Source organism: Anser cygnoides, chromosome 4, assembly GCF_040182565.1.
Source record: "Anser cygnoides isolate HZ-2024a breed goose chromosome 4, Taihu_goose_T2T_genome, whole genome shotgun sequence".
NCBI classification, from domain to species: domain Eukaryota; kingdom Metazoa; phylum Chordata; class Aves; order Anseriformes; family Anatidae; genus Anser; species Anser cygnoides.
The window spans coordinates 38,421,172-38,482,119 of record NC_089876.1 but is presented as its reverse complement, the minus strand read 5'-3'; the positions used below and the strand labels follow the sequence as shown (position 1 = coordinate 38,482,119).

Below are 60,948 nucleotides of genomic sequence, written 5' to 3'. Positions count from 1 at the left end.
TTTTTGTTGCTTATTTTTTTAATTTTATTTTTTAACAGATTTTTTTTTTTTTCCAGAAGCTCAGTGAGGTTTAATTATATCAATACAAGGTATACTGCATTTTCTCCCCAGACTGTATTAATTAACTATCTTCTAGTTCCAGCACTTACTCTCTGGCTTCTTTCTTTGTTGCCAGTCAGAATATAAATCAAACCAAACCTCTAACAAAAACTGAATGGCTGTGAGCTCCAAGGGCATCATTTAGCCTCATCTTCAGGGCTTTGAGCAGGATAATGTTTGCTTGCATTCATCATTTTTTTTTGCAGATAGCATAAGCCACAACAAATATATTGCTCTCATGGTGAAATCTTTCTCTTTCATGATATTTATGTTCCTGAACAAAGCACTATTTAAGTACCAATTAATGTCATCTGTGAGACTAGGAAAAACTGAGCACTCTCTGTCTTCATGGTGGAACAGTCCCACACCACTGGTCTTCTGTCAGCATCCCATAAAGTTCCTGCTCTAAATTAATCTGATACATATGTAAAATAGCTGTAGTGATGGAGGTGGAATTAATGTTTAGTTTTGACATTAGGGTTCATTTAGCTCTTTTTTTTTTTCTGTTTTATTCTCATTGAACAGGAATACCCCCACCTGTCCACACACACGGAGACCCTCCAGTAGGCTATGTCTATACCCCAAGTAAAAGTCAGACCAGAAAAGTTGATAGGAAACATCTTTCAGTCTAGGCCTGAAAGGAGATGATGTGATTAGGAAATTTGTTACCTTCCAAAGCAAAACTTTTGGAAACATTACTTGTTGGGGTTGGTATTTTCTTTGCTTGCTTTGTTCACATTTTCAACCACCAGGTTTGGCGGTGTGAGAATACTCTGGTTCAATGATTTTTTAATTCTTTGCCCATTTGCATTTTAAAAACATGAATATATCTTGTTAGGACTGCATTTTTGTTTCGGTCTTCTCAGGAAATCTGAACAGAGATGTCATTTAACATATTTCATTATTTTGCTTTAAGATAAAATCACTAGAAAGATGTCTGTTTTAAACTGACATATAGCAACATCCGAATTTCAGAACTTGATTGCACAGCTTCTTAAAAGCAGAGCTAGTGAAGTTTCCCATTTTTTTTTTGGTGTGAAATAATTTTATTGCAAGATGTTCTTGCTTAAAAATGCATGTGCATAATGAAAGAAATGAGAACTTCCTTTTGCTCTCCTTCAGATCACTGCAGCTTGGACCATTGCCTTTAATGGAATTAGGCTCTGATGCATATAAAATACAGTTCAGTTTTGCAACCTGAATGTTTGAATCCAAGACTTCTAAAACTTAAGGTTGTTATGGTTACATTCACTTTATCATGTTCTCATAAGGCATTGTTATACAATACATTACTCTTCGTTCTTAGTGCAACTCAAAGATGAGTTATCCAAAATATGCTTTTAAGCTGACCATGAGGCGAACTTTAATCTTTGAAATGCACGTATTCGGAAGCATACTGTTTCATTAATTGCTTGGCTTAACTGAATTTTCCCTACTGTATAATATAATATAAAATATAAATAAATATTCTAATACATATTCACCTTTTTGTCTTCGTCTCTCTTCAGTAAGATTGGTAAACATTATCTGAACCCTGTTTGCCATTTTTGGTATCTTCAGAATGACTACAGTGGTTAACATCCAGAGGACATTTTAATCAGTGCTGACACAGAGAACGAGAAAGTTTTAGCACAGTATGTTTCATCTTGACTCAGCAAGATTTCCAGCACTCACATTTTTACATTTTTGACAGGATGCTTCCTAAATGAAGCATTTGCCTTCTGGAGAACTACACCCACATAGACTTCATTTTTCCTGATGTCTCAGCCAACATACAATATCATGAACTTTATTAACAAATTCAACTTCAAAAACAGTTTCAATTCAAGAAAGCTGTCCAAGTTAGTTCTTGCTCATTTCTTACATATGAGGATATCTACAAAAACACATATGCTTAGCAATGGATTTTAATGGATGTTTGTATTTGTTTGTATATATGTATCCGTTTCATATCAAGACAGATTAGCAGATTAGAGACAAAAAAAGTGAAGGAGTTCTTTAAGACAAATTTGAGCTCTGATTGTAGGGATCAGTGCAACGGACTTAATTGTTTCAGAATTTCCCATAGCATAACATAATAATAAAGTCTTACTGGCTGCCTTTTACTTTACTTCAAATAGAATGAACAACTTTCTGTTCTTCGTAGAGATCTGATGCTAATGCTTTGCAGTCAAACTGCTATGACTAAATGCATATCAAAGATGCTCATTTTGGCCCCTACACCTTTGTACAGATTTTAATTAAAAAGTCCCAATGCCATAGAACTCAAGACTTGAACAAGGAACAATGGCAGGATATGATCAGCTTTCTCCATACAAGACATATAAATATTTAACAGCCTTGCAAAATTGCAATGACAATTTATCAGCCTAGGAAGACTATCTATTTATCCACCTTTTACCCTGAGGAATGATAGTACTTTAAAGGACAAAAAAAAAAAGTCTACTATGAGCAGGTAAAATTTTTAAAGTCAAATGCTGAATTGTATGTTTGATTGTGGGTATAATGCATGAAGAGGGGGCTGAATTCAAATACTGAATACAAAACTCCATTCTACACTAAGGGACAAGTCTAATTTTCTAATATCATAAATGTGTTTCTACCCTTCTCTTTGCATTTACTGATAAGAGTGTACTCCTGTAAGAAAAAAATCCAGTGGCAATTTACCAGATTTTGAACTATCATTACATATACACACACATACTCCCCCAACACACACATATATAGTGACTATAATGCAGGAAGCATAATCTTTACAAATTATATATATCTGTGCACTGTCATTCCACTTAGTTTTGCAACAATACTGTTGAAAAATCACTACACCTTGTTCAAATCAGCTGAGAATATATTATTGGAAATACTTTTTTAATGTTTATTTTTCTCTTAGTAGGCAGCTTAGTAAAAACCTACACTAAATACCCCAAATTTTATTTCAAGCAGTGAAATATTTTAGTATTTCTCAGTTTTGGAATAATCAGTCTGGAAGAAACTAAAGACTGGTTTGGAAGAAATTGAACAGGCAAGTTGCTTAGATATCCATTGCTACATATCTAAACCAGGAATTCAAAATAAAACAAAACAAAGCATATCTGATTTAATTTTGTTTACCTTTATAAAACACTGTCCTGTGCTGAAACTCTAATTTACGACAAAGGAAGTTCATCACACAGACAGCTTGTTCTATTATGTTCAAAAATTTTATGCAAATTTAAACATTAAATATTGCTTCTGATACCTAATTGAAGGATAGACTGTCCTTATTCCTACAGCTGTGTACAGATAACATCATCCGAAGCTCAGTATGCCCTACTAGGAAAATTATGGAATGACAAGACTGAGAAGCTAGTCCATGCCTTTTCTTTGAGGCAAGTTTAAGTACACTTACATCATCCCTGACAGGTATTTTTTGAAATATTCATGAAATCCTTTAATGAAGGCAGTTTCAGAACCTTCCTTATGGATATAGATATTCCTCTGTAATATTCAATCTAAATATTTTCCCACTAGTTCAGTTTGCTTTTTGTCCGATATGCAAATCAGAGTCCTTAGACATTTGTATCACATACGCTTCCAGGAAGAGGCAAATACAAAAGGCTAACTTTTAAAGGCATTTACATACCTATCATTGCAGATAGGCACCTAGTAGCATGACAGATGAAATATATGGAGATGCTGAACAATTCAATTTCAGTGGGAAGTGGCTAGATGCATCAGGTATCTTCCCCACTAAAACATATAATTGGGGAAGAGATTGAACCTCTCCTGACATACGCACTTCTCAGAACTTCTCTTGGGACATGACAGCTAAGTACTGTTTTCTAATATGGCCTAAACCTCATGTCATCAAATGTTACCCTACTGAAATTCACAGTGATCTAGGGAAATCAGCAAAAGTCTAAATATTTCAGGAGCCCAAGATGTAGTACTTCAAAACTTTCTGTTCCTCAGCAGTTCTGTATCCTATCGTTACTCCCTCTGAGACTCTCCCAATGAACTCAGAAGGATGTCCGTGTATACATGGACCAAAGTCTCTATTATCTAACATAAATTAAAAAAGAAAATAAAAGAAAAAAAAGAGCCATGTAAAGATGTGTATATTACATACATAGTTCACTGAAGGAGTTCAGTTATGGAAATGAATGACATGGTTTTATATGGTTAAGTCTTTCAGAAAAAAAATGTATGCAAACGTGAAGGCAGTTTTATCAAACAAAAATACTTCACTATGAAAAAGAAAACAAAATATTTTTTTCCTTCCCAAAGACTGAAAATAAACATTACAGTATACGTCTACAATTGAACAGATACTTGGAAATAAGGAAAAAACAGTTCCATGGAGGATAAAGACTTGCTTTTAAAGCAGAAGCAACAATTTACATGCTTTAAGTGAAAGATATGTCAAAAAATTCATTGCTGTTCTTCATAAAACTAACAAGGCATGTAGGTGACTAAAAGCCCCACCACCTACAGCTAGAGAAACATTCCACTGTTATTGTTTGCTCAAATCAATAGCCATTCTTGGCACTTGGTTGTATGTGTGTTTTCTATGACATATTCATTTTTAAAAGGATCCCCAAAATAGTTTATAGTTATACAAATGTGCTAGAAATATGCATTAAAAGTGTTTAATAAGCATATTTTGCTAAGAGTAGTGAAATTAACTCCAGAGCTCAGTCCAGCTGTTTGAACAGAGAGCTCCCACAAATTGATCAGGAGTCTTGTTTGGATCCTTAGCTGGATGGTTTCCATACGAATGATTTATCTAGCTTCTAGAAACTGGCATTATAAACAAACAAACAAAAATAACGACAAAAGGAAGAAAACTAGACTCAATAACCACAAAGTAGTGGCTAAAATCTGCTTCTCACACATTCATCCTGTGGTAGCACTGGTGGGGATATCAGAATTCGTACATAACAGCATGATCCAAATTCAACTGCAATCAATGAGAGCTTTTTTTGTTGTCTTAATACTGGATTGTCCCTAGGCATTTGTTCAAATTTGGCTAGACGTTGTTTGAAAATACAGTGTTGTATCATTTGTTTTCAATATTTGACAGATACTAAGATACAGCAGGGAAAAAAACACAATACAAAAAAAAAGGGAAAAAAAAGGAAAAAACATTTTACTAGATTTTTACATTTAGTAAATGGTACTTAAGCTCCATGGACATGGACGTAATTTGTAACTTTACCTTTGAAAGTTTACCATTTTCAATATTTCATAGAAAAGAAATGCTCTAAGATAACATTTCAAACCATATAATTGTTACAGAACATAAAGGTTATATGCAAGGGCTTAATCCTTTTCCCAACAGAGATGGTAGCCAACCCCTTTTAAACTCCCGTGGGAGAAGGGTCAGCTAAGAATGTGCCATGTTCCTAATTTCAAACCTCCCTTGTGATAAAAGAGTCAATAGTTTGGCATGTACGTTGCCTTTGTAATTTGAATTCTATCAATAACTATTCCTAGCCACAAGAGAAATATTTTTATGCAATATATTTGTATAATTTCACAAAACTATGTCAGAGAGATGTGCGCTTTTGTGTGTGTGTGTATGTATGTATGTATATTTATGAGTTTGGGATGATTTTCTTAAAATACTTAACTTCACTTACATTATATTTTACATTGCAAAATGTACAGACACCCAGTGTTCTTTTTAACAACATATACAGGTGAGTTTATAGAGCCTTATAAAAGATTTTGTGATTCCAAATTAAAAACCACAGAAATATAATCAAAATAATGGAGAGTGATTTATACCTCTGATAGTACATAGCGCTCATTCTGGTAATATTGACAGCTGCATCTTTGGCATTGAAAAATCATTACAACTTTTAGACAAAATGTTGTTGCTTACAGCTTTTTTTTTTTAAAACAAGAAAAACAGGATTGACCAAAATACGAATATTGGGGAAGTACTATTAAAGGTTTATTTTATTTTTGTTTTTAGCAAGGATAGCTTAGGAACCCTGAATTACCTTCTCACTTTAGTGTATGGTGTAGACTGTATGAATCCATTTAAAAATCAACTAAGTTGTACCACATTTTTCGGAAAATTATATATAATATAATATATATATATTTTATATTTATTTAGAAGCTTTGAAATAGTACAGTAAACACTTTGCAACACGGTGTATAAACTACAGAATGTCTTTGATAATTTTGTGGGTCCTCAGATTAACAACATTTTTGAGACCCACGGGTGAAAAGAACATGATCACAATCTCTCTTGTAAAGTTGGAATAGTCTGGGGAACACTTGATCACACAAAAATAATATAAAACAGTCAAGTTTAAAACAGTGATATTGCATTTATAATGCACATTTTTTTTATCTGTACGATTGGCTTCTTGTGGTGAATATAAACATCTAAAGGGCTCAGTGACATTTTGGAGAGAGAAAGATATATAGTGCTGTAAACAGGCACACACTGATCAGAGAGGCAAGATCAGTTGCCTCTAAAGTTTCTACAGTTCTACACATTTCAACTCATTTCTCAGGCCTGCTGAGAGCAATTAGGTCCTATTGTTGGCCATGATGTCTCCAACAGCACACAAATCCTTCAGTTAGACAGAACTGGATGGCCAAGATAATGAAGTTGAAAGTTGATGCTTTTTGTTGGTCGACTTTTGTGCAAATCATGCTGCTTCAGGTAAGTCCTGTAGAAGTGACTAGCATATCCTTTTCCGTGCTGCAGAAAAGAAAAAAAGACACTTCTGAGAGAAAAAGGAAAAAAGTCAGTCTCCAACAGTTCTTAGGTTTAGTATTTCTTAGAGTGTAGAGAAACAATCAAAACTTGTCACAAACTGCCGCTTAATGTTCCCATTGTAGCAAACAGTTTAACGTTGATTCACTTTTCAGAGAAAAGTCTTTTTGAGGCTTGATAGTCTGAAAACCAAACTTCACATGCTGTTTTATTATTCTGTCTAACATGTCAGGGCAAGCATTCCAGTGTGCCTATGCAGCACCAGTACAAGAACACGGCAAATAGTCAGACTCGCAGGTTCAATGCTACTGGAATTTCCAAGCCTATTTTTTCCTAGTTCATCTTGTTATTTGAAGCAAGATCTAGAATCCCCCAGATTCAGAAGCCGGTTTTCCTTCCCTTTCAAAGTGAACCATTATCCTCATCACCAAATGACCCTTTAGTCTGGTTTGACAGAGAGATGAAAAAACGGTGCATTAGTGCTACAATTCAAATTTCAGCATTTACTGTCAGCCTGAAAATTAACTCATGTTACATAGATGAAGAAGGTCAATGCATTAGCAAACCCACCAGCTAATCCACCAGCTGTGCTAGCTATATTACCTCAAGACACTGGCTATTTTAACTGTAATTGGGAGCAAAGGTAACAAATGATTTGTACTAGCATTCAGAAAGACTCTGGGTTAAATTCTGATCTCAGTTACACATGAAGTCGAGACAAGGAACTGGCTCGCTTGCTGAAGTATTGTTATTACTGCTATCACCATCGTCTTCATCATCATCATTATTATTATTTAGGAAAGCTGCAATGATAAAATCAGCTTTTACCTTAGCTCCAAATCAACCAAATTCTCTACCTGAAATTCAGTATATTTCTGGCCATGAAGTGTTACAACTAAAATAAAAGGAATCCTAACTTCGTAATGAATCCTTGAACTAAGTCATCCATATATACACATTGATGCTTGCATGCAAACTACACAAATATATCCAGTCTCCGTTCCATTTAACAAAAATATACATTAGCCATATTATTCACTATATATACACACATTCACCAATAAATATATGCAATTTATCTACTGTATCACAATGAAGTTGGATTACTTACAGGAAATGTTAACATGGGTGTTGTGTGGTTGTTTCATCTAGCCTGCCTATCCCATAGGATGCATGCAGAAAAATGTGACGAACATTTATTTTTAAGCTATTTGTTCAATATACAGACACCTGCCAGATGTGTTATTAACAGTAAAATTAAAACAACTAATATATTCTGGTCTCGATGTTTCAATTCTGTAGCAAATTAGTAGCAGAATGTGAAAGGATTTTTAAAAGCTCCTGCAAGATTTTGTTAACACTGGTTAAGATTAATGAGACAGAACCTTCATGACCTTTTGCTGCTGTATATGATCAGACCAATCAAGTTTATAGACAATTTTATAAGTATATTTTTAAAATATAACAAGAGACAATAACTCTGGTAATAGTAACAGCAGTAACAAGATCTATATTTGATCTTCAACGCTTTCTCCAAAAGCTCATTAGTAATCTCACTTCTCTTGTAAATAGGTAAGCAGAGTATCTAGATTGCTGTCTGCCACTGAGGACCTCATACTGCAGTACAGGCACAGTAGGACTCTCACGGGATCTGTGTACACAGACATGCAGCACAGCCACTGCTGCTCTCATGCAGCACTACTCTCCTTCTCTTCCTGCCTGCCACAGCGCATTGGGGTTACTGACCTGGCACCTGAGGTACACAGAAAAATCAGTTTGTCTAGGATTTTCTTTCGGATAACACAGAGACTGAGCTACTTGATGGGTTTAATATTTTGCCAGTACATTTTTAAAACTTTAAACTTTTATTAATGTGCTTATATTACAAAATAATCAAGCCATTTTATAAAAATAACTAAATTTTACTTCTCAGGGTGCAGAACACCAGCGCTCTCCCCACCTACAAAAGCACTTGACCCAAAACCTAACATATCTTCTGCCAACACACGAAATGCGTTGGATTTCGAGAGTGAGTTTTGTCCTCTGTGGTTTTTTTTTTCTGTGTTTGCTCAGAAATTTATGTGCAAGAAAATCTCTCCATGCCTATACCAGTTTCCGTCTTTTTACAGATGGGGAATATAAGTCAGAGAGGTTAAATGGAAAGGAGGATGGACTTCACTTAAAACAGAGGGCAATAAAAGTTCTGGTCTATTTCTGGTTCTGTGTGTGTGCATGCATGTGTGCTCATAAGTAAACCTGAAGAAGAAACACTAAGCCTCTCTGTATCACAATTTCTCCATCTGTAAAATGGGAATAATATTGCTTACCTATCTCCTAGAGGTGCAGGAAGGTTTAAATCACTATTCTTTATAATCCACTTTGAGATCCAGAGATGGCAAACGCTATAGAAATGGAAGTATCAGAGTCAGTGTAAGAGCTGGAACAAGAACACCATAATTTCTGGTGCCTAATTCTCCTCTGAGATCCCAGCTCTCTCTTTCATCTCTATTTTCTTTGCTGTTGCAAACTCTCAAACCAAGTGCATAGGGAAGCTTCAAGTCTGTGCGAGTATGGATGTTAGAAAAAGGGTTTTAATGATGAGCTGTTTCCTAATTCCATTAATGTAATTACACATTTTTTTTTAATATATTCTAACAGCGTTTGAGGCGAACAAGATGATTAAATAATCACAAGCATTCCAATTAAAATTCTTAGGGTACGCGATTTATGCTGTACTGACTATTGATTCTTCTCCAAAGACCTTAACAAAGGTTTTGAGAGTTACAGTAAGAATGCTTAATGCATAAAATTTGTATGGAATTTCAATAAAAACAGGAAATAGAACACAGCAAAAATACATTAAGATTCAATTGTCCCTCCATACGCATTAGTAAGTCTCAGCGGTGAGCTAGTTCTGTGCAGGCTGATGACAGAAGACATGTAAAGAGATCAGTGGTAGATGAACAGAAAAAGAAATGAAAAACACTAACGTAAGAAACAGAAAATAGAAAATAAAATATGCAATGATTATTCCTAGCTTATGGATCAGAAACAAACAGAAGATACTGTAAAGCCCTTATAAATATATCTTCCTTCCACTCTGTTGTGAATCATCCTATTGCATCCAAACTTGATGTCAGACTACTTACAGCCATACAGCCATGAATACAGTTATATACATTTCCTCTTCTGGCAATCCCTAAAAGGGATTGTTTGTACTTGGAAGACCTTCAAACTCTCTGAATAAAAGAGTTTTCCTGCTTAGCATTGCTAGCTAATCTAACTAGAACAGAGAGAAGGCCCACTGCTTCCCTCCACTGCTGGCAACCCAAGCAGCAAAAGAAGACACATGCTGTACCTTTTATAACTATTGTCACTTTCTCTGTACTATATTTAGCAGCTCCATAATGTCCTACAGTATGATATCTGCAGTAACAGAATGACTGCAGAGTTCCCCCAAGTGCCAACAGTCTAAAGATCCCAATGAATCCCTAGCTAATAAAATCTCCAAAGGGTATGGAATGCCATATATGCTGCTGCTGTTATGGAAACATTACTGATCCCCCTCCACACAGGAGAAAGATGACACTTCAACCTAGAAAAGTCCTCTTTAAAAAAAAAAAAGCTATGCAACTGGAGAGTAGGGGGAAAAACAGTACGTAAACTGTCATCTTGCTATTGCAGATCCTAATTCTCTAAGCTAGCACAATAACCAAGTGCTATTTAACTTCCTGTGGGTGCTCAGATAGGCTTCTATGCAAGCGCTCAATGCATTTTTGCGCTTTTGGGTCCTCTGCATAAAATGTGTGCCTCACAATGTCATGTTTATGCAGATCAGGAGGCCCCCATGCAACTGATACAGAGATTACAGAAGGCTGTAATCTCCTTGTATTCCACTTAGAAACAGCCCAGCTACTCAGGCTGTACAGCAAGTACCTTGCGCTTGAACAATAATTTTTAAAGCAATTAATTACCTCAGATACATTATGGCAATGTCAGTTTTAAATTTGCATTAACTTTGACTTTCTTCATATTTTTATGGTTTGCCCTACTGTCTATATGTTAATTATATCAGATGAAATATTGCCCTTCACTAAGTCCCACTGGCATTGACAGAGCCAGGAGTGGAAAATACTAGTGACAAGCAACAGGCTGCAAATTCAACATTCCTGTTCTGACTCAGCCCAACTGAATAGAGAACACAATTTAAGTAGTGGTAGAAGGTATCCTATACAAAACAACCTGGCTGTTTCAGTGGAGCTCTAATTTAGTTATCAGCAACCACATTTTTGGAAAGAGGTCAACAAGTGAACGGGAATGCAGAGTAACTACTATAGCTCCCTCACCCTTTGTAGTGGTGTATCCAGGTAAAGGGTGAGACACACGGCTGGGGCTGGGGGATGTAGGATGGGGAAGATTACTCTGCTGCCACCCACGTTCTGTGGATAAAAAAGTATTCCAGTCATTGCAGGTCTCAATTCAGTATCTTTTGCAATCCATAAAGTCTTTTTTCTTTTAAATCAACTATTACTCAAAGAAGTATTTTAAAGCATTGCTAATAAAATTTATGAAGACTCCATTAATGGCATTATAAGAGATTGACTTAACCAGTCCAATTGTACTTTGGTACACAAATATGAAAATAATTATTTTATCAGATATCTTTTCCTCATGAATTAGTCTTTTTTTTTTCTCTATCGAATCCTTAGTTAAGAGATTATGTGCTTCATACCTATGCACTCTGTAGAGCACTCTTGCACAAAATAGCTGGTGTTCTAGATGCCCATGTTACATTTTACCCATTTTGTGCTTTTATTAACTCTGCATTATATCAAATAGTTGAAAAAAGTAAGATGGAACATACTTACTTTTGTACCTTAAAAGAAAAAAAGGCCAACTCTGCCCTAATGTCAGTGAGTCAGTTGGTTCTAGTGGCCATTGTTTATGTGCTTATGTATACATGTATATGTAAAATACGTGATAGGTCTGAAGACTCTTAAAGACCTACACGGGAGGTAGCCAAGAATGAGGCCACTTTCTGTCTGGCCATTACTGACATCTGATAGATCGGCAAGGCAGAAGAAGCTCCCGCATGCAAACATGTATGCAGAATTTGTCTCTAATAAAGACTCATGACTGAAATACTCTTTATGGGATCTGCAAAACACAAAATATAAATAGTTTCTAAAATAAACTAGCAGCATTTGGACTGACATGCACAATTACCCAGATTTCACCCCAAATCAAAATAAATTGTGAGTATTAGGTCTTCAGGCTGTGAATAAATGAAGTAGGCCAAGATGCAAGAGTTTAGCAATTGTTGCAGTGAATCTTTGCTAGAAAGAGACTTGCCTTTATTTAAGTAAGCACACTCCACAGCCCATTGAAATCTATCCTTCGAGAATTTGTCTTTACTTCTGGAACAAAGATGATTATGCCAAAGAGCTATCTTTCACATTTAGTAAGCAATGTGACCACACAGATTGTCCTTCCTTTTGTCTTGCATTAAATGCATTATACATTTCCCTGCCCATATTCATTTAAATCACTTCAACAGATGCTGATTCCCAGCCAAGTCAAATTTGACAGTGGTGGATACTGCATTGACCATAATCTAGTGAATATGACAAATAATGTTATCTTTTCCATGAAAAGGGGGAAAGGGTTTCGTCCTTTGCACTTAAATACAAGTGTTACTTTTCAAATTTGAACATAGTGTTGAATTCTCTATCAACAACTTAAACAAATTACCATTCTTTTTTTTTTTTTTTTTTTGGAAAAAGTTTAATGACCAAATTTCTGACTGATGCACATTGCCACTTCCATTAGCTTCATTTCAAGATCTGAAAATACATGCTTAGTAAAATTATTTTCCTATTTTTAAGATGTTTCTGATCTTTGGTGCCCACGTACTTCTGGAAGTATGCTGACACCACCAGGAGTTCTTTGAACATGTCTTTGTGAATATTTTGGTATGACAAACAGGCTTCTTGATACAATTTTTGACACTTCATGACAGTCATTGAAATGTTTCTTTGGTGCTATTGAGTGCCCTGAGATTTATATTCTACCTGGACTCAGCTGAGTCTCTGGAATTTAAAAAAAAAAAAAAAAAAAAGCACTACAGTTCTTAAGAATAGGTATTCAAGTCCCTATTCACATAAAAGAATGTTTAGCACTATCCTCAGAAACAGGCTTAAGTTTAAGCACTGACCTTAATCGACATATACGTTACATTAACCATGTGATTAGGGATTTTCTTTTGAATCAAGTAATGTTTTTTGTCATCAATGTTCTGTGGCACATAAGATGTTTTTACTTTATTTTCTGTGCTAAATGCTGACAATTTTTTTTCACTGCTAGGAACAGCCCAGTGACATAGTACACATCAGATTTGATTTATCTGTTTGCCGTTATTTACTGCCAAAACAATGCTTTTTAGTTACTACAATGCAGTATAGAAAGTGCTAAGGTATATTCTATAATGTACCATAGAGACACCAAAGTCAGTTTTTGCACAAGACAGAGTAAGAACAAGAAAGCCTCTTCATCTTTCTACATTATTACAACTGTATTATCCACCTGAAAACACTAAAGATGATACATGACATCACCTTGCAGTCAGAGAATCATGGAACATTTCATTTTTAAGAGTTATTATAATTATGTATTGTATTAGGACGAATTAAGTAACTCCTAAATTATTTATGATGTATGTCATACAAATTCCCTAAGAAGATTCTCCATCAACTCATTCTAATTGCATATGTGTTCTCATAGCAGATTAACTTTCTTCCCAATTCACTTTAACCTAATAATTTTGGTACTGTCCTTAGTAATACCAGTATTTGATTCCTTTTTTTTTTTTAAAAAAAAAAAAAAAAAAGATTTGCTTATGTATTTGTATGCAACTATCACTTCTCCTCAAATCTTTTCTCCTTCCTCCATTTTTTTTCAGAACTCAACATTTTATTGTACTCTCCTGAAATCTACACTAAAACGTCTTTAAGCTGACAAGCCTGAAAATGAGCATGTCAGTTTGAGAGTTAAACAATGCAGAATACACTGAATGTTGACTACAACGAGACTTAAAATTTTCAGTGCCCTGGGAAGAAGAAGAGGGATATGACCCAGTCCTTCTAAATTGCTCTTAAGTGCCTACATTCCCTATAGATTCAAGTGAAAAGCAGACATATGTATATATATGTATATATAAGTTGCAATTTGGTGGCCTTCAGAGGTGCCTAAATTAATCACATTGAATTGTGCCTGAAATAATTAAATTTACTTGTTCTGACACTAGGTAACATGCATTACAGTGTTACATCAGCATCACACTGTATTCCTATCTAATTTATCTTTGCCATTATGTTTTTTCTACCACCTCTCTCGCCTGGTAGTAGTAGGATTTGGCAGGTACATCCCCTCTCTTTTTGTGAACGTTTTATTTCCCATTGAACTAAGCACAGTACTTTCATGAGTAGCACTTAGATTTCAGAGTTCTTCCCAGTTTGCCAAGATAATATATTTAAGTACATCATATAAACTTCTTGCAATCCTTTCAAAACTTCTCTTATTCAAAAAGACATATTGGCACAGTTTCTAGCCTTTAATGCAATGTGCCCTTGACTATTCTTTGTTACAGTACCACTAGAACAGAATGATTTATGTCCACATTATTAAAACTTCTCAGTCATATATGGGGCTATATACTGTGATCACATTCAATCTGCTTTCAGGAATGGTCCCTGGCCCTCATTCTCACACACACCATGCCCAGGACTTGTTAGGGAAGAGAGCTAGTTGACACAGGCCAAAGGCACTGCAGAGGGTGCAAGGGTATCAACCGTAACATCCCAGTTGGGAAGGATCCTGTTTTAATTAATTAGAAGCAATAAGCCATACTGGACATCAAATATACTGCAAATACAAGACCACAACACTTTATCTCAAGTAGCAGAAAAACGTTATTCCTGCATTTGTTTGTGAGCAAGAATTTTTTCAGATCTTACTCCGCATCAATACCACTGCTATATGCAGCTACATTCAATTGTCACTTAAATGCCAATTTGAGAATAGATGGATGCCAAATTAAAGCACAAATAGGCAACTAAGAAAGTGACAGTGACAGAATGTTACTCTGACATAAGATGAATCCACAATATCAGCATATATAAAATTCCTTACGAATAAAGAAAAGTTGTATTTAAGCAGTTTCGTAATAAGTCCTTTTCCAGTTCTGAATGTAAACATGATGCTGAAGGTGAAAAAATAAAGTCAGGGAACTCAGGTCACTTGCTAAAACAGGAGTCCATCATCCCTATAGCTTCCTTAGTGAATCTAGTCTGCAACCATTTTTTCTAACCAAATCACTCCTGTGAAAATACCACATAGTATAATACCATTTACACATGTAAAAGATTCATGTGTATGCAAGAAATGATTGATATACTCTTGCAACTCATCTATGCACATAAATTTCAGGCAGAACTTAGGAATCAAGTTCACCATGTCCACAATATTTTCTTCAACCAATAAGGACTATTATCCTATCAAAGAAAGAGATTAAATTATTTTAGCAGTTTGAATTTTTAGTGAAACCACATTGCTTATTATTCATGATATTTAGTTCTTCCAGAAATTTACTAGGTATAGAAGTTAAAAAGTCTTACAAGAAGGTACCAAATATGTAATTTTTCACTCTTCTGACTTTGCCATACCACGTTTCTAAAACAAATTAAATACATTGACAGGTACTTCCCAGCAGCAGTCATCTTACTGCTCGCCTGAAACTGTGGATTCTCAGTGCCTAGCGTACAAATAGAGCTGTTTACAGGCTTGCCAGAAAAATGGCAACACTGATCCCTATAGTGTGCTTGTTCAAACACGATAGATGCTGTCCCTTCTTTTCCTATTTGTTTCATTCTTTAAATGGCTTTCCCTATTTTTTGTCCTTTTGTCAAGAAAAAATTAGGAAGGGATACCCTCTAAAATTAAGGCAGTGGAAATGAAAGCAGAAAATTTATTTTGTGCAGGAAAAGAGCGTGAAACAAGAATAATTTCCTCTGCTGTATAGCCCAAGGAGTTTGTAAGAGAGGAAAGCAGAGAGGAAAAGACTTTTCTGCACACAGACACAAGATTAGGAGTACATTCAATACTCCAGCTCCTGACCATCACATTAATGTCTGTGCATGTAAGAGCAACATTTATTCATACTGAAAAGAACTTGCCTATCAAAAATAAATAACTTCAATGCCTCGGAAAAATGTAACTGCAAACATCTCATTGCTTTCTACAGAAACTCACGTCCATAACTGGCTAAATTACTTTTGAGATAGGATTTAAATTTGAAAGATGAGAATCCCAAAAATAACTCCTGAAGTTTCAAACAATTTTTCTGCTGGTTTCTCCCATATTCAACTAGTAGGAATCCAGAAAACAGAATTTAATTATTTAAAAAACAAACAAACAAAACAAAAACAAACCAAAACACCCACACAAAACAAACTTTCCAGAGATGGCATAACTCACAGCAGACATAAGCACTCTCAAAATTGACATAAATGAATAAATATAGCACAAGTCTGAGACAGTTAAATATACAAGACTTCTATGTGATCCAGTCAGAACTAGCAAATATAGACTTCTACAGCTATTAGAAGAAAAAAAGTTGGATAGATACATATTTTAGGACAAAGCAAATGTAGAATTTTCTTTCAAATAAGTTATTTAAATTCCTTTAACCTTCTTCAGTCATTTTCCTGCACTATAGATGCAAAGAGCTCTACAGTCCTCCTAGATAAAAGATGCTATGTAAACCAAATAACTGGTGCTTTTTTTCCATCAGTGTTTTGAGTAACACAGGGAGCTCTAAGACCACAGTTAAATAAAAGGACTTAAGCAAATAGCATTTAAATGTAACAGCTAACACCTGTGCTTTAAAATTAAAAGAATGCTTATTTCTTATTCTTACATTCATCTTTTTTTTTAAAAAAAAAAAGTAATTTGTAGGTTTTACTGGGCTACAGCCAAGTTATCTTTGCATATTGATATATTAATTTCTAATTTTGTTTTCTGAATTATCTATTTCCTTTCTATTATTGCTGTAATACCCTGTAAGAGTTCTTCCTTTTGAGTGATAGCTGCAAGAGGAATAAATTCAGATGAAGAATTCAAACCAGTCATGAACATAAGATAAAAATGCCTTTCAGAAGTTATGCAATAATCATTGAACAGTGAATCATCTTAACTGGTTTATTCAAGACCACACAGTACCTACAATAATGACTAAAAACACATCAGTCTTGCACTCCTCTGTTTATATTTTAATTAATATTACCTTTTAAAGGTTTTGGTTTTTTTGTAAACTTTATTTACCTGATAGAGATGTATTTGAACTAGCAAACTTTAGGTATAAGCGAATAAATCTCTTAGCATTGCAGATAGAGTTATCTGCATAAAAAGTATACAGTTAGGTTTATTAGCATTACATGTTGGCTTTTCAACTCAGCCTCCATTTTTGCTGAGCAGCTCGGCATGGAGAAAATCTTTCTCATTTGTGCAGAAATGAGAGTTGTACCCTGTCATGCAGATAAATTCCTCAATATACGATAAGAGTTCCACTGTCTGTAATGGGATATGCAGGATATTCAGCATTGCAGGTCAGATTTAAAGTTGAAAGATAAAATTTTAACATTAGTTTTGAGCATGAAACTACTGTTCCCAAACAACTCTTTCACTGTGTACATACCATTATTTGCTCATTCATAACAATAAAATTTATTTATTTTTTTAGTAATTTGTTTGCTTTTACTAATGTGCATATTTACTTCAAATATGTGGAAACTGAAAACAGTATTCGTGAAGGGACTAGCAGGCTCACAAGATTATCTGATTTGTATTAGAAATTAAATAGACTAATTTTTAAAAACAAAAATGTAGAAAGGATTGATAATTTTAAAAACTTGTGTTCCAATCAAAATAACTGTTATTTACATTTATGCAAATGCAATGCTATAATGTCTATCACAGCTGTGATTTCCAGCAATAAGATGCAAATAAATAAGAAGAAAATTCTTCTTCCATTATATTAAATGTACAAAATGGTAATTTGCTTATTTTTTTGGGAAACTTTTCCAAAACAGCAAAGACTTGCTTAACACTCCTTTTATATATTTATGTTAAATAATAGCAGAAAATTGTGTTACATGTCCTGCCACACAGAAATAGCCTTTGTGATCCTAAAGATGTCAAATGCCCACCCAAAATCTTTACATGTGCTTTTTTTTATTCCTTTGAAAAACAATCAGAGGATTGTGAGACGTATCTTGTCCTAGTGGAAAGACAAGAACATTTTTCTCATCTAGTCCTCTATGTCATTTGCTCTAGTCTAATTCAGGGGGATGGATAATGACTGTAAGATAAACCATTCTTTGTGGTATCTCTGTGGTAGATTATTTGAAATAAATTGATGGTCCCATTCCTAAATTCAACCGGGCAAAGACTTTTTGAAAGCTTTTTAATTTTATTTGTAAACCTAGCTGACTTGAATACAATGAGTCGAGCAGATGCCAAAGATTTTGTAGAACCAGAATCTCGGATTACATCTACACTTTCTACACTTCTGCTCAGACCCAAGCCCAATCTCCCTGATCGTGCACAGACCTTCATTGCACCTCTACTGCAGAGTGAAGCAATGGCTATCCAGGCTAAGAAACAGAGACACAGGATGAACACAAGCTTTGTTAAATATTTTGGATGATACAAACAAGACTAATGCAAGTTATTTGTCTCTGTAAACCTAGACCTACGTACATCTATCAAAGGTAGCATAGAGTATCCCTGCGACACAATACAAAACGGTTAGCCGAAGAAGGTGATTTTGTTTCTTCTACTTAGGCTACCTTACTTAGGCTGCTGTCTCTTTGGGAAAGGGATCAGTTTTTAATTCCCTCTCTCTCCCCGTCATACCTAACATGATAGTATCCCGATTCATACATAAAATACATTGATGGTGTTGGCATCATTGATGGTGTAGTTATTACCATGATAATTTTCTAGTTTCAGCAGTGAATGCAAAGATGCTTGCATGTACGTAGGAAATATTGCAGAGTTGATTAGGGGGCTACTTTGGATCACAACTGTTATTCCACAGTATCTCCTGGCATGGATGCTATTATCCTGTGCAGTAAATTGTGCCTTTATGTAGCTTATTTTAACTTGCTTACAAAGTAAATTAATCTATGCCAAAGTAATTTCTAGAGCAAAATAAACATTTCTACATATACAGTTAAAGTATTATGGCAATACCTGAATATTTTCATATATTAAAAAATCCTAACCTCTTAGTATGAAGAAAAATACATTAAAAAATGTCAGTGCATAGCTTTTAGGAAAGCTCTAAACTATTATTAAAAAATGCATGTCTAGAACAATCCACAATTACAGGAGGGAAAAAAAGAATACAGGAAAATAATTTAAAAGCTACTTATCATCAGTTGTAGACCAACACACTAGTGAGATGAATGAAATGGTGCTAATCATACTGTTCCCACCTGAGGGCATTGCCCAAAGTAATAGATGACCTAAATATTCAATGACCTAAGCCCCAAAAAAACAAACAAGCAGACCTCTTACTTGCCTCTTCTCCACTACAAAGCCCTTTATTTGTCCCCCATAACCATGAGTTTGACAGATTACTCTAGCATTTCTGTCAAATGTGTATCAACTTATCAAATGTGTATTATCTTCCCATTTCATGACATGTTTGCTCCTCAATTGTTTTGTTGCTCTTTTTTAACTGAAAATGGCAAATGGAGATGCCCAGCTTAACTTCTCTGTGTTCATTCACTCTCCTGTTTAATTCATGTCCCTATGATAGCTTGTCTAAATTAATTAGTGCTAAACTTTTGATATGGCTTTGCACAGAAATATTTTCAGTATTTTCACCATTATGCTATGTATTTCTATGGAATGAATAGACCGGCTAGAGCAACAGATTGGTATGGTTTGTGTAATGTTTTTATAATAGTTTATCTTAGTGTATTTTCAGTTCAATTCCTTTTTACAAGTTGACAATTCATTCCCACTTGCTGGCTCTGCACATCGGGGGACATTTTCCAGGGACTCATTCCACGGTCTTTTTTCTCAAGAAGAGGTCAAATTTCTCATAACATGCATTGCCATCCTTGTTTGTCTTTTCTAAAGCTGAGCATTGAAGGTGCCCATCAGAACGCAGTTCAGGGATCTCCAGGCAGATGCAGCCTTGAGCAAACAGGCTCGTAATGGGGCGGTGAGAGCTCCACGTTGAGCTATCAGTTCACATCCGTACCCACTGCACTCGTGGCACAGCTCAAACTAATAAGTCCTCTCAGCTGTTCCTCTGTGACGACATTGTTGTGCAGCTTCCATTTACAGAACGAGCTAATTCAAAAGCTCAGGCTTCACTGAATTATGTGGACATACATAGTCTATTAGAGACCTGATTAACCTAAATCATTTTATGTCATCTGCAAATACTGTCCCTTTTATGTTCATTTCCTTTTCTAGAAAATTAATGCTTTAAAGTCCATGGATCTCCATACAGATGCTAGGAGAACTCTGCTTCTGCTAAAGTGTCCCATTTATCCTTATGAATTTTTTCTGTCTCTCAGACACAAAATTTGCTAATGCTTTCCCTGCAACAACACTTGCTTACTTTAGTAGCTTCTTCTACTACACAGAAGCTAGGCTAAAGGCTTTTTTTGACAGTTCAGATATGCTGTATTGATTAATTCTCACCCACTCTGTCAAAATTCTAATAGATTGACGATCTTTCTGTGCCGTTTTCCTGGACAGATGCCAGCTACCTTGTTCTTAAAACCCCAGTCACAATTTTATGTCTTGTGCTAACGTTTCTTACCAGTCTCAAATTTACAACTTTTTCTAGTACTTTAAAAAAAAATGATAAATACAATTTCTGACTTTCTTTGGTCACTAGCTTTTGTTAAAAACTGATTATTAAAGAAACATATAAACCCTTGGCTTCTTCCTATTGTTGTTTTCATCAACATCCTCTTTCATGATGCAGTCTTGAACAAGTAGTTGAACAGGTTACCTGGGATGGGCAGCTTCCTAAAAATGCCTTTCTTTCTTTCTTACTCCCTCCCTCTATCTCTCCCTCCTCCTGTGAAGACAATTTCAAAGAAACAGTTTACCCTCTCTGTCCTAACTGTGGCTTGAGAGACCCACCAATTCTCTCCTAGACTTCTTATATTTGACATCCTAAAACTTGTCTGTATATAATTTCCTGACTTTCACTATTTGCTCTAAGAAGTTCCTCACCTTTCTTCTTTTCCATCCTAAAATTTACCAGCTAGAACATCTGGTCTTTACAGATCATTTTAATTAATACCTTTTCCAGTTCAAATACCTTTTGAACCATTCAATATACTTTTCCCTCTTTGCTGCCATTTTCTTTTACATACAGCTGTTTTCATACATGCTGAAACTTTTTATACAGCATTTTTGCTGAACATGAGGGTCTCGTTTCATACATTTTAATCACTTCTTTGAAAAAATTGTTCTACTGACAAACTGTTCTGATACAATCTTTTTTGTTAAGAAGTTGAATTTAAATGTTATTAAAGTTGTAGTCACTCAGTGGCTCAGCTAAAGTTCCTTCCTGAATCAACTTCCCCTCACACATTCCTCTTGCCTTATTCATTGAACACATTATTAATAATGAATTATTTACTCACTGCTACAACTGTTAGGCTCATTTTATTTTCTTTTCTCCTGTTATTTACTATATAATTTTAATCTAAAATTTTACTAAAGAAACTATTCAGTAAGGGAAAATAAATATTACTGTTTTCTGGCAGTTTCTGCTTCAAGATCCAAAGAAAAAAGGCAAAATTAAATCTGGATTCTCAAGTGTGGATTATATAATACCACTCATTTATATTGTTTGTTTTAAACATTTTACTTCCTATTCTTCATGCCCTTATACCAGGAAAGTGTAAAATGTGGAACAATGAAATGTGGATCAATGTCCGCATGTAAACACATTCAACAAAACTACTTATGTTAGCTGAGCAAAATTTCAAATCCCTATAGTATGAATAAGAAAGTCATTATTACATTATGTCACCAGATATAATCACTATTATAATGTACATACTGCATCAGAACTCTGTTGTTGTTGGACCATGACTGCTGTAAAACCTTAATTTTTTAACTGAAGTGATAGATATGACATCAGTATTGCTAAGTTACAGCTTAGACCAGTTCGGTAGAGTCATTACATCGTAGCTATGTGAAACTTCATATGGGTCTTCAGAGTATGACCAGATGATCGACACCTGGCATTTTAGCTGACTGCCTCAGGACAGTTTTTTTAGTTGCTGTTGTTTTTTTTGTTTTGTTTTAGGAATGGCTTCCACATCTCATAATTGGTACCCTAATTTAAAAGCTTTCGGTAAAGCAAATCTGAAGACTGAAATGGTAAGAAGACCTCTCTGAAAGACTGAAATTCCCGGACAGAACTAACTAGGATGAAAGAACTGTGTTGTCTGTGCTGAGAATGATCTGTAGCAAAGATCTTCATACTCCAAAACTCCCAGTGAAGCACCTTTCAGAACTGATAAATACTTTATAAAAATAAATAAATGAATAACATTCATTGATTTGTTTTTTTTTCTTCCTGATCTGCTGTTCTTAAAGACTTCTGATGCTTTGAAAAGAGTTAGGATTGCAATGTCAAAGTCTTTGGCTTATTTGGATGAGATAAGCATCAAGTTAAATTCTTGAAGTCAAGAAGATTACAGTCTCTAATAAAATACAGAAGGCTACTAAATAGAAAGACCTATTAGATCAACATAGTACTCAAGAGCTCTACGTCTGTCTCAGACTCTACAAAATTACAAGTCTTTTTGAGATCTATGACACTTACGTCACCAAACCACAGTCAAAAGTTGACCGAAGAGATAAGATTTTGGAACAAGACAGAAGGCGCTGAGGAACACTGACAGAAGTTGATATTACATAGGCTGAAAGATGATCAGATGGAAAGTAAAAAGTTTTATCTTCTTCCTTCCAAACCCCTAATGTTAACTATGTAAATAATTAGTTTAAAATAATAATCATCAAGGTACTGCTCAATATAAAAGATAAGAGGAAAAAATAATGAGAAGCTCCTAGGACATTTGAAAGGAAAAAAAAAAACAAACCAAATCAAACCAACGAAAGGGTTGACTTTTTTTTTTTCATTTTGACTTTCTATTTGACTTTTTTTTTCATTTTTTTTCTTAAAAAAATGTTACCCTGTCTATTTTTAAACCAACCTAACCATGAAAAATTTGGAAATAATCCAGCATCAGAAAACAAATTTGAGTAACTCCCCCACTAATGCTATCATCTGATGCTTTTGTAGTTGACAATCATGTCTTACTAACAAGAATCAAGGTCTTGTCTTTTTTAAAAAGCACTGAATGATGCCTTCCTCAGTGGTGCCTGACCGCAAGGGAAGCCATTTTTCCCCACTGCTTCTAAAATTTTGTTTGTATTATTCCTATTATGAATAGCAGAAAGAGCTCATTTTTATTCCCGCAAAGGGAACACTTTCATACAGCCTTGTGAATAGTACTTACTCAAATATGGTGGTTTGTAAGGCGCTCGTGTATTAGACAGCAGTCCATCCAACTCCTTCCTCTCCAGAGTGTTGTGAAGGGCCTTCTCTTTGCCGAAGGTGGAGAAGGACCTTTCTGCCCCCGGCTGGGCTTCTGGTGTTTCAAACACTTCAGTGTCTGGAACGGAGTCCATGCCAGGTACGTGCAGATTGCTGCGGTAATCTGCAGCTTGGCGTCCATCGGATGGGACAAAGGAAGGCATCCAGCACCGATCTGAGTGGCCCAGTGCTTTACATTCCTCTGTGCAATTGGAGAAGAGATCCATGCCTGCAAGCATGAGAGAAAAAGAAACTACAGATATAAGCTTCAGCATCATGAACGGCTGCTGACAGATAAGAAAGACTGCTGAGAAAAAAGAGAAACCTCCTAAGAACTTCTTCCACTACCTCCATGTCAACAAAAAAAATCTGATTGTCCGGTCTTCAGAAGTCAATGACACCACTGAATAAGTGTAAATAAATGCTAGAACGTCACACACATGCACACACACACGGACAGAAGGTATGACAAGAAGAAGGGTACTGATGGTTCTAGCTCATAAAACAGCTTGCCGATCTCACTTTTTAGAACCCGTTTCAGTAAGGATCAGTTGGCAACGTCTGTGTTTCCAGACATTGTTCTCAGTCAAAAATACACATTTAAGAAGTGAAGGAATTGTTTTTGCATAAACTTATCTCTGACCAAAGAAATGAAATGATACGATTGAGGAATCACAGATTTCATTTATGAAAATGAAATATTTTTAAGTCTTATAAAGGAACTAGCCGTGCATGCGTGCACACAGACAGAACCTATTGAAATGAAAAGCAGATCTTACAGAGTAGGAATCCAGCTTTTAAGTGATCAAGATGGCTTACTAAATCAATCATTACATCATTATTTCAGAAGCAGTGTTCACTGCTACCACAGCAGTCCTTACTATCTAGTCATCCAAGTAATGGGATGGAATCCTATAGTAAATAACTCTAATTAGCAGTACAAAGGTAGCTGTAGTCCAACGTGATATGGCTGTGGATACTATCGACAAAATTGTTAATGTTTCCGCTATATCAGCAAACACCTGTCCCTGCCAACACAAAACTGTTTGCTTACAAATCCTTTAATGCTATTAAGATTTCAATGACAAGCTATGCTTCCATTGACTATCTTAAGAACAGCAGTCCTAAAGAATATTTCCTGACAGTGATTCACTGAGTTGTTGGATTACACTTGTTTTGAGAGGAATGGTGTATGAAATCACAGGCATAGAGGAAAATAAATACTAAGGTCTTCAAGTTGTTATTCAACACCATAAAAAAAAAAGCAGTAAAGAAATATCCTTTTCTTGTACTTATAAAGATTAAGTGTCTTAGAATAGATGTATGTCAAAACTTAACTAGATGTTATAAACACTGCGTTTACAGGCATTCCGTTAGAATTTGGAAAAAAAAAAAAAAAGACAACTTGCAAGAGAAATAGAAAAAAAATATATTGAAAAGCTGTAATAAGCTTCATGCATTGTAGCTCATTCACCAGCCAACATTGTGAAAGACTTGATTAGCTCAATCTCCAACGTGAGCTTTAGTATTAAGAATGCTACCACTGTTTTGAACTATAATTTGATATATATTAGTAATATGTCTGTGTAATTTCACATTACACAAAACAATCTCTTCAGCAAGCAAGACTCTTTCTGAGCTATCAACAAGTGCTTGAGATCTAAAGGCAGTCATTTAAGCAGACAGAAATAAAAGGGGAAAAAATGAAGAAAAAAGCTTTTTACCTCAGATTAATCTCCCTTTATAATGACTTTTTAATTTTAAATTACGTCATATACAATGCTAGGTCCAGCTTCGATTAGAACCTCGCATCGAAAATTGGCATGCACAAGTCTGAAAATAAATTACTGATCAGTGAACTGTTGAAGAATGCAAACGTGAACTGCAGATACGATTAAGGAATCAAATGAAGATCATCATGCAACATGTACAAATTGTATGGTTCTAAATTCTGTAATAGTAGTAGCTAACAACGACTGAAAAGAAAGGTTAGGTAGAGGCTTCCTGGAAAGAAATGAACACATAGCCATGTCTATAAAACCATGTGCATATGCGCACATGTGTATCTTATATACAGAAGCGTTTGAATAAAAATATCTCTTATGCAAGAAAAGACATACTCTAGAATTCAAACTTCTTTGCTGTTTAGAACATTTTTGTTCTTTTTTTTCACATTTCCTAGCAAAGTTACATGTAAACAAGAAATAACCTTGCTTCTAATAGGGAACTGATTACAGTTACATTTTGGTAACAGTGTACCAATGACTACATTCATTCAACGCTTTATCAAAGAGAGCATAAGACAAAAAATTATGGATAAATATTAAACTGCATTCTTTTGTCAGTGGGGAGAAAGATATTATAGTAATGTTGTATTTAAGACATATATTCAAAGATAGATTCTTTTATCTGCTTGTGGATTTTTATTTCCTCTGGAAAATTAACCTCCATTTTACTATTTTGTTTTCACGTCAGCTGCTAAACTGCAAAATGTCTCTATCCAAAAATTAATTTTTAGTTCCTTTTTGAATACTGCTTCTCTATGACAGTGCGCCAAATAGTATTATGTAACAGTTTATAAAGGAAATGTTACAGCCTCCTTAAATCAGGATTTTGAATAAACAAAGTAATGAATGTAGGAGATATCAACTGTAAGCTTGTATGACAAATCCACCCCCCCAAGAAGCTGAGAACTTCTAAAAGAAAATGTAAGTATAAAAAAAAAAATATCCAAATTTCAACACCCACTGCTAACATGTAGCTAGAAAGTTTGATTACCATGCAAACAGCTGTTCAGAGAGAACTGGGCTGGGTATTGCTCCTACTTGATTCAGTCACAGAGTTCCCTAAGAGGTTAATGGGTGCAGGACTAAGCCTTTGGCTTTAATATTTAAACAGAAAATAAATTCAGATTATCAGTCTAGTTTTGGAATCCCTGGGTACCTACGTATATTTACATTGACTATGATATGAGCTATTCTTCCTCCACTTTTTTCCTGTGGGTCACACTATAGATTTCTCTGTTTTTAATTGAAAAGCATTAAAAATGGGGTGGGTGGCAGGGCAGGAAAGGCTGTTTGCTAGATTCCAGGAAGGAAGAGTATATCACACTACATGACGTAAGAAATTCAGCACAGAACTCCTTTATTCACCAAGAATCATATTCTTGATTTATAACAAAAATAAACGTTCAGCAGTATGACACTTCCATCTCATCTCCCTCATAAATCTGCGTATGTATATGGTCTGAAGTAAACTATCCAACATAATTGCAAATCCACATTAATGAAAAATGCTTTATATTTCCCACTTAGTTATCGTATTAGACCTTGCATGTAGATAAGCTGAGATTTTAAAGGTGGCTCTGAATTATGAATTTCAAACGTCCTTTGCAGATACAAATAGATAGTATAGAGCACCAAAAAGAGCCAAAAAATTATAAGCATTGAGCTATTCCAAATACAGCATACATATAAAAGCTCACAGCAAAGGTCAAGTCTTATCTAGAAAGGCCAGTGGGCAATATGAGCTTTTGCACAACCTAACTTTGCAGATTTTGAAGGAAAAAGAGCCCCTGCCCCTTCCTCAAAGGAAACAAAAAACTGAGAAAGGAGTTAAATAATAAGTTGCATATCTGCATCTGAATTTCCTGACCTCAGGTGCTTTGAATACTACTTGATAGTATTCCCTTTCTAAAGCACAGTCCAAGTTTGCTTCCTTTTTGTATTTCAAAAGGAGAAAATCAAATTATTTTTTTGTTTTGTGCATGGATTCTACTTGATTTGAAAGACAATTTAAGATCAAAGGGAAAATTAAGCCTAAAACCATTTTTAAATAATTTATCATTTCTTAATGTAATTGAGAGAAGAGCTATATACCAAGCCCTTAGAGTAATGATTGAACATGTTCATATATATATTACTGTGTAAATGATGTAATAAAAAGAAAAAAAATGCAAAATATTTTAATATTTTTGTAGTATTGTTATCAAGAGGTTTTTTTTTTCCCCCCAATGTGTACCTTTCTTTTATTTTTCCTCATGAATTTGACTTTTCCTTAGAATTAAATGGCATTTGTTGCTTCTTCTGTAGTAACTTTCTAAGGATTGGACGGCAAATAGATATGACGTAGGGAACCAGAACTCCTTTTTGGAGCTCCCTTACCAGCTCGGCTACCCATTTGGTTAGATTATCCTTGAGCAAGTTAGTCATTTCCCTGTGATTCATGTTTTCTGTCTGTAAATAAGGATAATGATTTTAACCTCCTTTGTGGAAGACTTTATCTACTGAAGAAATGGACTTCATGAAACAGAGTTATTATCATTCTTTCTTGCTAAGTAATTGGTGTGCTGCCTTGGATAAAACTGACTTCATCTGCATGAGAATGTGAAAAAAAAAAGACTTAAAAATCTTCAATATTCAGCTCTTCCAAATCTCAGCTTCAAAGCTCTATCTGGACTATTGAGATGTGAACATTATTAAGCATGCAGCCCAAGGAAAGAAGAGAAAAAAGGCAAAAAAAAAACACCAAACCCTCAGTTCAAGTCAGAGCACTTTTATAAGCCATTTTAATGTTCACTCTTACTTTATCCAAGATAGACTGTTAGCCCAAGTGATCTTCAAAACAGGATTTAGCTGTCACTCTGCATAGGCTCAGAAGGAACACTGTTTTTTTCCCCTCTGTCCCTTTATCACTGAAATTCTCCTTGTGACTTCTCGAATTCTTGTCCCTATGAACAGTGAAATATCATAGCTATTCTACATCCCAAGCAATAACACCTCTTGGAGTTTACTAAATCTGAATTGGTGTAAGGTAATGTTTTACCCTGTGCCTTCATGTTAGACCACTATCATTTCCCTTCATAAATTTCAATAGTGGAAATCTGATCTTAGCTCTCAGGCAGTCACCAATACATACCGTCCAGTGCAGTACTGCACCAAGTAGATTGTAAAAAAGTTGATGCATTTTATAATATGTAATTTACAGTATGTGTATTTTGCTTCACATCTCAGATACTCCTTCCTGAAGTACATCTGAGAGATCATGCCAATTCAGTGAAGACAGCGAAACAAAGGTAATATTGTAAAGAACTCTGCATGTTCGGCGTGAGAAAACTGAGTAGCTAGTGACCAACCATACAAAATAAGTTGATGGCGTGAGTCCAAATCTTACAGGACAGGTGTCTAATCACACAATTTAAACATACACACACACACACAGAGTACTAATTGGCACCCAAGTCAGCAGTTTCACAAGGGAGGCCAAGAATTTAATCAACCATGGGAAATAAACTAACTTCATGCTTAGAAATGACTCCTACAGAACATGACTGAAATACAGTGTGTTAATAATAGGTAGTAGTGTTGCATTTGTTCTACAACAAAATAACAGCTTTTGTCTCAACAATTTTCAGCCAGAGAAGAAGAGCACGAATAATTATAACACCCATTCTGGATTTGAGAAACCCCTCCCTCCAACTACCAAAAACTTCCTGCGTAACGTTAGGAAGGCCATTTTCCGAAAGACTCAGATCCTTGCCCCCTAAATGAAATAATCACTCAATCAGTAAAAATTAGGCTCTTGAACATTTTTGAGTATCCCACTACTTGCCATTCTCTGCTAAATGCAGATGACAGTCCTTTCCTAGTTCATTGATATTGAGGTAGATGAGAAAGCAGATAATAATGCATTCCGGTGCTACCTTAATGGGAACAATATGAATCCCTCACATACTTTCCAGAAACCATGATTAAATCACTACCAAGAAAATATACATCGTTAAAAGGTGAACCAGAATCTTATTTCAAAACACAATGGGACATTTTATGACACACAGAACAGCTTAGTTCAGAATTTTTGCAAAATAATTGTAGAAGAGAACTCTGTGACACTCTGCTAGATTTTCATCCTGCATGATTACTTTCCCAACTAATAACTCACCACAACTTTGACAGCCACCTAGCCTAGCAATGGACTCCTACAGAATAGCTATGTGTGCGCCAAAGGATTCTTCACCGGTGACAGTAACAGAAGTCATGCACAGAAGAGGAAAAAAAAAAGATGTTTTGCAAGCAAAACATGTTGCTGACTAAAACTGGTAGGGAGGAAGTATTATTTTTCAATGAGAATGTTTGACTAAACATTTTCAGATACAAATACAATGCTTTTGAAAACAAATATGATTCTGCACGGTATCAGGTAATATCTTAGGGAAAAAAAGCATTATCAACAACTGTGTTTTCCTTTAATAATTTAGATAGAATTGATTATAAAGCACTAGAGTAACTGAAAAACTGAGAAGGCATTCCCTCAGACATTTCCTCTAGTCATTCAAGATCAAACAGGATTTATGCTCATTTTTTTCATAAAATTAATCACAAAAAGCTAATAGCAAGAGCGATGCCTTTATATCAAAGTATCTTGTCATCACTTTGGTCAAAGAGAACTTTCTTTGCACTGTAACAGCACGACTTAGCCCAAAACTTAGAGGAAATCTGTATTATACATTAGTAGGAAATGATAGCAATTTCTTCAGAGAATTGTATTTAAATATTTATTGGGAACCAGCATTTTAAAAATTGCTCATGCAAATTACCCTGAAAGCACAGCACCAATATATTAAATTGGAAGTTCTGTGTGTTCGAGGTTTCAGCTCAAAATTGTTACTTGTGAGCTGACCAAACCTAACTGTCAGCACTCATTACCTCATCTGCAATCATCATTTATGTTACAGAAGTTCATAAATCACATCAGACCACTGAGTGATTTGAAAATATTTTGAAACTGTAGTTTTTGCCTCTAATGCAGTAAAATAGAAGTAAGAAAAATAAGGAATTTACCCAGTTAGGAACTAACGTCAAGTTTGACAACAGTCCCAGTGTTCTTATCTGAAATAGACTACTTTTAAAACTGGGAGAAAGAATAGAGAGCAGAGGCACAACAATAACAGCACTGGATGCATCTAAAAGAAAATAGCTTTCAGTTTATGTGCAACTATATGATTATATTCCCACCATCAGTCAAACCCAGCCCCTTCTGCAGATGTTTATTCTTTTCTCTCCTGTTTGGTTATTATGGTTCATTATGTTGAGGGACTAAACTGATTGAAATGTTCATTGAGATGACTGCTGCAGTAAAATCTGTAAAAGGAAAAAAAAAAGGGAATGCGGGGAGGGCAGGAGGAGAGGGAGCTTTTTATAACTCAGTAGCACTGATTGCTGCATCAGAAACAGTGCAAAAGAATGGGTGGGGGGAGGCTAAATACATGGCTTTTTAAGACAACAATAAATCATACGCCATATATAGGCCAAAAATGAAAGAGGCTCTGTGTTCAGATGTAAACTTCTGGCAAGACCTGGTTTGTTGTCAGGTTCCCAGACACAAAATAGACACTCTGTTCACTTAGCATGAAGCCCTGCAAGAAGCAGGGAGCTCCGGAGACTCTTGGCTCTTCTCAAGTCTCATTAGGTCTGCATATTAATGACTTGCAGCAATATAAAGGGGCCCTGTAGCAGCCTCCTCTTCCCCTGGTTCCTGGGTTTCCCATCGTTAAGGGGACAGTGACTATAGCAGCAGGAACATAGAGGATATTAACAGCACACAGGAGATGCTGCACTGCTATGACAGCAGAGTCCCTTGCCCTGAAATGTTTTTAAATGGAGTTTGAGAAAAATAAAATAAAATATAAAAATAAAATAAAAAAATGGAAGAGTGGAGAAACTCATGCAGTCTTTTGTATGACATACTTGTAACAAATCCTAATACATGACAGGGCATAGACGAAACAAGGGGAAAGAAATCACTTCATTGATTCAAGGCATACCAGACCTTTGGAAACTGCGGTAGGGAGGAAAGTAAAAGCATTTCTGGCTAAAATGCAGTGTGGGGGTGAGAATGAATTCTAATGCACAGACTCTAAACAATGTCCCTTTCAAAGGAAAACTGACAGTATGAGAGCAAAGACAGCAAGCCATATGCCTAGGAATAATACTGCAATGTATATGTTTTCTAGGTGATTCGAATCATGGCTATATCGAAGCCTTTCAAAGCATTTATTGGCTTTGCTAGGGCTGAAAGAAATATGGTTAAAAATACCTTAGCCTTATTAACATGGAGGTCACTTACACTATATGGTCTGTTAATTTGAATTGAAAAACAGTCCTCTAAAAATGCTAAGGTATTACCCATTCAGAACACCCAATGCGTCTCCACTGATCCCCAGCAAAAATCCTCACAGTCTGGCTGTCATTCAGTCACTGGGCTCATTCTTTGCCTTGGGAACTCCCCCTGCACTTCACGCTGCTGTGCCAGCTGAAGTGTCTACTAAACAAAGTTGCCTAATGCTTTGAAATCCTGCAAATCTATTGTTGGGAAAAAATGCACTAGAAAACATACCAATAACTTTGCTTTAATGTGAAGGAAGTTTTGCTACAGCCACTAATGCAGAGTAACATGCCAACCTCCCCCTGCCCCCAGACCAAAAGAATAAAATAAGTTTTGCCCCCGGAATGCATGGCATTCAAAATTGCCTCCTTGTGTAGGTTACCATAGTGGCAAGCTGGCTTAAACCTAGCCTTCCATGCAATATGCTTACATTATTTTATGCTGGTCTTGTATTATATTCCTACAGGTAACCGCTCTTTCTAGTCTCCCTGCTTAAAGATCGACTATTTCCACTGCCTTATCAGACTTACCAGAGGATTGACCTCGATTAGTGGCATCATGATCACTGTCTCCTTGCTCACTGTCTCCATGACCACTGTCCTTAGAGCTTACTATGTCTGCTTCCTGGAATGCAGAACTAGACACAGAAACATCCTTACATTAGAATAAACATGAAAGAGGAAGTCATAAAACATTCTTCTGCCATCACATGGCCAAACACGGTGCTGCATTCACCCACTCCTGCCTTGCAGCACTGCTTCTGCAGAGGCACTCTGTCCACCACAAACAAAACTTGTGTTTTCAGACATTGCTAGTCTAGCTGAAACGGACAGCAGGCATTAGCACTTTGCATGTTTTTCGTGTAATCGGTATAATTAATTTGGTATCATTTACATATGCTGGATAGCTAAATTGTCACTCAGAGAGGCCAGTGTTATCTGGTACACCCTGCAGAAGGATTCATAAGTATTTAAAGCACGTTTTAGGCTAATACATGAAATGAGATTTTGTTCTCTTTTCAGATGACTTTGAAAAGAGTTCAGAAAAGCCGTAATTCAGACTCATTTAGTTGACAGCATTTTATTTAATGTCTACATACATCCATTTCCCCACTGCTTTGCTACTATTTTACATCTGCAGTAAACACATCTCTGCATCCCATTCACACTTGCTAAAGCATGCATTATGAAAAGGCGACTAAGCTCATACCTGTTTACCCGTCGGGGTCTATCAACTAGATAACTGAGCTCAGCACGCTGATGTTTCGTCTAGGAAAAAGAAAATATTAGGAAACACTTGATCTCTTGATATTTCTGTAGCCAGCATCAGAAAATATACAAGATCAGCTCACCATATTCACTATAAATGATAATGTTTAGCTGCAATTAGGCCTACACAATCTGCTTCTAGGACGTAAGGAGAGAAACCCACCAGCCCTCGATTCTTCTTCACACATACGGGAAAGCATGAGGGATTTTTTTCCCCGAGTTCTTTGGGACAAGATTCTGACACGTTTTCTCACAGTGCATGCTGTCAAGCATCACAAGGACTCCCACAAAATCAGCACAACTATTTCCAGACTTGTGTACTACTTGCTCTGAGCAAAACTTATTGGAATATAGTTTTTGGTCTGTTATAATTCCAGCATATAAAAAATAGGTGGAGACGGTATAGTTATTGCACACTAGGGGAGAAAATAAATCGAGGTGCCCTCGGGTCCTCAAAAAGGCAAGAAGAGACAGAGTTTTACACACATTTCAAGGAAAAGTCAACATTAAAAGCCAACACCACACATTTTACTTCAAAATGTATCTGACCTTAGAAAACATCATTCAAACTACCTCTGCCAGACTGGACAGCGTTGAGGTTCCAGTATTCATGTTAAGAGAGAGTGTGTTTTCATTAGGACACAAGCAGAGGGGTACCAAGGGTGTGTATGAGCTAGCTGAGCAAATGATTACCAGGGGAGCATTATGATATGGCATACGCTTTGATGGAGGTTCTCTACACGCTAGGCAACATGATACAGAGAACAAGCTTAACAAGAGGGAACTTTAAATCTCTGTATGTAATTTGACAGAAACTCCTTCTTGCTGCCTTTCTTTGCGAGCTCACCTTTAGGTTATAAAGGGCTGTTCAGGCAGAGGGAAGAAAAGTCAAGGAGTAAACTAGCTCACAAATCACTTAAAGTTCCTGCTACCTGCAGAGATTGTAACGGTCCCAGAGGAGGGGGTTCCCTTGGGCAAAAGGGGTTCGGGAAAGGGTTTGGAAAGACAAAAAGTGCAGTCCCCATATTTCTCCCTGTGGTTATTCCCCGTGTTATCAGAGAGGCACTGCAAAGCACCAGCGAGCCCCTGGCCAGGAGAGGACCCCTGAACGAGAGGGCAGGGAGCGGACAGATGAGGTGCAAAAACACTCCCCCCCAAAAAAAGCGGGGGCAGAGGAGGGGCCCGGGGGGGGGGGGGCGGAATTGTGGCAGGGGGAGCGGTACGGGGACAGGCCTTCCCCCCCCTTACCTCGCTGGAGAGGATGCTGCCGTTGGAGATGATGTCGGGCTGCTGGTCGGCGTAGCCAGTGACGATGGCCCCGCAGGGGTTGTGCTCGGCGTCGGTGCTGCGGGACGGGCTGCACGGCTTGAGGAACATCAGGTCGGTCTTGGCGGACTCGGGGGTGAGGCAGACCTGGTAGCAGTAGTTCTGGTTGTGGTGGTGGGAGCCGAAGCTGCCCGCCTCCTCGGCCGGCACCTGCGCCGGGTTGCTGGGCACGTTGGAGCTCTGCACCAGCATGATGTCCGACTTGCTGAGCTTCTTCTTGCGGGCCCGCGCCTGGCGGCTGCAGCAGGGGCAGCAGCAGCAGCAGCCCAGGCAGCAGTCGCTGGCCAGGCACGTGTAGATGTTGAGCTTCTTCTCCTTCTGGCAGCGCACGGCCAGCACGATCATGGCCAGCAGGAAGACGAAGGACACGGAGCCCAGCGCGATGATGAGGATGAGGGTGAGGTCGAGCGACGCGTCCCCCCCGGAGCGGCTGGGACGGTGCTCGCCGCCTGCCCCGCCGCCCCCCGCGCCCGCCCCGGCTCCCTGCCCGCCGCTGCCGCCGCCGCCGCCGGGCCGCTCGGCCGCGCCGTCCACCAGCACCACCTGGATCGCGGCGGTGGAGGAGAGCGGCGGCTGCCCGTGGTCGCGCACCTCGACGAGCAGCTCGTAGGGGCGCTGCGGGTCGCGCTTGGCCGGCACCCTGCGCGCCGTGCGGAGCTCGCCGCTGCGCCAGTCCATGCGGAAGAGGCTGGCCTCGTTGCCCCGCGCGATGCTGTAGGTGAGGCGCGCGTTGTCGCCGTCGTCGGCGTCCACGGCGGCCACCCGGCTCACCAGGTAGCCCGGCTCGGCGCCGCGGGGCAGCAGCTCCCTCGCCGGGGTGCCGTTGCGGCCCGGCACGGGGCTGACGATGGCGGGCGCGTTGTCGTTCTGGTCCACCACCACGATGTTGACGGTGGCGTTGGCGGCCAGCGGGCGCGGCTCCTCGCCGGCGTCGCGGGCCTCCACCTGGAAGCTGAACTCCTTGAGCTGCTCGTAGTCGAAGGAGCGCAGCGCGTAGAGGAAGCCGTTCTCGGCGTTGATGGAGACGTAGGTGAAGACGGACATGCCCTGGATCTGGCTCTCCAGGATGGAGTAGGCGAGCCGCGCGTTGGCGCCCTGGTCGCGGTCGGTGGCGCTGACGGCGTAGATGTAGGCGCCGGGCACGTTGTTCTCGCTGACGAAGACCTGGTAGACGGGCTGCGAGAAGCGCGGCGCGTTGTCGTTCACGTCGCTCACCCGCACCTGGATGGACTTGCTGGTGCTGAGCGGCGGCCGGCCGCCGTCCCGAGCCACCACCGTCAGCGTGTAGGCGTCGCCGCCCGGCTGCTCGCGGTCGAGCGGCCCCTCGGTGACGATGGTGTAGTAGTTCTTGAAGGAGCTCTTGAGGCGGAAGGGCGCGTCGCCCTGCAGCAGCTCGCACTGCACCTGCCCGTTCTCCTCCGAGTCGCGGTCCGACACGCTGAAGAGGGCCACCACGGTGCCCGGCGCCGCCGCCTCGCTCACCGCCTCCTTGACGGTGGAGAAGCTGATCTCGGGCGCGTTGTCGTTGGCGTCCAGCACCCGCACCAGCACCTTGCAGTGCGCCGGCACGGCGTTGGGCCCCAGGTCCTTGGCTTGCACGTACACCTGGTACACGCTGCTCTCCTCGTAGTCCAGCTCGCCGCTCACCTCCAGCCGCCCGGTGCGCGGCGCGATGCCGAAGAGCTCCCGGGCGCGGGCCGAGATGTGGCTGCTGAAGGAGTAGATGACCTCGCCGTTCTGCCCCTCGTCGGGGTCGCTGGCGTTGAGCTGCAGCACCAGGGTGCCGGGCGGCGAGTTCTCGGGCAGCGACACGGTGTAGACGGGCTGCTCGAAGGCAGGGACGTTGTCGTTGGAGTCAAGCACCCGCACGGTGAGCAGGGCGGTGCCGGTGCGCTGCTGGGGCTGCCCGCCGTCCACCGCCGTCAGCACGTAGCGGTGCACGGCTTGCTGCTCGCGGTCCAGCGGCTGGTCCAGCACCAGCTCGGCGAAGCGGTTGCCGTCGCCCTGCGTCTGCACGTCGAGGGAGAAGTAGCTGTTGGGGGTGATCTCGTAGGTGCGCAGCGAGTTGGTGCCCACGTCGGGGTCGAAGGCGCTCTCCAGGGGGAAGCGGGTGCCCGGCGTGGCGCTCTCCGAGATCTCCACCGTGAGATCGGGCTCCGGGAAGGAGGGCGGGTTATCGTTGATGTCCAGCACCTCAATCTCCACCCGGAACAGCTCCAGGGGGTTCTCCAGGAAGACCTCCAGGTGCAGCAGGCAGGAGGGGCTCTGCTTGCAGATCTGCTCCCGGTCGATCTTCTCGTTCACGTAGAGCACCCCGGTCTCCAGGTTGAGCTCCAGGTAAGGGCTGCGGGAGTTAGGCGCCGTCTGGAAGCGGCGAGCCGAAAGTTTTGTAATGTCCAAGCCCAGGTCCTCGGCGATATTCCCCACGAACGTGCCATGCTCCTGCTCCTCCTGCACCGTGTAATGGAGCTGGCAAAGGGCCCCCTCCACCATCCAGAGCAAGGCGAGGAAGAATAGCACGACCATCTCCAAGCGGGGAAAGAGAGCCCCCCTCCCCGACACCACCTCTTCCTCCTCTTCCGAAAACCACCACCTCCTCCTCCTCCTCCGAAAGCACACAGCGCAGTGTGTGCGCCTTTGCCTGTGTGTCTGTGTGTGTGTGTGAGTGTGTCTGTGCGTGTCCGCGCCTCCGAGCGTGCGGGGAGAGAGAGAGAGGGATCGGGGGAGGGGGAAAGGAAAGGGGGGTTTGGTTTAGGGGGGAATATGCTAGGTATTATTTCTTCTGATTCATGTTAAGATCTTTTTCTCCCCCATCTCCCTCCTATTTGTTACGGGTATTACTGTTTCACACGCTGACCAAATGAAGAAGGCAGGCGTCCCCACTTCATCTGTGATCTTCGGAATAAACGGCCAACTAATAATAGCTATTAGCTGGCTGTACCTACAGATAAACAGTAGTCCGTTTTTATTTATTCCGAGAGTCTTGGCACTGCACCGCGGCAGCAGCAGCAGCGGCGGAGGCAGCAGCAGCAGCAAATCCCAAGGAGGAAATTTTTATATTTCAAGATTGTCCTCGGTTTGTCTTCCTGGTGGGAGCTGGAGGGGTAGATGCTGCTGGAAGAGCCGGTGGACATGCCCTCTCGAGATGCAAGAAAAAGGCAGGAAACCGCGAAAAAAAAAAAAAAAATTAAAACCCGCAAAAAGATTTCATATCAAAAAAGGCAGAGAACAGCTTCGCTACCCAAAACTTTCATTCCCTGATTTCTCGGGGATCTCCTCTTTTTATTTAAAGGTCTTAGATTTTTCTCTCTTCTATCAACAGTCTTTCATTTTCTTCTTTTATTGCTATCATTACGCTCATCATCATCACCACCCTGCTTTTTACGGATGTGCCGATCAGTTTTTTTCCTCCTCTCTCGCTGCTTTTGCGTCTAACCCCTCTCTGTCTGTCTGTCTGTCTGTGCTTGCTGCTGCTGCTGCCGCCGCCGCCGCCGCTCTCCTCCCGTCCCAGCTCCGGCTCCGTCCCCGGCTCCTCTGATCTCTGCCGGCAGTTTCTGAGCCGGCAGCGCTCGGCTCCGCTGTTTTTGCGCAGCGCCCGGCTCCTGCCAACCAATCGGCTGCCAGCCCCGCCCCCGGGGGCGGCGCCCATTGGCAGCGGCGCACGTCAAGTAGGCTGCAGCACGGCCGGGCGGGCAATGCGTGCAGCACAGGCAGCGCAATGCAACGAGTGCAGTACGTGCAGTACACCCAAAGCAATGCATGCAGTGCAATACATGCAATGAACGCAATGCAATATATGCGTGCTTGCCTGCCCGCTAGCCCCCGAGAGCGGCTATTCCCCTGCCGCAGGAGCAGGGTCGGGAAACCACCGCTCGTCACCACAGAGCCGTAAACAGCCATCTCCTTGGAGAGGGAGTTTCCACCAGCTACCAACTTTCCTATCCTACGCCCCGGCACGACGCCGTTTTTAGAAAAAGCGTAAACAATGGGAAACTTGAGAAAAAATTTTCCTCCCTCGGGGGCTGCCTTAGCTAATTAGTTTGCTTGGCGGCGGAGGAAAGTGCCGCTCTCCATCTGCGCGGTGTTTCCAGTCCCCCCCCGCGTTACGCCTTCCAGTGTCCCCCGGCAGCGCGGGATGCTCGGGGGGGCGAGCACGGGGGGGGAGCCAGTGCTTCGTCCCCCCACCGGCTCCCGGGGGTGCTGCATTTGGGGGAGCCACGGGCAGGCGCGCGGAGCCGCTCATTGCCGAGCGAGGCGAACCCGGTGCCGGCTTCCCCGCCGGTCGCCCTCGCCGAGCCGGGGCGAAGCGGGATCCCGCAACTTCACAGACCGCAAATAAATAAATAAATAAATAAAAATTAAAAATGAATAAATATTCATTTTTTCCCAAAAAAAAATCAATTTTATTGCTGCCGAAGATCACGCACCAGCCGCCAGCGGTGCCCCCCGGGCGGCCCCGCCACAGGCGCGGGGGCTGCGACGCCGCGTCCGCCACCGGCCGCCCACCGGCACCAACGGCGGGCGCCCGGCGCCCCCCAGCGGCGGCAGCAGCGCACTGCGCCCACCCGCCCCGGCACGGCACGGGCGGCGCCGAGCGGCCCCGCGGGGAAGGAGGCGGTGGCGGGGGGGGGACGGGACTGGCCGCGACACCCCCCCCGCCGCCCTCACCGGGGTCCCGTCTCCCCGCCCTGCCCGTCCGTGTCTGTCAGCCGCCGCCGGGGAGAGGCGTCCCCCGGCGCCGCCGTCCTGCCCGCCCCTGCCCACCTCTCGGCGTTACGGCACGTCTAAAGCAGAGCCGGCGGGGCCGTTTGCCGGTAAAACGGCTTTCGTCAGGGAAAAATTAATTTTAAAAAAGCCCTTCGCCCGTCGAGGAAACCGGGCACCGGGAAGCAGCGGGGCGGCGGAGGAGCCGGAGGTGAGGGCAAGCGGCGGGGCCCGGGGCCGGGGCCGTTCCCCGGGGAGCGGCGTCGGGGCGCCCCCCACCCGTGCCCGAGGGGCGCGCCCCCGCGGCACAACCGGGCCGGTGGGGCCGAAATCCTGGCGGGGGCGCGCACGCGGGGCCCCCTCCACGGCGCCGTGCCCGCGCAGCGCCCGCCGGCTCCGCGACGCCCCCCCCCCGGCTCCCCGCCCGCCGCCTCCATTTTGTGGAGCTGGGTGCCCCGGCCGGCGTTGTGTTAAAGCCTCGTCGCGGAATTAAAAGCCCCGATGATCTGAGGCAGCCCTCTAATGCGAAATGACAAATTGCACTTAGGCGATACATGAACGAGAAAATGATTTATGGATTTTCGCGATGGTCTGAGCAAATGAAGGCGACATGAATTATACATCCTAATGTGCAGTATATCATTTTCTAATAACACTGGTTTAGTTCTAATGCTCGACGCTGCTCTCTTCGATAGGGGGTATTGATTAAATAAAAAGTCCGAGGGCTATCTTTAAACCGGACGCCTATCTTCGGCAGGCACCAGCTGAGGTTTATATATTTACCCGCTGCTAAAGCAGAGGGCTTTCGCTGGATCCGTGACACTGTGGCTTTTAGCATTTCCATCTGTCATCATTTAATTTGGCAGTGACTTCGCCAAATGAAGACCGATCTCTTGTATCGCTGCGTTTTGCTCTGTGCTGCGCTTTAGAAACGTAAATAGATGACATCAGGTCTGTAAATCCACCATACAGACGGGGATAGCACCTCGGTAAGTCAAAGGCTTTTCTCCCTGCCAGATGTCTCTCGTGCTGCCTTGGCACCCCAACCACTACGACTGCACAAGGGGCATTTCCTGGCAAGGAGAACGTATGACAAATGATACTCGTGCTCAACCAGAACTTTCCTAGCATCTCCACTCGCTGGATTTCACAGATTTTCTTCAAGAGAAAAAACTTTGCATTTAAGTCATGTGCACTGGGAGGGAGAACCAGTGTGAAAAACAGTGCATTTTTCAGCATGAAAACAGCGTGAAAAACAGGGGAGGAAGAGCTATCAAATGGGGGGCTTAGCCCCAGATTCAGCTGCATTAGAGTGCCCCAAGCCCAGGGCTCCCACCCTTCACAACCGAGTACCTTTGCTCTTCATCACAGAGTAGCAGTGAAGTGATTGTGACATAAGCTGTGAGTATTCCCAATGATTTAAGTTTTTGCTAGGCTAAAGTATCTCGTGACACTGAGAAGGACAAGCAAGGCCTGCCCTTCCATGAACTGGTTTAGAACAGGGCTGGGGAAGATGAAGGCAGAGGATCAATGCATTTATTTGGGGGTTAAATCAGTGATTATTTTGGGGAGGTGAGGAAAAGCTTCATTTCTCACTACCCAAATGAACTATTACGGTTGTTCTGAAGCAAAAAGTCGTTTAAGTCTGAAATGCCCAACTGCTGCGTTTTGGATTGAACAATTGCTTTCCTAACCTGGACAAACACGGTTTTGGGAGTAGAAAGCAATTCCCAGCTGTTTAGTTGAGTCACCAAAATGATCTTCTGGTCCCATTCTAGGTATCAGCCTTACTTTTAGGCCAAGGAACTTTGCGACCACTTTCCTGTCTGGATGTTAAAAACACTGAGAATTGGGATTTTTTCTCCTCCTGTCTTCTCTCCCCCCAAATTTTAGATTGCTATTACTTGGTTTAATTTTAATAATCTCAGTTTAAAAAAACATAAACCCCACCCATGTCCTCCTTTGAGACAATTAATAACAGCTCTTATTGCAGGAAAGATTACTGGAATCAATGATGTGATTAGGACTGTAAATAAGAACTAAAAGATGTCACCATTAGAAAAAGCCTGCTTTACTAATAGGAAGATGTGTATGTTTTACTGATAGGGCTGTAGGATGAAAATCCTGCTTCAAACAGAGGTCGATACTGAACAATTTAAGAAATTAACTAAGAGGCCTGATTAAGGTTATTTGTGTCAGAGGGAAAGGTTCACTGCCACCACTCCCTCAATGGATTTCTTCCTTAATTGCCAATGAGGAGACAAAACAGGAAGGCTAGACCATTTGGCTAATCAATAAAAAAGCCTGCCTTCATGTTAGCCTGAGGAGTACTCCTTGGGTCAGATCAATACGGCAGCCACCAAAGTTCTCACAGAGGTCACCAGCGATCAAGATGTTTTCTGATGGCTTTTAAACAACGTCGGAGCCAAGCATCTGCCGCGAGGCTGTGGATGTAAGGAGATTCGGAGCTACAGTGTTAATCATCATCCTCATGCTTATGGGAGGACTCCTGGTGATAAAAACAACTTGTATTTATGACCTTAGACAGCTGTTTTAATAAATGAAGACAAAGTATTACTTCATTACATGCTCTGCGCTGTGCCAGTTATCAGATTTGATGGAGCCTCACCAGAAGGTGCCAGGAGTCCTTCCGAGTAAGAATTACAGTGTATGCACCACAGTCCAGAACAGAGTTAAACTGGATGCATCTTCTAGGGATTTAAGGCCAGCTTCTGACTTCTTTTCTTTGCCCTCCTCACCTCCCAGCAAAGAAAGTACAGATTTCAGGGAGACAGCTCAAGCAGCAAGAGGCTGCTCAGCATGAGATACTACATGGCTGCAGTCCGTTCCTTATCCCACCTTCTCCAGCTTTCAGACAGTCTATAATAAGGTCTATTAAAAATAATCCCAGCTTGTTTTAGTGGTTTATCCAATTTAAGTCTGCCTTGAGATAACTACAAAAAATCTGATTTTACATAGTTAAGCTCTCAACATTTCTAGCAACCAGGCATTTTTAGAGCATCTGGATCAGAGCACCCAAAGTCCTGGTCACTTCAAAACACTTGCACATGAGTGACTTAATGCTGATTAAGATGCACTGGGTCCAATTCCCATAAATTTGCTTTATGCCCTGTTATTTTTAATCTATCCCCTATTTAGTGGCAAATCTGACTGTATCTAACTTACGTGTATGGTAGCATTACAGGTTCACTCTAAACCCATGGAAATAACATTACGCAAAGCAACCAGTCTAAGTACATTTTAATTCATCTGTTTACTTGCAGAAGAGAGATGACAGCTTTGTATCTAACTTACCTAATAGAAGGTGTTTCTTGCAAAATACTTTAATAAGGCAAATTACCAACCATTTAACTAGAATTTTCAGAAAGATAGCTTACGGCATAGATAGAAACCAGGTATTGCATCAGTTGAGAAGCAAAATATCATCCCATGTATCAAGCCAGGCAACATCAAGCCACTATTTTCTGTATAAATTTCTTTCTATGATATGGCTCAATCAGCTGCACCCATTTCTTTGAACTTTATAGAAACACAGTTGACCCGATCTGAATTTAACAAATGCTGCTAAGCTTGAATGATTACTGGTGCAAAGGAGGATAAAACCAGAGTAAAAAAACTTCAGTTGCCTGAGATGCTGTTAAGCTTCTTATTATACACTCAAAGCCATAGGTAGATGTAGTTACTCATGATAAAGAAAATTGTTCTGTTGATTTTCTTTTCAACAGCAAGTTCAAGCCTTGAACTAAAGCATAGCTTGTTTTGAGGTTCAACTTGAAAGTGGTAGTTAAGAACATAAAACTTTTATTCTTATCCTCATAATACTGCACACACAGTGCTTGACAGAATAAATAGAAAAAAATAGATGGCCCAGAAGAATTTACATTCTTGGGCCTCAGTTTTATATATATATGTATATAAAATTGTCAGCATAATTCTATCATGAGTAACCTTACCAGCTACACAGCGGATAACAACAGCATTGACTGGGAAGGGAAAGGGGTAAGAGGGGAAAAATGATGTTTATAATCATTCAGTCACTTGGGAAGAGAGTGCATATCTGTATTTCTGTAGCTATTCTAGGTGGAGCAACAAGCACTACCAATAGTTAAGTCTGCATTTTTCTGTTTGAATCTTTCCATGAGACACCACACTCAGGTGCTTGCTTTTCATCCTTAAGTTGCAGATGGCCAGTGTCAGCTTTTCCATACTGTTACACACCTCAGTTTGAACACTGAGGAAGTTCCAACTGGAAAGCTGTTTAGTCAGGTATGAGGCAATAATCAAGGAAGATACATTATTTTGTCCATGCAAAAAACATTACAGTGTTCAATTCAGAAATTTTGCCACCTCCACATCTTGGAAGAGCGAGTTTAGCAGATGGAGGTCTCAGGAGTGCTTTTTGCCATTCTCAGAATGACGCGTGAAAGCAATGAGTCCTTGAAAAGCCTCAGTTTACACACTCAGACTTATAAGCTGGTCCTTGAAGAACCTGCACGTAAGAGAACTAGACATACCCTCTCACAACTCCTGCTTAGAGGTCAGCCTGCGTGACAACAGCCATGTGAGTTCGTCTGTTGCACACAATTACTGTGGAGGATGAGCTCCATTTTTCTCACTCAGAATGGTTACTTCCAGGATTGTGCAGACTTAACTGCAGAGCTGGATATAGATTCAAAGCATGTGTACACTTACTACTCCCACTGGTGGCAGGGAAAAGGAGAAAGTAGAGGAAAAAAAGCATATATAGAGGAAAACATGCAGAATAGCAGAAAAAGAAAGTCACAAGAGCAAAAGCATAGAGAAATAACTAAAACATAAGTGCAACAAAATAAGCAGCAAGAGAAAAAAAAAATAAGGAGTTTAGACTTAAAAGCAAAAAGACTAATCACTTAAGTAAATACCCTACCAGACTTTTCAGCATCATCCTAAACTGCTGTAGCCTAACAAAAAGCTGTTAGCGTACCCTTTAGTTTTTGGTTTTTTTTGCAAGCTTTATATATTCATGGAAAATCTCACAACTGCTAACTGTTACTTAATTAGGTGAAGCGGGAGTAGTCTGTGCTATACATCTCAATGGCCCACCCGCTATTTGTTCTGCACGCTGGGGCCCGGTGGTGCTGCGATCCCGGCTCTTCAGTTAAGAAATCCAAGCAGAAGGTCGCCGCTGGCAGCAGCAGCCCCTGCTGAGCCGGGCACCTCTGGGGGCTGTGCGTGGCCGGCAGCTGCAAGGCGGCCCTGCTCAGCAGCACCTCGCCGCTACGGGCACAGAAGTGTGCACCTCACTCAGCAAAACTGGGAAAAGTTATTAACAAAGTATGGAAGTCGCATAGTAAATACTCAATTTTAAAGTTACTCGTGCTGTTGCTTCTCGCATGCCTATGCATGACAGCTGTTAAAAGATCCGTCCCCGCTGCCCAGCAGTCCTGCAGTTTGCTCACTGGAGCGAGGGCCCCGAGCAGTACCAGAGGAGTGTGCTGGGACAAGATCTGTTGGAAGAAAGCTTTTGTTTGATCAGTGTACACACAATGAGCGGCGCTGGCGGTATTGAATCAGGGCTGGCTGGTACCTGCAGGACCTCAGCCTCTTCGGTTAGTAAACACTGCATGAGGCAGGTGGTACCAGGAAGGAAAAGAATGATCTTATAATTAAATATCTTGGGTGCCCTGTGCTGTTGTGCATTACTGTATGCAACGTGTACCCCTCCTCGGTTTTGGGAGGGGCCGTAACGGCACTGCCGAATGTCTTTAGACGTGAATGGAGGAAGGCTAGTGAAGCACCGGGGCGCGATGGGGAGCGCTCAGGAGGTGGTGGCAGCTTTACAGGGAGCAGGGGGCTGGCATGGTATGCACCAAAGCAGCCTGCAGGCATATGTGACTGTCTCCTAACATGCCCGAAAGCAAGCTGCTGATTCACACCTGCTTCCTTTAATTCTGATGTTCTCTCGATTTGCAGGCTTTACTATGCAAATCTTTTTGAAGTAGCACATGCATATACAATCGTATACATATGCTTATACGTAATTACACGGACCTTGATGTTGCGCTTGGAAAGAAATGACAATGTTGCGAGATGCGTGTGCGTGGGGAGAGGGGATTGCAGCTGCCTTGAGTTCAGCAGGAGCAACGGCCAACACAGAACGGATCCTGCCTCGAGTCAGAGGCAATGTCTTTTAATTCAGCGCAGGGGAGGAGGCAAAACGTTACCCTGCGGCGGGCAGGGCTACCCTGCCGTGGTGCTGCTCAGTGCGGTGGCTGCCTGGGCTCGGTGGCTGCTCCTCCCGGCTGCCAAACACCAGTGCACAGCCCCGGTGCTGCGGGGAGCGAGAGCATCCCTTGCCAGCGGCAGCCTTTCTGTTCCTCTGCTGCACACGGCAGCGCTGACGGAGAACTGTGAGCTGTAGCAGCTGCTGCCTTGAAGGGATGGTCCGGCAAATCCTGCAGCTGTGGGAGGCAGCAGCTGGATCGCAAAAAAAATCAGCATCGTGCCCGTGCAAAACGAAGCTGTGCCTATCACAGATAAAAGTAGCAATGCAGCGCACTGTTGCATAGTAATCTGCACTGCCATACAGTCACGAGAGAAGTGTATGTTCCCTGAATGCAAAGAGCTGACTTAAAGAAGGAGCCAATTTGGTGGAGAAAAATTTAACACGGGCACTGTGATAACTCCGCTTTAGCTAGGCATGAAAGTGAAGAGATTTGCAGAAAAATGAGGGAAAAGGAAGGCGAGACAGGAAGGGCTCAAGTTGTGGGAAGTGTAAAATGGAAGAATGAGGCATATAAATGTAATTTAGGGTAGAGTGGGAAGCTGGTGGAAATCTTGTAGGAAGGCTTGGATTTCTTGGGCTTTGAAGAGCATTCAAGACTTTACTGGCTTTTGGTGATTATCATAGCTTTCCCTGTAACTGGGGGACACTTGGTGAGAGGGAATTGTTTTCTGTAACTGGTGTGGTCAAGATCAGAGTGGGAATATTTTGTAACAATTTATCGCTATTACTAGTTGTCATCTGCTATAGGCTTTAATTGGGAAAGCCTCATCTGGAATAACATGCTAGAAAGTTGTCTGCTGCTCTCCCTTGGGGCTGTAATGTTATGCAGTAGGGATCCAGAGAGCTTGTGTCCCACAGTTTCTGTCTCACTATAGTTTCTAAAAAGAATCTGAAGGTGATCAGAAACCTAGTTTATAATGTTCAATTTGCTGGAAAAAAAAAAAAAAGGATATATACTTTTGATCCTTTGCCATATTTTGCTCAGCATAGAAAGGAACAAAAGCACAATTAGGAAGGAAGAAATAGCCTTTATGGCATTACCAAAGTGCCAATAAATAGCTTCAGAAATGCTGTTCTTATTGCAGTCAAAGAGAGAAAAGCCAAATAATAGTTGTATACATTGATTTTGCAATGTAACTATAGGCTTACAAGGCAGAATATCAGCTGAAAATCCTTGACCAGAATTCAGAAAATTTTAACATCATCAGAAGCCCTGTATCTACAGAACTGTGTATATAAAACTTCAAGTATTAATGCCCCTTTTTAGAAATTTCAGCAAGTAATAAATATTCTTAACCATCTTGTGTTGTGGTCTCTGTGGGAAGAGAAAGGATAGTATCTGATTGGTATTCTGATTTGAAAAACCACAAAAAATGTGGCTAGGAAAAAAAAAAGTATTTAACTATGTATGTATATATATATATATATATACAAATACATATATATCCTGCCAAAATGACCTTTCTGGGTAATAATTTGTTTCTGAAAATTTCTGGAAGTGATTGCTGTAATAAAACAGTTTCCAGAGCTTACATGTTTTTAGGGAATGGCAAACAGACTTTTGATGTATTACCAAAGACTGCAGCATGTACTCTTGCTTTGCTAGTGGTAGTGATTTGGAAAAATTGTTTTACTGTTCCATGCCTCAGTCTTTATATATGTATAATGGGCGTGTTATTTCTTTTCTGTGAAAATACTTCAGTAGATCAATGAGTAAGAAAGTCCCGTACAGGAATCAGACTTCATTACCATATGCCAGCCTAATCTGAGAAGGGTTGTCCGTAAGCCTGCCTACTGAAAAGTGAGACAGAGGTAGAAATGTCTGCTTTGGGTATCCTTAATGTAGAAGTCTGAGAGCTTTTCTCAGGAACTTGGTGTGGTTTGGCAGTTTGCAAAGTGCAATGTTAGAGCTTCCAGTGTGTGGTGGTTTTACTCAGGTGGGCAGCTGAGCTCCACCACAATCACTCTCTCCCCCTCCTCAAGGTTGCAAAGAGGGAGAAAATACTATGAAAAGGGCTCAAGGGTTGAGATAAGGACAGGGAGATCGCTCAACAGTTATCGTCATGGGCAAAACAGACTCAGCATAGGGAGATTGATGTAATTTATTACCTATTACTAACAAGCTAAAGCAGTGAGAAACAAAAAAAACCCACCCAAACTAAAAGTATCTTTCCCCCATTCACCCTCTTCTACGTCCTCGCCCTGAGTGGCACAGAGGAACAGGGAATGGTGGCTGCAGTCAGTCCCTAGTGCTTTACCTCCGCCGCTCCTTCATGGTCTCTCTCTATCCCTGCTCCACGTGGGGTCCCTCCCACGGGATGCCGTCCTTCCTGAAATGATCCTGCAGGGGCTGCCCACAGGCAGCAGCTCTTCAAGAACTGCTCCCACATGGCTCCGTACCACAGGGTCCATCCGTCAGGAGCAAACTGCTCCAGCATGGGTCCCCCACGGGCGGCAGCTCCCTCCAGACCCCCTGCTCCTGCGTGGGCTCCTCTCCACGGGCTGCAGCTCCGGCCCAGGGCCTGCTCCTGCGGGGGCTCTCCATGGGCCGCAGCCTCCTCCAGGCCACATCCACCTGCTCCACGTGGGCTCCTCCACGGGCTGCAGCGTGGAGATCTGCTCCGTGTGGGACCCATGGGCTGCAGGGGGACAGCCTGCTCCACCAGGGGCTGCACAGGCCGCAGGGGAACTGCTGCTGTGTGCCTGGAGCACCTCCTGCCCTCCTGCTGCACTGCCCTTGGGGTCTGCAGGGCTGGTTCTCACTCCTCACTCTCCCAGCTGCCGTTGCACAACAGATTTTTTTCCCTTTCTTAAAAATGCTCTTACAGAGGTGCAAACAACATTGCTTATTGGCTCAGCGTTGGGCAGTGGCAGGTCTCTTTTGAAGCCGGCTGAAACTGGCCCTTACCTAACATGGGGCAGCTTCTGGACTCTTCTCAGAAGTCACCCACTACCAAAACCTTGCCACATAAACCCAATACATAGTGCTGCATCAAAAATGTGGTTGTGGCCAAAATACAGCCTGATACAGACGTGTTTGGCTTGTTCGAATGTCTTCAAAATTTGCAGATTGGTTAATTTTGTAGTGGCAAGGTTTACTGGTTGCCCACTGTACACTGATCATTGATAACATCTGCCTTGACTTGGAAGAAGTCAGTTGATGTTCCATATTGCTTGAATTGCCCAATATACTAGAATTGTGATTATGTGATGAACTTGATCCAGATTGCTGGATGATCAGATATCACATATATGATCTATCTACTCATGTACAGAAGATGCTAATCATATATTAATGATCTAAAAAGCCTAGCAGCAGTATTAAAATGCCTTAACAGTAGAATAGAGGTTTCGTTAGTACCATCTGGTCGCCAAATGTGACATTAGGCAGTAAAAGCTTTCAGTTTGTGAGAGTGGTAGAAAAAGATTTACAAAATGGTTTAACCTTTCTGCAGTAAGAGCATTGTAACTTATGCATCTGTTCTATTCCCACTTAAATTGCTGGATTTTTTTTTTTTTTGCACTGATTTTTATTAGAGGTAAGATGAGATCCTGCTTGTAGACATGGCTTCATTTGTCCTGCAAATCTGTGTGTGTTTGTCAGCCCGTGGATAACAGTTCTTTAATCATGGTTTTTAGTTTTTTTTTTTTTTTTCTTCCTTCCTTCCTTCCTTCCTTCCTTCCTTCCTTCCTTCCTTCCTTCCTTCCTTCCTTCCTTCCTTCCTTCCTTCCTTCCTTCCTTCCTTCCTTCCTTCCTTCCTTCCTTCCTTCCTTCCTTCCTTCCTTCCTTCCTTCCTTCCTTCCTTCCTTCCTTCCTTCCTTCCTTCTCTTACAGGAAAGATAGAAACTTATTTTCTCTGGCACTTACTGCAAACAGTAGAAATTTTGCCTGAAATTAGGAATGGTCTGTATCCAACCAGCATATGTTTTAGTTAAAATGTTTTGGAATCATATTCCTTGTTTTTATCATTTGATGCTGTCATCATTTTTTGACTTTGCTCTATAATGTGTGTACATGCACACACATGCATACATAAAAGTGGAAATAAAACTGTCAGTTACAGAAATTTGATCTTGCATTTAATGAACAGGTGAAATTAGGAGGAAAAGTCCACAGGCTGTTGGGACACACACAGGAAATACAGAACCAGGACCCTAGAACCAGCAATATGGAGAACCTTTTCTGAACAGTATGGCATGCTGTCCCCATAATTTTTGACAAGCACATTTTTGGACAAATAAAACAGGGATAATTAGTAATTAGTTTCACTGTGAATAACGATCTTGGATTAGGGAACCAAACTTTTGTGTCTCATTCTATTTTCCTTGAACTTCCTCAGACCAAATGAATTGGATTAGATTGTGGAGCAAAGTGCTGGAAGTTTCCATTTTAAAAAATTATGGAAAGTGAAGTAAATAGAAAGAAAGCACACGTTGCGTTTTATTGTCTTTTTTATGGAGGTTATAACTAGAGTTGTTTTCTTGTAGCTTTAAACTGAGTTGCTATGAGCAGTTATTCTTAACGGAGTCAATATGGACTAGATCCAAAGTTTTTCAAGCAAATAGTGAGATTTCCAGCGATTTCAGTGTTCTTTTGATCAGACCCTTAATCTTGTAGAAAATACTGGGCTTAATAGGACTATTGTGTATGTGGTGCTGACTACGTATGGAGTTCACTTTTGTGTCTAAAGGAGAACAAGATGGAGATTTACTAACTGATTTTCTGTAAGTATTGTTTTACTTCATTGTCATTCTATTCCCTTTCCAGCTGTTTTTGTATATAAAAAGATCAAGTAAATCCCCTTTAAAAGGTCTGCTTTTGTGTTAAGGTACTTAAAGTTCAATGTCTTTGTGTCAAAGAGCTTTTATGAAAGAAGATTTGTCCAGGCATATCCTGTAATAAACATCAGGAAACTTCAGGGCTTGGCTAATGGTGGCAGTATAGCAAGTATATAGTTTAATTAGCTGGTTTTACATCTGGATTAATTTTCTGCCCCCCCCCCCCCCCCCCCCCTTTAAATCTTCTCTATTTACTTATTTATTTTGTAATCTGAATATTTAAGTCCTATCATGGTTAAATGGTCTTAAGTATTTTTCTGGCTCATAGGTAGTACAAAACGCATCATCCTTGGCTGATGCACTGAAGGCTCTGTGAAAGCAGATTACATCTCTGCGTGGTATTCATTGATTAAGTGTTTGAAGAGCAAAGTTGCTCATCTTTAAAGACAACTTCCTTCAGTACAAAATATATAGGAAAATGAGTATTTCTGGATTAGTCAAAAGCAAGGGCTGTCACAGAGGTAATAGGAATCATTTGTATGTTGGCCAGAAGTTTAATTAGGATTAAGCAAAACAGAAAACTAGAGCTTTAGCCTATCTGATATAAACAAAAGTGAGAGCCCTCAAACAGTTTGAGGCAGGGAGGGAATTTAGGATTGTTACAAAATGGAAAGGGAAAGACAGTGAATAGTTTAAGTGGTAATAATGGAGAGGAGGAGCAATTACAGAAAATATCATAAAAGAGTAAGGAAATATATATTCACAAAAATCCTAGAGAGAAAATTATAAAAGAAGGCTTTAGCAACTAAGAAGTAGAATATGAAGGTGTAATCCCACCGCTACATTTAGTCCTGTGAATGACCAAGTGAAAACATAATACTTATTTTGGATGCGATGATGCTGAAGGTGATAATGAGTTATAATGACAGAATCACTGTCAAAGTTCTCAGGTGAAAATAACAGGTTTTAGAAAACAATTTTAAGTGTATGATTTAATTGGTAATTCTTGGATAATTATTATTGCTGACAGTCCAGGAACAGATTATTTGAATGGACATACAGATATATAGTTATGATCTCCCAGATTTAGTTGCACTTACCGGAAGTACAGCTTGACTCTTAGAGAAGAAATTGGGCCTGGTCAGTCAGGCTGGACATCAGTCTGGTGAGCCAGCCCCTCAAGGGCACAAAGTGAGTTTCAGTCCCTTGAACAGTGAAAAATGCATTTCCACGTGACATTCATGCTGGCTGGGACCAGGCAAAGAGAGGTTTACTGTCAGGGTTACACTGCGAGCAGCGCGACAGAGAATGGTGCCGATGGAGGACCTGAAGGGTGCTGGTTCACCTCAGGACCTGGTCGTCCCTCAGAAGAACTTCCCCACAATGTTTTCCTGCAGGCCTTCCAGCAAAAGGGAGGTTTTAATTACTTTGAAGGAGAAAAATAAAGATGTAAATGAGTAATACATGTGGCTACAGATGCTTGCAGGTGTTCACTGTCAATGCTTTTGTTTGTTCAAAAAGTCCTCAGCCCCCCTTGCTTCTGAAGGAGGAGAAAAATTTGCTTGCAAGCTGTTTAAAAATAATTTTGTTCTCATTTATGTGGGAAGATAAATTGTGATACTTATGAAACTATTTCATTTTAATGGAGTATTTTAAAAGATGTTTAGTATTCAAGGATGGTCTAGGTCTGGTCCTAGAAAGTTTATCTTATTGTTCTGCATATCTTAGCTGTTGATCCAACCCTCAGAAAAATCAAATTACAAAGCTGCAAGCAAAGTCTTATTGTATTTCTCCACTGTGTTACGTCAATTTCTTCTAAAGAAACCTGTCTTAAGAGGCTGTGCTTTCCAAGCACTTGGACTGTCTTGTATCTCAAACTGCTAATAAATGCCAACTATAACTAATAGCAACGTTGGTATGTGGTTCACATTAAGAACAGCAGGACTACTTTTAAAACTGGAGTGGCTGCCAGTTATTAGGAGCAGAGCCTGTCACAGCAATAGTGGGTCTTCCCAAGGGGGTGTGTGTGGGGGTGTCAGCCATAAATAAACCTTCTCAGGCCAGAACTTTGCAGACTTCTGCATTTTGAGGTTAACTGGAGTTTGCGTGGTGCCACTCCTTCCACCATCTAGCTTTAATGGAAGAATGCAGGGAAGAGCCATGCAGAAATATAGGTATCGTCTACGTTTGGGTTGTTTGCCTTGTGCAATCTGTGGGTTCATGCTTTCAACTGTGGGGATGAAAATGGGAGAAGACTACAGCAGACAATTTTCTCTCCCCCTTTTGTCTTCTTCAGCTACCTGTGTATCCTCTTTCCCTTTCTACTTTGTTTCCATATACTTGACTCCCTCCTGACAACAGAGGTATTTTCTGATTTTCCTTCCATCCTCCATAATGTGATTCTGCCATCATTTTGTCATTTGTGGAGATGACTTCAGACTTAGGTGGTTTGGGTTTGTCTCTCTTTGCTGGCTTGACAGATTGTACAGAGCCTACTTGTCCACCTAAACACTTGAATTAAGTGCCTGAGGTTAGCCAGTGGGGAACATGCCTTGAACTCTCTACCACATACTTTTGCAAGACCAGCCATAGTATGTGCCTCCAATTTGATAAGTGTGTTTTAATTACACGGATGCAAGTTGCTAGTGAAGGAGTGCAGTAAAATTTAATTTGGCTATTATAATATGTAGTATGGACTCAGTTTTTAAGTTTAAATGGCTGTACTTACAGTATTTTTTTTTTTCAGAGAATTCCATATTTAGAATCAATTTATTCAGACAAGTTTTTTGCATTAATGGAAAAAATATATATAATTCTAAAATACTTGTTTGAAACTCTGGATGAAATGAAGTTTACTTGTGGTTTTCAGAATTCACAGTAAATTTCTGCAATTGCATGGAACTAGTGTTCAGTTTAATTCACCATTCACAATACATTTTTGTGTTACTAATTTTAAAATCCAAGGCTTAACAGTAAAGTTAGAATTTTCATGAGGTAAGTAGGCAAATACAAATTTTTTTATATACACTTAGCTTTTCACTCACTATGATGCTGATGCTTAGATACCCTATTTAATGATAATATTTAATGATACAGTGATACTGATTTTGTCCCTGCTGCGTTCATTATTAACCCCAGAAGGTAATGGAATTCTTATTAGACTCAGTACTGGATATTAATACTGTGTCTGACTATGGTATGAAAAAAATGAAGAAAGCCTGCAAACCTTTGTAAGTTAATTGCCTGACTTAGAAACCACTAATGTACATGAGTAACATTTACTCATGCAGATTGTCTTAGTGAATTCAAAATCCCTCAGATGGGCGGTTGCAGAATAAGGCTATAAATCATAACTATATGGAAAGTCTAAGAAATGTTAATGGGAAGGCACCCACAAGGTACCATCGAAATTTAATAAGGTTTTATGAATAGTATTTTAAAAGCATATATAATTAAATGAAGGTACTGGTCAATGTTTAAAAATAAAGAAGAACCGGAAGTTGAGCCTAATTTGCATATATATATATACATAATTTAAAAACCTCTAGAGCAGCCATCAGTTCACAGTAGTTATTTCTATTCTATATGGCAACCAAAGCCACCATGTCCGTGTTCCTTCACACCTATTACACCAAATTTCCTTCACACCTGTTACTTATGCGTGCCTCCCTCCCCCAGGTTTTTCATTTATTTATGCTGCAGTCTAGGGCTGAAGTAAAATCAGTGCTTGGGCAGACATCCAAGGCACAGAGGAGCCTGGCACCCCGATTTTGCACGGGAAGCAGTGCTAGGACAAACACTTCTGGGGCCTGGCTCATGGCTGAGGCCATGATGGCCCACCATGGTTTCAGCTGTTTCTCATGTATGTGAAGGGTGTAGATACATTTAATGGAGACGCTGACAAGCTCCTGGCCAAGCACAGTTTCTGTATCAGGGAAAGTGACACCCCCCCCCCCCCCCCCCCCCCCATCAGACAGCAGGTTAGGTGGTTAGTGCTCCACTTCTGGGGTATTTTGGGTGCCCGTAGCTGGGTACAAAGACGCTCTGCATGTGCAATACCTGCAGCTGGAAAGTATAAAGTAATTATTTATTCATCAACACACATGAAATGTAGCTGGGATTTAATAAGCTACTAGGGAGCTAACCTTGATGAGGCACCTGGGGTGGGGGAAGGAAGGTTTTGGTCTTTAGGTAGTTATCAGGTGGGAGGAAAGGCCTCATCTATTTGGTTCCATGAGGCTGCTTTTTGGTGTTGCCATTTTTTTACCATCTCTTTCAGCTCTGGTAATCCAACCTGGTAGGTCTTGCTGGCTTAGCTAGATTTCCAGCTATGATTCTTTTTCCCTTTAAAAAATAATTTTAAAAGACTTACGTATTTATTTTTGGACTGTATATTTTTCTATGTTGGTGTTGTCTATTTAGGTGGCTGGCTGAGAGGCAGGGGCACCCTGGTGAGATGTTCGATAACAGCAACCAGGAGAGATGCAGCGAGACCCAGTGCAGGTGGCAGTGCCTGTCCCCAGTAGCCAGCTGCTCAAAAGTGTCCTATCTCCCCAGTGTGTGGCCTGGGGCTTATGTCACCTGGAAGATTAGAAGTCTCTGGGAGATGTGCAGCCTCTCTCAGCCCAGTATATTTGGCTCAGAGTTTGCTTTCTCTCAGCCAAAAATGGTCCTCGCTGCTGGCTGTGTGCATTGAAGAGAAAATATACCTCTCAAGGGGTGAGCCCCAGGGATGACTTCCATCCACGCTTTTTTTTCCCCTTCTCTAGTCAATTGTTTGGCTTGATCCATCTCTCTTGCGTTTGTGGCAGGTGACCAAGTATGAGAAACTGTGGCAGAATTGGCATGCAGGTACTTGTGGCAGCTGAAGGGGATGTGGGGCTGGGCTGCCAGGAGTGCCAGGGTGAGTGTGCAGCCATGGGGAGGTCAGCCTGGGGATTGGAAACTGTGCCGACAGCTATAGCAGGGAGGCCTCTGCTGTGCTGTAAGGCCTCTACAGGCACTGAACCTTGAAAACCTTGCTGGATGTATCTCCAGGGCTCCCAAAGTGTAATTTTGTAGGTTTACAGCAGGCTGGATGTATACTCACAGTGGCTGGCTTGTAGTCAGCAGGCTCTGGTGGCCTTAGCAGGGTCAAGGACAGAGGCAGGAAGGGGAGCTAGGGACAGGGTTAGGGAATGTAAGTTACACTCTGTTTTTATGGCAGGCTTAGGTGATTTATTGGTTATGTGTGTGGCTTTTTTAATTGCATGGGCAATACTTTTGGTCTAGTGGCTTAGTAGAGTAGGTGTTGGGTTTTGCTTGGAGTGAGTGAGTCCTGGGTTTTACTTGGGCATTTTAAGTGTATATCTCTGCTTATTTTGAAAGTTGACATCCAAACAGCTATTTTAGTTACTTTTTTTTGTTTGAACCTCCACAGCTGGAGGTAGATGTGGGCTCAGACAGAGGATGATTCTCTGTTCTACGGGGTCTGCTTTGTGTTTCCATTAAATTTTGGAGCCATTTAACACGATTATTTCTATATCTGCTTTCAGGAGCTTCTCCCTGTCTAAAGCCCCTGTCGTATAAGGCAGGGGGAAATGTTTCATACTTGACTTCTCAGTGCATGGAAACATCACCTTTATTTCTTGCTTCATCATCTGGAGAAGTGATAGTTCTAGTTATGTATGCATACATGTGGAGTCGATACCTTTATATGAATGAATTCTTTCCCTCTGAGGTGGGGCATTTGATGTTTGTGGTCTAATGGGCCAGGCCAAATGTGACAGTAGTGGGTTTGCCATGCACAGACAGAAAGGGAGAGAAGAGCAAGTTCATCTGAACAAATAAGATAGCAGAAGGTAGTCAGAAATGTGGATTGGCAATCCTTAAAGGGAGACATTTGTGATGATAGCACCTGTTATGGCCTTCAGGATGTTACTGATAAGTAGTTGGTCAAAGTACACAGCATCTTTCAGAGGGCATTCTCATATACTAGCTGTGAACACATGTACAGAGAGGCTTCAAAGTAACTCTGGGTATCTTTCTAGACAAACTAATCAAGGTTCAGGACTTTAAGCTTAAGCTTTATTGGCAGGCCACAATAATGCTGTTGAAGTAGAAACAAAAATGTGTAAAAATCAACCATAGTAGCATTATATGGAAAGCATGCATTTAATTTAATCAAAATAATAAGTGTATATTGTTTCACTTCTTTGCCAAGAACCAGTTTTTCCTTTATTCTGTTTTGAACATTTGAAGTTATCTGAATGCCACGCCTATGTTCTAGGGGGAGGAACAGTGTTTTAGTATCTCAAATGTTTTTGACTAGTTATATAACAGCCTGCAAAATGTGGGCCTTGGACTTTTTTTCTTCAATAGCAGCTGTTTACAAAATGCATATATGTGTGGGACATTACAAAGAAATAAAGCAACCAATGCCAAAATAGAAATAGTATAAAAGAGCACTTTTTGCTTGCTTAGCATTACCGTGACTTAACACATAGGTTGGTCATAGACAAGATATACAAGATATACCAAGCATTATTACTGTTCTGTGGGTATCAAGAATGAGTCTGTGGTTGTAATAAGGTGTGAGGGTGCTAATACTGAAAAACAGCAGACCATATCAGGGTTACACAGGGAGAACTCTTGAGTATTAGTAATGTAAATATGGTAGCAGTCCTCAATTCCGTCTAGAATGTATCATCAGAAATAACATACTGCGTTCAAAACTGTCATCTAAAGGTTGTTTTTCTTTGAATCGTCTTAAAAAAAAAAAAATCCTTTTTACCCTGTTTTTTTGGCTTTTTATCTGTATCACATGAAACGTTCTTTGCCTATATGAGGGTAATCTACGTACAGTGCAAGATGTAGAATAAACCCTTTTCTACCACATGTAGAATACCATGTAGTCTTGCAGTTGCGTGTGTAGGTGTAGCTAAAGCAAAGCCCTGATACCTCTGAATTATAAGTGCGTTAATTGGAATATGATTAATGTTAGGTTGCCTTGAACCCAGATGGGTACATGTTAAAATGGCATAACCAAAACCAGTTTGAGTGTTTTGTAACACTGATAGCATAGCTAGACAATATATATGTATGTGAGCAATGTGACCAGCAGTGGGGCGACAAAGATAGTATACTTACATGTAGGAAACATCCAAATACCAAAGAGTTGAAAAATAAAGGCATTGTCTGACCAAATGCATCAGGGTGACTGGCAAAACGAAATTAGGCAGTGTTGGAGGCACGTAAGGTCTTTTGGAGGGGCCCGAGTGTAATGAGCAAGTCGGATAGAAACATCAAAGATGAAATTAAAAAGCAGAGAAGAGAAGGCAATCCTAAACACATTCTTGTTTTTCTCACTCTTCTTGTTGTTGGTCAGACCTGGTCACCTTCCCTGCAACCAAGAACCACCATCAGCATGCATACCACGGAGCTAACTCGCAGCTCATTTAGGATAGAGGTGTGAAAGGCAGACAGCTCTGAATTGGACTAAAAATCTTTAACAAGAAAAAGGACTAATTATTAGCACACTGTTGCCAATTGAATGAGTTTAGTAAAGCTTTTTAAGTGTAAAGCTGGCCTAATCTGTTAGTTTTGTTAAGCGTTCCCAGTTCGGTGCACTGTAAGTGATGCATTGAGATAATATGTATTAAATTGTCACGAAAAATCAGCCCTGGATGGCAAAGTTGCAGCCAAAAGGAGCAGAAGGAAGCCTCCTTAGAGGAAAGGAGGTGCTTCTGCTCTTTTACTGAGGAAGAAATTTGGAAGGTCATAAGACTAGAATAGTTGGTGTTGGCTTGAGGACAGCTGTATGTAGATGGAAAAAAGTAGCAAGAGAAAGGACTCTGTTTGGACTGTTGCATTAATGACAAGTGCTTCAATGTTGCCTTTGGAAAAACTTGCACCTTCTGCTGGGCAAAAGGCTCATAAAACTGAGGCAGGACTTTGAAACAGCCTTTGTGTTTAGCCAAAAGTCAAGGAATGACTAATAGCCAACAAAGAAGGTGGACTGCCATGGGAGAGGTGCCATTTACATAGCTCATAGTTGCATTACAATATGGGGTCCCCACTGGAAGTTAGTGGGGTAATCTGCTGGAGCAGCTGGTTTGGCTTTGCTTAGATTTTTTTGTTTGTGCTGATCAGCCCCCTGCTAGGGAGCTGGGAATCTGGGGCCTTGGCCTGCAAAGATGTTGGATTGGCCTTCGGAAAGGTGGCTGCTCACAGATTGTTCTGCTTTCAAACAGTTAATGTAAGCATCCAAGATATACATTAATTGCTGTTATCATTCTGTCAAACAACTGAATTATTGCCTGGGAATATTACATGTTTACACAGAGGGAGGCTTTGTGCAGTGAAAATGCAGGCATCCTTCTTCTTCCGTAAGGATGTGTTCACTTTTTTTTTTAAACAAGTCTGTTACAAATAGAATATGGAGCAGTAACCTTTGCTCCCAAATGTAGGCAGTAATCTAATTTGAGCTGTGGAAACTGACTTCTTGAACATTTGGTGCAACTTCTAATCCTTCTGGAGAAATAATTGTGTGTTAATTAAGAGGCAGAATTCCACAAGGCTTATTAGCTGTCTAGCTGGATCTGAGAAGCAGAAGGTTGAACAGAGTTTAACTAAAATTTAGAACTGTTAATTAGTCTCCTTTCTTTCTGGTTTCCTTTCTATTTTCTTGTTTTTGGTTTGTGTAGCACACTTTGAATGACCCGTGAGAAACTACTGTGCTTCTGACATGATAGCTCCCAATTGTAAATGCTGTACTTTACTGGCTGTGAAAGAATAAAGCTTTAAAAGAGCTTGGCTTCCCTTAGCTACAAGCTAGCTTGTTATGGAAGAAATGACAGAAAGTGGAAAAAGCAGGCTGGCTAATCTTGTTAAATTGGCTGAGTAATGTTGCATTCAAGATTCCTGAACTCCATGTTGGAACACACAGATGCTTTAATAAACTTGAGATGACCTGTCTCACTTTAGCAGTTTTTACGGGGTTCAGAAAATTTTTGATAGGTGAATGGAGACTTAAGCATGAAACTCTTCCTCACAGACCTGCATTTAGATAGTTATCAATATGGGGATTTGTGAACATGTGACGGTTTTACTTCCCTGATGTGTGCCTGGGCAAGATCAGGGAGGGAAAAGTAGACCCATGAAACCCACGTTAGTATCTCTGAAAGCTTGTTAGACAGCATGCATAGAGATGTGAACTGTTTTCTGGATTTGCATTTGGATATTATGATTAATATCCTTTTTTTTTTTTTAAGGGGAGGGGTGAGAGGGATGCTAGCTGCTAGCAGGTGGTACAAAACTCTTTGGGATTCTGGTATGCTGGGAGGTGAGCTAAGCAAAACAGCTGCTATTCCAGTTCACTAGCCCCTGTACCCCCCAGTGAAATCATTTTGAGCCTGCTGAGCAGGATCAGTTTAAAGGTCCGTTGTAAAAGACGCAAGAATTCTATTCATTAATTAGACTTGTCAGAGTCTGCTTTGTGTCTGCCACAATGCATACTATTTCATTCCAAGGGTGTAGTTAAGCCCTTAAGCTAATTTGATTTCCGTCTCTGTTGCTCTTGTATTCAGTGCCTCACGTTTATATGTTTTGTTGTTGTAATCACCAAAATGTTTATATTTTCCTCTTCAGTTTATACCATGTCCCAATGAAGACATTTGCATTTATATAAATACTTCAATGCAGAATCAGTGCATTTGCCTAATACAGACACTGCAAAACAATATACATCTGAATGACTAATCGTGGTAATCTAACTGGTTTCAGAACAATATGATGTGCCTGTATTTTTGGTTCACAACTGGGGAAGGAGAGGGCTGAGTGGGAAAGGGAAGTGGAGTAAGTGCACTGCAGCGAACCCTTGAATTATAAACAGAAAAAAACCTACTTGGTTACGGAAAAACATTCTGATTGTTCAGATTAGAGTAGCTCTGTAAAAGCATGGTAGTCATACTACGTTCTTATTGTTCCCAGGCATTTGGGGGTGATGGGTCTGTTCTTCCTCATTTTTGGTTATCTTCCTACTTTTTTAAAATATGGATTTTTTTTGTTATAGTTAAAGATAGCGTAATTATGTGTCTTAAGGCTAAATTTGAGGAGCTCATGAAACAGTAGGGTGCTTGACCTTAACTGTGGGATTCTAGGTATGCATGAATGAAAATCCTAAAAGCCCTGTTAAAATGTGCACTTTTTGTGCAATCCTCTTTGGCAGTGCTTGAATTGCTTCAGTACTAAATCTTGGGTTGGTTTCTTGTTGCTATGCTAGCTTTTCTGTCAAGTGTACTGCACAACATTCTGATCTGTCAGCCACTTGGCAAGAGTTGCTTGCTTAAGTGATACTAAATACTTCTAATTTCACTTTAAAGGATTGTTTTATGAAGGGTTGTTCTTAGCCATAAGGCTCTAAATTGTGCAATTTTGGACAACAAAATGATCTTCCTCTGATAGAAGAAGAAAATGCCTTATTAGCAGATTTAACATTCCAGTTGTCTTTAAATGACAGAGAACGTGATATTTGGATGGGAAGAGCTCAGATCCCAAACGGAGCTGCCTAACCCCATTTACTTGGGGGACATCTCTGCATATATGCCCTGCTGCTTATTTTGTAGGATTTTTTCACTGTTTTTCTGTGCTGTTTTACACTGAGACACAGACAGTGAACTTGCTGATGTTTATTACCTCCTGATCTTTAGAGTCTCTCTGCATTGTTGGAATGTCCCAGGTATCATTTATTCCCATTGCTCAGTTACAGGCTCCTTTGTATGGGATATAACTGTGAGCAGAGATACTGCCTAACTACATCAGTTCAAGGCCATACAGGTGTAGGGTTGATGCAGACGGATGAAAGTAGTTTTAAAAGATAAGTGTCCACAGGTAAAGCTTCACTGAATTTTAATGTTTTAAA

The 60,948-nt window shown here is 40.5% G+C and overlaps 1 protein-coding gene across 7 annotated transcripts; it reads right to left on the bottom strand.

Moving 5' to 3' along the window:
* Positions 1 to 1,860: 1,860 nt before the first annotated feature.
* On the bottom strand, positions 1,861 to 38,403 carry PCDH10 (protocadherin 10). 7 transcript variants are annotated; one of them, XM_066996025.1, is made up of 7 exons: positions 34,202 to 38,403; positions 32,895 to 32,953; positions 32,216 to 32,322; positions 23,446 to 23,751; positions 11,164 to 11,256; positions 9,145 to 9,219; positions 1,861 to 6,802 (listed from the first exon to the last, which is right to left on the bottom strand). In XM_066996025.1, exons 1-6 carry the CDS (start codon positions 36,803 to 36,805, stop codon positions 9,185 to 9,187), a joined length of 3,204 nt encoding a protein of 1,067 aa, XP_066852126.1. In that variant the 5' UTR covers positions 36,806 to 38,403; the 3' UTR covers positions 1,861 to 6,802; positions 9,145 to 9,184. The 7 variants fall into 7 exon arrangements, with proteins under 7 accessions (XP_066852126.1, XP_066852128.1, XP_066852129.1 ...); XM_066996026.1 differs by lacking the exon at positions 1,861 to 6,802 and adding an exon at positions 6,832 to 7,261; XM_066996027.1 differs by lacking the exon at positions 9,145 to 9,219 and having other exon boundaries at positions 34,202 to 38,402.
* Between the last annotated feature and the right edge of the window lie 22,545 nt (positions 38,404 to 60,948).

Bases quoted from the DNA above. Each gene is read 5' to 3' on its own strand.
- PCDH10 (XM_066996025.1), bottom strand. From the start codon at position 36,805: ATGGTCGTGCTATTCTTCCTCGCCTTGCTCTGGATGGTGGAGGGGGCC. The intron at 23,752-32,215 runs GTAAGTCTGATA...TCATGCTTGCAG, and splicing joins TAATCGAGGTCAATCCTCTG to GCATGGATCTCTTCTCCAAT. The intron at 11,257-23,445 runs GTAAGTACTATT...TTTTATCCACAG, and splicing joins TTACAAACCACCATATTTGA to AACGTGGGTGGCAGCAGAGT.